We start from the raw sequence: 71755 nt of genomic DNA on the forward strand, positions 1-71755 counted from the left end.
AACAGCAAGGAGAGATAAGAAAGTCCCCCTCAGTGATCAATGCAAAGAAATAGAGGAAAACAATAGAATGGGAAAGACTAGAGATCTCTTCAGGAAAATTAGAGATACCAAGGGAACATTTCATGTAAAGATGGGCTCAATACAGGACAGAAATGGTATGGACCTAACAGAAACAGAGGATATTAAGAAGAGGTAGCAAGAATACACAGAAGAAATATACAAAAAAGATCTTCATGATTCAGATAATCATGATGGTATGATCACTCACCCAGAGACATCTTGGAATGTGAAGTCAAGTGGGCCTTAGGAAGCATCACTATGAACAAAGCTAGTGGAGGTGATGGCATTACAGTTGAGCTATTTCCAACCCTAAAAGATGATGCTGTGAAAGTGCTGCACTCAATATGCCAGCAAATTTGGAAAACTCAGCAGTGGCCACAGGACTGGAAAAGGTCAGTTTTCATTCCGATCCCAAAGAAAGGCAATGCCAAAGAATGCTCAGACTCTCACACAATTGCACTCATCTCACACACTAACAAAGTGATGATCAAAATTCTCCAAGCCAGGCTTCAGCAATATGTGAACCATGAACTTTCAGATGTTCAAGCTGGATTTAGAAAAGGCAGAGGAACCAGAGATCAAATTGCCAACATCTGTTGGACCATCGAAAAAGCAAGAGAGTTCCAGAAAAACATCTATTTTTACTTCATTGATTATGCCAAAGCCTTTGACTGTGGGATCACCACAAAATGTGGAAAATTCTGAAAGAGATGGGAATACCAGACCACCTGACCTGCCTCTCGAGAAACCTATATGCAGGTCAGGAAGCAATGGTTAGAAGTGGACATGGAACAACAGACTGGTTCCAAATAGGAAAAGGAGTACGTCAAGGCTGTATATTGTCACCCTGCTTGTTTAACTTCTATGCAGAGTACATCATGAGAAATGCTGGGCTGGAAGCAGCACAAGCTGGAATCAAGCTTGCTGGCAGAAATGTCAATAACCTCAGATATGCAGATGACACCACCCTTATGGCAGAAAGTGAAGAGGAACTAAAGAGCCTCTTGATGAAAGTGAAAGAGGAGAGTGAAACAGTTGGCTTAAAGCTCAACATTCTGAAAACTAACATCATGGCATCTGGTCCTATCACTTCATGGGAAATAGATGGGAAACAGTGGAAACAGTGTCAGACTTTATTTTTGGGGGCTCCAAAATCACTGCAGATGGTGATTGCAGCCATGAAATTAAAAGACACTTGCTACATGGAAGACAAATTATGACCAACCTAGACAGCATATTAAAAGGCAGAGACGTTACTTTGGCAAGAAAGAGTCATTTAGTCAAGGCTTTGGTTTTTCCAGTAGTCATGTATGAATGTGAGAGTTAGACTATAAAGAAAGCTGAGCACCAAAGAATTGATACTTTTGAACTGTGGTGTTGGAGAAGACTCTTGAGAGTCCGTTGGACTGCATGGAGATCCAACCAGTCAATCCTAAAGGAAATAAGCCCTGAATATTCATTGGAAGGACTGATGTTGAAGCTGAAGCTCCAACACTTTGGCCACCTGATGTGAAGAACTGACTCATTTGAAAAGACCCTGATGCTGGGAAAGATTGAGGGCAGGAGACGGGGACAAAAGAGGATGAGATGGTTGGATGGCATCACCAACCACCGACTCAATGGAAATGAGTTTGAGTAAACTCCAGGAGTTGGTGATGGACAGGGAGGACTGGTGTGCCACAGTCTATGGGGTTGCAAAGATTTGGACACAGCTGAGCGACTGAACTGAACTGAAGTAGACAGATTAAGATTTTTAGTTGGAGTTTCAATATCAAACTCTCAGAAATTTATTGCATGAATATACAGAGAAGTAGGAGAATATAGTAGACCTGAGAAACATCATGAACCAGTTTGACATAATTAAGATTTATACAATTTTCACAAAATGGTAAGACACAAATTCTATTCAAGTTCCCATAGAGTATTAACTAGCAGACACTGGAACATATCCAGAGACAATAGACCAGCTGCTCTAATTTAATGGTCTAAAGGTACCAAAAACATATAGTCTGTTCTCTTATTACTGTGGAATTATGTTAGAGATCAATATCAAAAAATATTTGAGAATAACCCACATATTCTCAAGTGCAGTGTGACATTTACCAAGAGAGATCTTTGACTTAGCCACTGAAAGCCTCAATAAAGTTAGAAGATTGAATAAACCCAGAGGGTGATTGCAGAGAAGAAAACATTTAAATGAGAAATTAATATCAAAAATCCTTTTAAAACCCCACATATTTGGAAATTAAACATCCACTTTTAAATCAGAGCCATAGCAAGGAAAATTAGAAAATATATGTAATAGAATAAAAATGAAAAGAGAATTTAGCAGAATTTGTTGCATGCACCTGAAGCTACTCAATGCAATTAAATATAATGTGGAATCTTGAATAAGAAATGGGAACAAATAATGGACACTAGCATAAAATTTGGAGAAGGTGATGGCACCCCACTCCAGTACTCTTGCCTGGAAAATCCCATGGACGGAGGAGCCTGGTAGGCTGCAGTCCATGGGGTCTCGAAGAGTCAGACACGACTGAGTGACTTTTCATGCATTAGAGAAGGAAATGGCAACCCACTCCAGTGTTCTTGCTTGGAGAATCCCAGGGAAGGGGGGTGCCTGGTGGGCTGCCATCTATGGGGTCACACAGAGTCGAACACGGCTGAAGTGACTTAGCAGCAGCAGCAGTAGCAGCATAAAATTTTGTGATTTGAACAAAATCCAAACTTCAGTTAATAATACTGCATCACAGTAACTTCCTGCCTTTTTTTTTAAACAACATAATATTTCTTTATATTCTCAGAATTGGATTAGAAGAAACTTCTTTTCTTTCCTTTTTCTTTTCTCGTTCACTCATTCTTTCCTTCCTTCCACTGCTTTGATGTCTTCTCTGATCTTTCACCCTCACAGAACTCTCAAACCCAGATGCCAAAACAGGCCAGGCAGACGTGTCAGAGACCCTGCCCCTTGAAAGCTCCATCCCAACTCGGGCACCTAGTACAGGTAGGAGGGCAGGCCCAGTGCGACCAGACCTGCCTGGTCTCCAAAGGAGGCTAGAAACCCACATTGCTGTGATATCTCCCCATTTTTAAATTTCAGTAACCAGTTCAAAGTTGTAGCAACCATGGGCTGAGCTGTGGTTTGTCACCTGACATCAACAACTGATGTCCCTCCATGAGAAACATTTGCGGGGAGGGCAGAGTCTACGGGAGGAAGGGAGGAGGGGTTGGGGAGATTGACATTTCTCAGGTGTCCTGGAGCCCACCTTTTGTCACAGAGCCCTGTAATGGGGCTGACAAACCTGGAGAAGTACCAGTTGGAAACAAGGAGGCAGTTTCCTGGTTTTGATCTTGGGCCTTGCTAAGGCCCACACCATGGGGTGGGGATGCAGAGTCTCTGGGCACTGGCCCCGGCTGCTTGCATTCTTACCCTCAACATCTTTCCACTTTTTTCTATCTAGATGAAATCCAGCTCACATAACTTGAACACAGGGAATTCCATCTGGTGGAAGATAGTGAGGCCCAGAGGCAATTAAATTACCTCCAGGGGATGGAGGTCAGAGTGGCACCCCTGGTCACCACTCCCCATGCAGGAGGTTGCAAAGTGTCCTGGTGGGAAGGGATACTGGTGGATGGCTCAGGACAGTCATTCAGATCTGAGGTCAGTGAGGGGCAGGGTTGGGGAAGAATGAAATCCTGCTCAATGAGGATCTACCCTGGGACTGTCAAACTCAACTACAAATAGAAAAAAGCAAGGGAATTCCTGAAAGACATCTGCTACATTGACTATGCTAAATTCTTTGACTGTGTGGATTACCACAAACTGTGGAAAATTCTTCAAGAGATGGGAATAGCAGACCACCTTATCTGACTTCTGAGAAACCTCTATGCAGGTCAGGAAGGAAAAACTTACATCAAACAACTGACTGGTTCAAAATTGGGAAAGGAGTACATCAAGGCTGTATGATGTCACCCTGCTTATTTAACTTATATGAGAGTACATCATGAAAAATGCCAGGTTTGATGAAGCACAAGCTGGAATCAAGATTGCCAGGAGAAATATCAATAACCTCAGATATGCAAATGACACCACCCTTATGGCAGAAAGTGAAGAGGAACTAAAGAGCCTCTTGATGAAAGTGAAAAAGCTGACTTAAAACTCAACATTCAAAAAACCAAGATCATGGCATCTGGTCCCATCACTTCACGGCAAATAGACAGGGAAGCAATGGAAACAGAGACAGATTTTAAATTTTTGGGCTCCAAAATCATTGCAGATGGTGACTTCAGCCATGAAATTAAAAGACGCTTGCTCCTTGGAAGAAAAGCTATGACAAACCTACACAGCATATTAAAAACCAAAGACATGACATTGCCAACAAAGGTCCATCTAGTCAAAGCTCTAGTTTTTCCAGTAGTCGTGTATGAATCTGAGAGTTGGACCATAAAGAAGCCTGAGCAACGAAGAATTGATGCTTTTGAACTGTGGTATTGGAGAAGATTCTTGAGAGTCCCTTGCACTGCAAGGAGATCCAACCAGTCAATCCTAAAGGAAATCAACCCTGAATATTCATTGGAGGGACTGATGCTGAGGCTAAAGCTTTAACAATTTGGCTACCTGATGCGAAGAGCCAATGCATTGGAAAAGACCCTGCAGCTGGGAAAGATTGAAGGCAGGAGGAGAAGGGGATGACACGATGAGGATGAGATGATTGGATGGCATCACCAACTCAATAGGCATGAGTTTGAGCAAGCTATGGGAGATGGCGAGAGGCCGGAAAGCCTGGCATGCTGCAGTCTATGGGGTTGAAAGAGTCAAACTTGACTGAACGACTGAACAACAACAAAGCAGTATCCAGAGCACTGGAAAATGTCACTTTTCATTCCCATCCCAAAGAAAGGCCAATGCCAAGAATGTTCAGACTACCTAACAATCGTGCTCATTTCGCATGCTAGTAAGGTTATGCTCAAGTCCTTCAAGGTAGGCTTCAGCAGTATGTGAACTGAGAATTTACATATATACAAGCCAGATTTAGAAAAGGCAGAGAAACCAGAGATCATAGAGAAAGGGAATTCCAGAAAAACATCTGCTTCATCGATTGTGTGAATGCCTTTAACTGTGTGGATTACAACAAACTTCAGAAAATTCTTAATGTGATGGGAATACCAGTTGACCTTCCCCATCTCCTGAGAAATCTGTATGCAGGTCAAGAAGCAACAGTTAGAAATTTACATTGAACAACTGACTGATTCAAAGTTGGGAAAAGAGTGCATAAAGGCTGTGTATTATCACCCTGCTTATTTAACTTATATGCAGAGTACGTCATGTTAAATTGCTGGGCTGGATGAATCACAAACTGGAATCAAGATTGCCAGGAGAAATATCAGTAACCTTAGATATGTAGATGATACTACTCTAATCGCAGAAAGTAAAGAGAAACTGAAGAGCCTCTTGATGAAGATGAAAGAAGAGAGTGAAAAAGCTGACTTAAATCTCAACATTCAAAAAATTGAGGATCATGGCATCTGGTCCCATCACTTCATGGCAAATGGAGAGAAGGATAAAAAGTGGAAGCACTGAGAGATTTTATTTTCTTGGGCTCCAAAATCACTGCAGATGTTGATTGAAGCCATGAAATTAAAAGACACTTGCTCTTTGGAAGGAAAGCTATGACAAACCTAGACAGAGTATTAAAAGGCAAAGACATCACTTTGCTGACAAAGATCCATATAGTTAAAGCTATGATTTTTTCCAGTAGTCATGTTCAGATGTGAGCGTTGGACCATAAAGAAGGCTGAGTGCCAGAGAATTAATGCTTTTTTTTTTTTTTAGAATTAATGCTTTTGAACTGTGGTGCTGGAGAAGACTCTAGAAAGTCCTTTGGACAGCAAGGAGATCAAACCAGTCAGTCCTAAAGGAAATCAAACCTGCATATTCATTGGAAGGACTGATGCTGACACTGAAGCTCCAAGACTTAGGCCACCGGATGTGAAGAGCTGACTCATTGGAAAAGACCCTGATGCTTGGAAAGATTGAAGGCTAAAGGAGAAGAGGGTGGCAGAGGATGAGAAGTTTAGATAGCATCACCATCTCAACAGGCAAGAATTTGAGCAAACTCAGGAGATAATGAAGGGCAAGTAACCCTGGCATGTTGCAGGTCATGGAAAGGCAAAGAATCGGACACAATTTAGTGACTGAACAGCGCCAGCATCATGGCGGTAGTCATGCTGACACCATGCATGTCTTCTGACCTGGATGCGGTTGTGTCATCTAGTGGAAGCATCTACTAACTCATTTATTTTTTAGTCAACATATATTTCTTGAGGGCCTACTAGATGTCTGACACCAGTGCTGGAGCCAGAAGATCCAAGGAGACTTCTTTCACTTGTGCAGTACAGGGGGTGGGAGTCACGCCTTGCAAGGGATCTTGGGGAGACAGTGAGATAGATAGCATATGTAATGAACTCAAGCTGTTATTCCTACTTTTATTGTTGATTTCTCATCTAGAGAATCATTCCTTATGGTTCTCTGAAGAACACTTGGACAATGAGTTTCGCAAACTGTTCACTTGCATCACCTTTAAGCCCAGTTACTGATATTTACTGTTAAAGCAAAATAACTGATTCTGTTCTCACATTTCTCCCCTTTATCAGCTCTGCTGTTGGTCCTCTTTCACTCCCCTCAAGGTGATCATAATCCAGTGCCATCCCAAAGGGACAAGGCACAGGTAACTCTAAACATGTGGCCGTTCTGCACACAGATGGAAACTGCAAGGTTTAGGGGTGTGATTCAGGGTGGGGTGACAAACTTGAAGTCAATGCCTTTCACTTCGCCCTATGCCAGCCTTTCCCTGCCTCCCTGAAGAGGAAGCCCCTCACTCCTCTTGGCCTCCCAGCCACGCCTCTGCTGTTTTCTCCATCTGGCCCTCCCCACTGCAGGTTGTCTCTTTATCTGTCTCCACGACTTTGTGGTGGGTTTGTCACCCATCCCTCTATCCCTGGGGTCAACTACAGCACCTGGTGCAAAATGCATGCCTGCGTGTTTATTTGTGTCTGACTTTCTGACCCTTGGACTATGGCCCACCAGGTTCCTCTGTCCGTGGGGTTTTCTAGGCAAGAATACTGGCACAGGTTGCCATTTCCTTCTCCAGGGGATCTTTCTGACCCAGGGATCTAACCTGCATCTCCTATGTCTCCTGCATTGCAGGCAGATTCTTTCCCGGCTGAGCCCTCAGGAAAGCCCATAGTCGCTCCTCTGTAATTATTTGTACTGAACAAAAAAATGAAGAAAGGCAGGGGGACAGTTCTTTCACTGATGTTTCTCTTGCTTGAGTAAAGACCCCTACTATGCATTGTCTTGGGGTATGTTTTCTACTTTATCTATTCTTTTCATTTTCTTCCATTACCTGAGTCTCCCCGCATCTCTCACCCCTACTGTCCTGAGCTTAGGTCTCTACCTAGGGTCTCCAGGTAGAAAGAAGTGATACTTCTATACCCAAGGTGCCAGTCCATGGCAGCTCACAACCAAATAGTTTGTAACTCTGGCCCTGGAGGAAGCTCAGAGAGGCTGAACACTCTGTGCACCCTGGTCCACTGTTCCATGAGTGACACCTTTTCCCTACAGCACTGGAGGCCAAGGAAGGGATGTGCTGGACCCTGGAGGAGGGGGATGGCTCAGGGATCCACAGGGGCTGTCACATGGGAAATGGGACTGGAAAGGTCACAGCAGGTATGGGTGGCAGAGAGCTGGTAACTGAGGTGGGGGGACAAAGGAGAGCCATCTCAGTGTGAGGGGCCTCACCCAGAACCCCCTGGAGCAGAACCCCACTGCCAATGTTCATCTAAGATGTGATGAATAGAATATTTTCATTACCCCTCATAATCCCTCTGAATGAGGAGGCAGTGGAGTTGGCATCATCATAAACTCTTCCCTGATCTAGACCATCCCCCAACCACTATCCTCAGGGCTGCCTCCTGCCAGCTCCAGTTATTAAGTTCTGGAGGAAACTGTCAATCATGTTTGCTGCTGGGTCAGGGCCAGATGACCATGTAAAGCCACTCATAGGACCCTATGACCCTGCCATGATGGTTGATCCAGGGTTGGACATGTGATCTTAGGTGGGCCATTCAGAGCACTCCCTTGGACCCTGATGTCTCTGAGCTTCTTTCCTTATGAGCTAAGATGCCTTGGGAATATAAAAACCCTGGGGCAGGTAGCTCTGGACTCCCTCACTAGGTGTAGAAGCCTTAAGGAAGAAGGTTATTAGGCTAAGACCATCAAAGAAGAGAGAGGGGAAAGAGCGAGGGTCAGAAAGAGAGAACTGATGACTTTTGATTTCTTGGGTCCAGTCACTGAGATCTCTCTATCTGCTCTGGTTCCTATGTACAGGACCTCCAGTGTTCTTCTGAAAAGTCTCCCCTGTCCTTGAAACCAGCTGGAGTTGAGTTCCTCTCACTTGTGGTTCAGACTTGGTTCTAGAGCCTCCCTGATTATGACGCACCTGCCAGACCCCAAAAGAGGCACCCATTTGTTTTAGCTCCATTAAGAGTGAAACATTTTATTCTTTACTTAGAATAGAGTTTGCAGAGCACCAAACACAGTTCACCAGCATCACTGGGCAGGAGTGCCCTAGAGTGAGTGAGTGTGTGTTAGGAGCAGCCTGATTGATTGCTGAACCAATCCAAGCATTTACACTGCCGGAGCCAGGCCAATTCTGTCATTTCTTCGATCAAAAACTGAGAAGTACTGTCTCAGGAAGACGTCACCCAGGATCCAGGTCTCTGGAGAGCTAGTTTCTGTGCCCCCATGAAAGATGCTAAGGCAGAAGTTTTGAGCCTTGGGGAGTTAGAGAGACACACCCGTCAGCCTGTGTACTTACCTGTGACTCCCTTCTCAATATCCAGAACTGGCATACTTCTTGGTTTTATTTCCCTCTTTTGGTAAGCATCAGGTGATTTTCTCAGCAGTTGGGGATATGAGGGTTCATCCAAAACGAAAAAGGGCCATGACATGTGGTTGCAATATGGCAGGAGTGTGGGGAGGGGAGGATAGGATTGGGAGTTTGGAATGATCAGAGGCAAAGTAATATACAGAGGAATGATAAGCAACAAAGTCCTACCTCTAGAGCAAGGAACTATATTCAATATTTATTGACTAATGAAAAAGAATATATATACTTGTATATGTACAGCTAAATCACTTAGCTGTGCAGCAGAACTTAAGGCAACGCTGAAGATCAGCTATACTGCAATACATTTTTTAAGAAAAGAACAAGAGTGCCTCCTAGTTCTCCTCACACTCTCTGTTTCTTTCCTTCTGACTCCTGCTCCTTGTTTTCTCTGCAGAGAATGCTTGTTCTTCTCCTGCGTCCCCCAAACTGGTTCTTTTTAACTTTTAATTTTGTTTTGGAGTATAGCTGATTAACAATATTCTGAGTTTCAGGTGGACAGTAAAGGGACTCAGTCATACATATACATGTCCTTGTCCCAGAGACACCCCTCCCATCCAGGCTGCCACCTTATATTGAGCAGTGTTCCCTGTGCTGTACAGTAGCTCACTGTTGGTTATGCATGTTAAACACATTCAAATCAGTGCTCACAACACGTTCTTTAAGCCTTCGCTCAGGCCCTCTGGGAAGCCTGTTTGGACCCACACTCAGCCTTTGGCCACTCCAGGCTTGGCTGGGTGACTTATTCTGGTCTCCATCCCCACCGGTCAGTCCATAGCCCTCAACTCCCCTAATAAGTCCCCAGGGTCCCTTTGCAGAGCACCTCGGGGTGCCATTTGCATGGAACCCAGGGTGGATTTGCCTAGACCCAAGCAGGCCTCCCTATGGCGCCATGAGTCAGGGGTTTTAGAATTACTGTAATTCCCTCTCTTTGTCAAAGCCTTCTTTGAGCCCAACAGCCTGCTCTGAACTCCCACAGGGAGCTGACGTGAAGCCTCCCCCCTGTGCCAGGGCTGAGCAGTGACTGTGCGCCCTTTAATCACCTTAGCATCCAACGTCCCCACAGAGGGGTCGGGCAGCCTGACTCACAGAGGGGGAATTGGGACTTAGCAAGGGGAAGTTGCAGTCAAGGCCCATGGTAGCCATGTAATTTATTGTAACCAGGACAGTTTCAAGAAGGAAAGGGAGACTGTTAATCATTATGGTGGGAGCACACACAGGGACTGCCACCAGCCAACTCCCCCTTGTCGCATGTCCTATTTTAGGGATCCCTAGAACTGACTTTCTGAGTTCCTGCATCTGAGGGCTCCAGTTGAACTGAAGACCTATGAGGGCAGAGGCCCTTAGTGTTTCCCCTCTCCTTGTGACTCCCACCATGCCCTCATGGAGTGGTGTCTCCACATTTATTTCAGGAGGATGGATGTCCCAGACTGTCCTCTGCTCTCAAGCGGTTGATTTTGTGGGAGGTGCTGGCCCAGCCATAGGGGTTCAGCACCATCTGCAAGTTGTGGCTTGGCCTGCAGAGGGTGCCCTCCTCCCAGCAGTAGCCCAAGGGTTCCTGCAAACCCCTATTTAGAGATGCAACCCTCAGGGATGGCCCCTCACCTTGATGATGTAGGCTTGAGGGGGCACTGGATAGTCGATGCCATTGATGTTGAAGATGATGGGAGGCAGGGTCTTGACAGCATCACATGAAACTGCATACTGTTAGAGAGAAGGAGAGTGGTTGGCCCAGAGAATCCTTATTATGTGGGGAGACTGGGAGTGACCCTGTGGCATGACCCTTCACCTCAGAATCCTCAAGCCTAGCGTTCAAGAGCTTGTTGATGTTGGTGACTAGGTCTGTTGAGCCGTAGATCAGTGTCCACAAAGGCCTGACATCCATGAGAACAAGCAACAATACTCCCGTTCATGCTGATGCTAAGAGACAGTAGGACAAAGTGGGCCTCAGGGTCATGTGGAAGGCTCCCTCCCTGAGGGAACTGGGAGCTCCCTCCCTCATAGCTGCCCCCTCCCTGACTGTCTCTAGAACAGTGAGTCATCTCTTGCCCTGACTTTCCTTTTGCCCTGATCACAGCACCTTCCTTGACATCCTTGAGCAGTACTTGAATACACTTTTTGTACCTTGGCTCTTTAATACCTTGCACCATGCTGGGCTTCCTTGCTAGAAGAGTCCCCTCCCCTCTGACTAGCTAATTTCTCCTCATCTTCCAGATTCCAGCTTAACTGTCACGGTTTCAGGGATATCTTTCCCCTGGTGTATATCAGTCTCCTGTCTTGGTCACTCTCTGTAGACCCTTCCTCAGGTCTAGCATGTACCAAAGTGACAGTTCACTCTGTGTGTGTGTCATTTCTTGTACATTTGCCTTCTTAGATGTGAGGGCGAGTTTTATTCTCATTGCCTCCCTAAATAGCTTGGCACACAGTGGATGCACAATGCTTGTCTGTTGAATGAGTGAATGAAGGCTGTGAAAATAATGAAGACCGTCCAGAGAGGTATATCTGATGTCTGACCAACAATGGGACAAACACACTGTGAAGGTGGAGGTTCCCGTGGCAGCAGATTCTCATAGGGGTGGGGGAGACCACCTGCCCTGGGAGAAGGTATCTCTGAGCAGCACCTACTCATTGGGCTCAGACACCGAGACCCTGACCAGGCAATACCTGACTAGACACAGAACCTCAACGGACAGGTAAGCTTTTATCTGAGGGTCAAACACAGAATCTCATCAATTATTGCCTCTTCTTCTCAAGCCACTCCTGGATCCCACCTTCCCGATTCTCTCAGTTATAGCCCCTGCCCCACTGTGAGCCCAGGGATGCGGGGTGTCTCTTTTTATGAGTTGCTTTCGGGTCCCAAGACTGTGCCCAACCTCTCTCCACTGCTGGCTAGCTTCTCCCTAAGGAGACCAGTTTTCCCCATTTCTTCAGGACTTTCCCTGTTTTTAAACTGACATTTATCTTGCTGAGAACTTCCTTGGTCCCTTGGTCCCTGGACAGTGGGTCATGTTATCACAGCTCTTTTCAGGCTGAGGAAATTCTCCCTGATCCTCTTTTCACCACACTGTAAAGTCCTATAACCGTGCTCCCCACCTCACACTCAGGGGTGCAGTCCTCCCGCAGCTGCACAGGCCTCTCTGGACCCTGTGATGGACCCTGTTCAGAGCCCTGGTCAGGAGGCCTGGGGTGATTGCGAACCGGTGGGTGGTTTGTGTATTTATGTGTTTCTGTGTTTCTGTGTGTATTCATATGTGGCTGTGTGTGTGTGCTTGTGTGTCTCTGGCTGGCTATGCATGTTTATATGTGCCTGCTTGTATGTTTACATGAGTGCTTTGTGTCTGTCTGTGTCATAGTGGTTGGCGTGTATGTCTGTTGACTGTGTCTGGGAGTGGAGTTGGGTGTCTGCCTGTGTCTGTGTCCAGCTGTGGGATCATCACTTGTGGTGACCCTTAGAGGCAGAGGCTTACTGGTTCATGCTTATCAGCCAGTGGCGAGGTTGGGACACTGGTACCCAGTTGAGCTCTCCCTTGTAGAAGCAGCGGTCCACCCCACCAAACATCACCACACTGCCCTCCGGCTTGGATCTGTAGAGAGAGGTGAGGGGGAGATCCTTGGAGGAGATGCTGTCAGAGCTGCGCTTGTCTACTCATCAAGGCCCTAATAAGGTCCCCATCCACAGATGCAGAAATCGAGGCTAGGAGCAGTTGAGAACCAGACTGAGGTCGGTTGCTGGCTAATGAGTGGCACAAAGGAGGTTAGAAGCCTGGCTACCTGGCAAGGCTCTATCCATTTAGTCTTCTGAAGAGGCCCTAGATTTCCTGTGACTTGAGTGCTCAGAGATACCCTCACAGGTCAGTGTGCTGAAGGGTTTTGGCTTCCACCTTGTCCAGCCTGTATTTTTTCAGAAAAGCCAAGGCCTGAAGCACTAGGGTGTGATTTCAAGTCACCCAAGGTTGGCTTCACTGGCCCATGACTTGTGCTGTCCATTGGGCCCCACACTCAGCAGGGCCCCCACCTCTGCTCTCCCTGTCTTGAAATTCCCAATACTTGTTGAAAAAGGAGTCCCACACTTTTGTTTTGGGTCCCACCTTTCTTTGTGTAGCTGGTCCTGGGTGCTCAGTGAAATGTTAGTGAGAAGGGAAAGATTTCCACCTTCCCTTTCTTCCCTTCCATGTCAAATTCATCAGCAAATCCTGTTGCCTTTTCTAACAACTCGTATCCTGACACCTTGCATTAGTCTTTGTTTTTGCTCACTCCCTACTCCAAGCCCCAGCTCTTGCTCCCAGGAGCATGGTTGTGTTCTAATAAAACTTTATTATAAAAGCCAGTGGTGAAGCCGGGGGGCGGGGGGCCTGGGGCCATAGTTATCTTGGGTTAGATTATCTCTCAGGATACTTCTGTATCAATTGTTGCATAATTTTCATGCAACTGAAAGCATCTTACAACTAATTTGGAGAAGGATTGTCCAGCTCAGACTTACTTGCTCAAGTAGAAGGCAAAGACAGTCTCAGAAAAGGCACCTTGAGACCACAAGTTGTCAAAGACGGGGATGGCACCTTTGCTGCTGATGGAGGGGAAGGCCAAGCCCAGGGCGCCATCAAAGGGTGCACCATCAAACCCGTATTCCGCCTCACTTAGGCCAAACGACTGTTTAAGGCTAACAAAGTTCTCGATCTGTGGGTGAGAAGAGTTCCCACATAAACGTTTGTTAGGTGGGTCTAGGCTTGGGCTGAGGAAGAGATGCCAGTAGCTCTGCAGAGAAGAACTGAGGTCTTTCTATGTCCTAGGTAGACCTCAGATGGTTAGACCGAGCCTGGATGGGAATTTGGGCTCCATTTAGGTGGGACTGTGCATTTTAAAACATCTGCCCCTCTGAAAAACACCTTCTGAATGAATCAAACTGGCCTCATGGCTTCCGACAGGGGGGAAACCAAGAGTCAGGCCAGGATCCAATGCTGTCCCCTTATGGACAAAATGAGTAAAGAGCAGGAGAGCCTTCTCTGGCATCTCTATGAACTGATGAGAGAAATGGGCTGAATTGACGGTAATGTATTTTGGGTTCTGTATCTGCCCAGAAAGACAGAAGTCCATTATACAATGTTGCTGGCAGGGTTCTTATGAAATTACTGTCTGGGAAATACCCTTTTGGGGGTATCTGTGTGTTTGTGTGAGTGTGTATGAGAGAGAGAGAGAGAGAGAGAGAGTAAGAGAGAGAGGTGAACTACTCAGGTACTTTGAGGGAGGGAGGCTATAGGTTTTATTAGACTCCCAAAGGCCCCATACACTGAGAACACACTTATCAGGCCCACTTACATCTCAGTCTTCCTTCTTATCCACTCTGAATATCTGAAGTGCTTGATTTCCCCCAGGCTCCCCCGATCCTTTCCCCAAACACCCAGCACCAGCTTCACCAATCCAGCCCAGTTCCACTGCTTACTACATGTGTGACCTCAGCAAGGCCTTTGCTGTCTGCACCTCAGTTTCCTCATCTGTATCATTCGCTAATTAATGCACCTGCTGTGTGGGGTTGCTGCAGGTTTAAGCAAGTTATTACCATGGAAGTGCCCGGCACAGTCTGAGAATATAAAAGTCGCTGCTTTTTTCCCCCCTCTTCTGGCTCCCAGCAAAATGAACCCTGAGCTGCTCATGGGCAGAGGAGCTGCAAGTCCACAGCCCAAGCCACTCTCTGGGTTAGCTAATCCATTTGTTTGTGTGTCACTACAGAGACTGTCTCCCTAGGGACAGGATCCTGTGGGTAAGATGGCCAGTATCTATGGGAGGTAGGGTAGGATGGTCCTGCCAGCTGCTCCTATATCTGTTTTGTAAGCAGTGGTCACTCCATAGTCAGTCCTGACTCAGCTTTTGTTTCCACATTACCTGAACGGTGTCAGAGCCAAGAAATCCCTGAATTATCCCAGATCCATAGTAGATGGTGATAGGCTGGCCTGGTTTCTCAAAGGTGGAAGAATTTTGATAATTGAAGGAGATGTGTGTTCCTGCAGACACAAGAGATGAGTGTCAGTCAGATGCCAAGGGTGGAGAACAGAGTGTCAGGGCAAGTAAAAGATGCATGGGATGAAGGGTGTTTGTACTCACTACAGGCTTCACTGACACAGCTGATGGAAGGCACCCACAAGTCAGCTGAGCCTGTGTCAAAGATGACCCGGAACTCCTGAGGGGGTGTTCCAATGGTGATGTTACCCATGTAGCAATTCTATGGGGACCAGGAGGGGTGGGTTAGTGCAGATCTGGCTCCCCTTGATTCCCACGCTGCTGCCTCCCTCTGGGTGTCACATGTCTCCTGAGATCACTTTCCAACCACCATGGAGCCCATAGCCTTTGTTCTCAGAGGTGCCTGATTCTGATAATTTTTTCCTGCATTATGCAGTATGTGGGATATTCACTCTATGACCAGGGATTGAAAAAGTACCTCCTGCATTTGAACCCAGTGAAAGTCATAAGCACTGGGCGTGCAGGGAAGTCCTGGTGCCTTCATCTGAGGCTCTCTCTAGTCTCCTCTTCAAACCCAGTCTGAGCACTTCCTTCTCCAGGTCCTCCTTGATCAATCCCACCCACTCCCTCTAAACTCAGACCACATCCAATCAACACCACACAAGTGATCCTTTCATTTGACATATATTTACTCTTTGCCTTTCTCTCAGGCGAACCTGCACAACCTTGAAGACAAAATGTGCCCTTTTTTCTAATCTGATAACAATAATCACAGTGTTAGATTCTTATGCCTTACATGGAAAAGGGATTCAGTAACTTTTTACTGCTGTGATTCTTGCATCTGTGGAAGCTGAATTCCTCTGCCTGGGGATTCACACTGGCTTTGCAGTTGGCTTTATCTTTTGACTGGAGATGGCTCACCCTTCATCTGTAACTGAGTGGCTCACTTAGTTCAGAAGGAACAATCTCCCTCAACCTAATGACACATCTTTGACACAGAAATGGACGTTTACCTTTCTCCTGGTCATTGCTGGGCCCAATCACCACAGACCAGGAGTTGAGGATGAGCATGCCTTCTCCTGTGGAACGGGGTCCCTGTGCCCCAGTGTTTCTGTCTCCTGCAGGAGCCTCAGCCCCAGCATCCCACCTGCTACCTTCAGAAGAACCACAGTGTTAGGCCAGAGCACCAGGGGGCGCTGTGAAGAGCCACCCTCCCAACAAACTCACATCCAGATAGTTCCTCAGCGGGTGGGTAGCTGTTTTGGAGTCACTATTGGACAGTCTGTAAGCGTGTTCCTCCAGGAAATTGTTCAGCAAGTTTTTTTCCCTCAGGGTTTCTCTCAAGGTCTTCATTTTCCTTAGAGGCAAACTTTCACAGAGGATTACGACAAGAAACAAAGGAGAAGATACAGTTAGCTGTCCGTGTTAAGGTATAACTGTCATTATAATACACTGTGTATTTCCCAAGCATTTTTATGAGTGTCACCTTGTAGGAATGCCATGCAAATACCATGGCAAGGACGTAGGTGTGAATACAGGTTCTGTTGTGTAACATTGGGTAAGACTATTTGGATTTTCATCTTACCCCTGGGTAAAAAGGTGGAATGTAATGATTCCCACCCTCCATATAGAAAATTTGGGAGATAAGTGAAGTGATGATATAATGTATCTGATATATAGTAAATCTCAACAATGACAGCCATTAGTATTGCTATTACCATCCTGTATTGTTCTCAAGGAAGCTCAGGGAGGAAGTTTGCAGAAGGGGATCATTATCCTAATTTTATGGGGAAGGAACCTGAAATTCAAGGAGTTTGTCACTTGGCTGTGGTCACACTGCTTGTCAGATGTAAAACAATGTAGAAGCAGCTCTCCCAATCTTTCTCAAAGTAGAAATGGAACAGAAGGTTAAGAGAATAATCCAGGAGATAGGAAACAAATTAGGGAAATTAAGAGGCTAAAGAAGCAAGGATGAGTCAAAATTGAAAAATTAAAAGAAGAGAAAACAACACAGAGAGATCTGAACTCACAGAGACTTCCAAAGAGATGGAGAGATAAGTGAGAGAGATTCAGAGATGCAGACCTAGACATATACACACTGAAGTAGAGAGAGAACAGAGAGGGCACCTAGAATAAAAGGTAGAAAACTGCTATCCCACAGGGCCACACATACATTTGTACAGGTTGTGCACTAAACAATTGCAAGGTCTTCCATTTTCAGAAGGTCACCACATGATGGGGTCCCAAGAGTTATGAACCATGCAAACCTACATCTCACCCCAGGGACCCACAGTTTCTATAGCAACGCGCATGCATGCATGCTAAGCCACTTCAGTCGTGTCCAACTCTATATGACCCTATGGACCACAGCCTGCCAGGCTCCTCGGCCCATGGGATTCTCCAGGCAAAAATAATGGAGTGGGTTGCCATGTCCTTCTCCAGGGGATCTTCCCAGCCCAGGGATCAAACCCGCATCTCTTACATCTCCTATATTTGCATGTGGGTCCTTTACCACTAGCACCACCTGGGAAGCCCAAGGCTAAAGAAGCAAGGATAAGTACCTATAGCAAGGTACTTATCAATAAGTAAGAGTTGAACTTTAAGACTATCAGGAAAATATTCCATTTCTTTCTAACCCAGAAAGGAAGATGATGCTACTTACAGTCCCCATACTTACATGACTATGCACTCTGAGAGGGCCACCAGCCCGAGGAGCACAAGCCACCTCATGCTTCTTTCCTGGCTCCAAGTACTCAGGGAAGTTTTAGTCCTTTAGCATGCAGTGGTGACCAGGAGCTTCTGGTTGTATGTGCTCTAACTTGCCCTAATTGTCCGCTTTAGGGCACTAATTGATCTGATAAAAATACAAAGCTCTTGATAAAATTTTTATCTCCATCCCTGAGCTTGGGGAAGGGTCTTAGAAAATTCTCTGAATTCAGAGAATTCTACTGTAATCTCTTTCTTGAGGCTTGGCTGGAAAACCAAAGTGAAGCGCATGGACATCTAAGGCATGGAGAAACTTGCCAACTTGGAGAAGTAAGTGCTAAAAACACCATAAAAGTGAATACGAGGGGCCATGCTAGACATTCATGATCTCATGTGGTCTGCCTAGCTACTTCATGAGGTATGGTTTGCTGTCTTTGTTTGAGAGCTGATTGCTAGGAGGCAAAGAGGTCAAAAGGAAAAGTGTAGACTTCAGAGGCAGCCCAGGGACATATGAGTGGTTTTAGATAGTGGGTCTAAGAAAAGCTTAGGAATCCATATGGAGAAGCCAAAACTGGGATAATTTTAGCATTACATCCATTAATCAGAACAAATTAAATATATAAAAAGTCAGAAATTCAAAATACTAATAGACAACATCTCATTTGTCATTGTGACAGATTGCTAGGGCACTAACACCATTCTGAGTGCTGAGAAAGGAGAATAATCATCAATATTTATGCCATTTTTTCTTTTTGTGTGTGTGTAGCAGATTCCATGTAACCACAAACAGTTTAAGAAATCTTATTTTTATTGAAGAATTCCAGAAATTAAAACAGAAGGAGTAGTAGAAACAGGAAAGCACTATTTTGCAGTATCCTCATGAAACAATGAATCTGGGCAAAGGTCATCAATGGATGCTGAAACCATAAGTGAAAGTAAAAAGGGGAGTATACAACGGATGCATGAAGCTGGCAACATCAGGATCCTCTGCATTTCAGCATCTCTCAAAGTGAGGCAACTAGAAATAGTGAGACTCTAAGTAGCACCATAAGAAATATATATCTGCATATGAAATATTCCAATAAAAAGTTTTGAACTCAAGTCTAGATCTACCTGCCAGTCTCCAGGGAAAAACACAGATAAAGCTACAGAGAAGCAATCCTCTAAACCTACACTCCCCCAACTTTTGTCATAAGGGGCTGGTTTCCTAGAAGGCAATTTTTTCGTAGGAAGACGATTTTGGGATGATTGAAGGATATTTCACTTATTGTGCACTTTATTTCTTTTATTATTACATTGGGACATGTAATGAAATAATTATACAGATCATCATAATGCAGAATTGGTGGGAGCCCAGATCTTGTTTTCCTAAAATGAGACTGTCCCATCTCTGGGTGATGGGAGAGCGATGAGGAGCAGCTGTAAATACCGATGAAGCCTCACTCACTGGCCTGCTGCTCACCTCCTGCTCTGCAACCCGGTTCTCAATAGACCAAGGAATGGTATTGGTCCTGGTGCCAGTGTTGTGGATCCCTGCTCTAACCCAATACTTGGGACATTCTATAAGACAAATCATGCCACTTCCTCCCAGGTTTTGAACAAATAAATGGCTTTAAAATCGGGAGAGAGACAGTTATTTAGTCTTAAGAGAGAACAACTTAAAAGTGAAACATATGAGTACATTCTTTCAATAAACTGTGAAAAGACATCTGTTTTTAGAGAATCAGGGAAATTTGAACATGCACTGGATATTAGATGTTAATTTTATTTGGAACAAAATACATTGTGGTTACTATATTTTGTGAGATGGTAACTTTTCCTTAAAATACTTCAGCAGAGATGAATAAATAGTAAAAGAAAATAGAAATTAAATGAGGCTCTGTCTTGATTTGAAAATAGATCTGCATAGCTGCTATAGATTGAATTTTGTTCCCTGCAATTCAGACGTTGAATCCTTAACTCCCGATGTGATGGTATTCGGAGGTAGGGTCTTTGGAAGGAAATTAAGTTGATATGGGTTTTTGATGGTGGGGCCCTCATGATGAGATTAAACTCTTTCCCTCTGTTTCTCTCTTATTTTGCCTCTTCCTCCATCTCCTCCCTGACCACACATGAGAACATAGAAAGAGAGCTGAGGCAAGTCAAGAAGATTGTCTTCACCAGGAACCCGATTGTCCACTACCTTGACTTGCACTTCTAGTCTCTGCTTTATGAAAACCTATGGGACTCAGAGGGTAGTTTTGTAGTTATTGATGCCGAATGTTGAAATACAGGGTTCATGATACTATTCCTTCTTATTTGTGTTATGTTTGACATCATTTTGTAATAAGTTTCCAAAAGGTGCATTTTGAAGGCTCTGTCTTAGTGGTACCCTGTGAGGCCCAAGAAAAGCAGATTCAGGCAGGCACCCCAAAGACTGAGTGGTTGGAGACCCTTTTGCTCTCTGTCCAGCTCTTCTGTCCTCTGATCACCATCCCCCACACCCAAGGACCCCACCCTCACCCCCATCTGCACTCCCCCCTGCTAACTTGCTTGTTCATCCTACTGGAGACTCTAATGAGCCAGGTCAGAGCCTGGAGGTAGAAGGAATGGGGACATTTTTAGAAAGAATGAACTGGGCAGCCCCATCCCTGGTTTTCTCTTCTATGGTGTCATCTGCAGGTAAGGGAGAGGGCCTGTGTATGGAAGGAGCCACTAGTGGGGCTCTGGGGACATTTGGAAGGAAAGGGAGGAGGACTTCATGACTCAGGAACCAAGACATGGGCAGATTGCTCAGGATCCAAGAAAGAAGCAAGAAGCACTGGGAAAAGAATGGTGCCAACCAGAGGGCCAAATCCACCCAAGTTTTCTAGTTAACTTTGCTGGAGGTCATGTTCTTCTTGCTGCAATTCCTGGTCTGGACATAAAGGGGATAGAGCCATACTCACTATTAATGAGTCACGGCGAGAGGGACAGCTTCTCCCAGGGGCTCTTTGATTCCACTATAACTATGGGCATCATCCCAAGCTGGGCAGCAAAACGGCAGGTCATCCAAGCATTTAAAATACTTCCTAATTTTCTAACCATCCTGGCGGGTCTTGTGTCCAGAGTTCCTTTTAGAGAGTTAATTCATCATCCCAAATCGAGTTCCTGCAGAGGAAACTACAACCTTCCCAGTTGGTAACTTCTGACTTATAGCTACCTGATCCTATCCCGCAGAACCCAAATGGTGGTAAGTTCCAGTGGGCAAGACCTCTAACGTCCTCCATCTCACAGCAGCTGTATGCTAAATGGTCTTCCACTCCCAGTCCTGAGCCCAGGATCCATGGATATCACCAGGCATGGTCCCCTGCCCAATAGAGGCAGCCTCAGCATCCTTGGCAACACGTACCTCTGAGCCACTTGTCCACTGATTGATGCTGAGCTTCAGTCTGGAACATGTGTTCTGGAGCAAGTCCAGTCTCCCTCATCCAAGACATGGGAAACTGAACCCTGGGGTGTATGACTCACTCTAAGGCTGCAGGTAAGTTAATGAAGACCTGGGGACCAGAAACTCTTGTTCCCAGGCTAGGAGACCTTCAGGAAGGGAAAGATGAGAGAAAAAGAAAGATGAGAGAAAGCTCAATTGCATCCACTGCTAGGCAGCTCTCAGAGGTCTGCAGGCACCAGAGTGGAAGTTCCTTCCCCATTGTCCCTCAAGTCTGGTTGTGATTCCATCAGAAGACTTGCTTTCTGGTAGCAGCAGGTTCTTCGAGGTTCCAGGCACAGTGGGGGAGCCCCAGCTGGAGTGTCCCCAGGAAGCAGTCATGCAGATGGTGCCTGATTCACTCCCAGCTCAGCAGGCCCAGAGTTTCTGCTCCTTATTTACACAACACAGACCCTTGAGACACTGGGTCACATGGACCTGCATTCACAGTGAGGAGCATTCCATGTTCAGCTCTCTGAGAATTTAGATGCAGTGTCTTACCCTTTCCTCAGGGAACCCCTGCCTGAGCGAGGTTTGGATTGAGACAAGCTTATAATCAAGGTACTTGTTCCCTCTTTGATGCTCAAAAAAGATCTTGAAGCTTTGAATGCTTTGAGAGGGGGTGAACCAGTCATGTTCTTTGGGGACTTTGCTTTATGGATCTGGTTGGAGAAAAAGGACAGACACTCAGGACAAGGGTGGACATCTCTGGGTATCAGCTGATTGTGAGTTAAATTCAAGCCACCAGACTTCAGGATCTGGTGCTGATGTTATTCACAAGTCAAATTCAGAGAAGGAATAGGAAGGAGATTTTGTCCAGAGTGCAGTGTAGTCAGCTGGCCATGGGATCACACAGGGCAAGATGGGACAAGAGCTAAGGTTTGTCTCTTGGCTCTATCAGTTCCCTGGAGTTTCCACCCATGAGAACAGGCACACAGAGATAGCCAGAGTCACTGGTGATGCCCCTGGCAACCTGATGCCGCTGGTGATAACCAGCTTGTGTACACAGCCCTGGGCCCAGGGCTGACTCAGCCCTGTGGCAGCACCAGGGTCTCCCTTCTGGGGAGCATGAGATGGTTCACTGCTGGTAATTCACAAGTGAAGTATGTAATGAGGTCCTGGTTAGTGACCTGCGGCCAAATTCCAAGCATGAAAGCAATATTGGAACTGGAAAAGTAGCTATTCATTAAGCTTTGTTACCTTGGGCCTTTACAGTGACTATTTCTCACATCTAGAATGTTCTTCTCCCAGCTTTTTGCTTTACTGGCTTCTTCTCAATGTTTAGCATCATCTCAAATGTGTCTCCCTTAGGCAGGCCTTCCCTGGCCACTCCAATCTCACAAGCACAGAGCGTGATCCATTCAAAAAGCCCACAGACACTGACTGTATTTCCCTCTGTGCTTTTCATGGGCACCTTTAGAGCTTGCAGTTATTGAAATCAGTTGGAGTTGGGCTCCTCTCCTTAGTGGTTCAGACTTGGTTCTAAATCCTCACCGATTATTATGCACCTCCCAGACCCAAACAGAGGCACCCATTTGTTTTAGCACCATTAAGAGTGAAACTTTTTATTCTTTACTGAGAATAGGGTTTGCAGAGCACCAAACACAGTTCACCAGCATTGCTGGGCAGGAGTGCCCTAGTGTGAGCTAGTGTGTGTTAGGAGCGGCCTGATTGATTCCTGAACCAGTCCAAGCAGTCACACTGCTGGAGCCAGGCCAATCCTGTCATTTCCTCGATCATAAACAGAGAAATACAGCCTTAGGAAGATGTCACCCAGGATCCAGGTCTCTGTAGATGTACTCACTCTGTTCTCTTTAAAGGTGCCAAAGCAGTGGCCTCGAGAATCCTGGGGGAGTCAGAGACACACACCAGTAAGCCTGAGTCCTTACCTGCTGCTGCTGCTGCTAAGTCACTTCAGTCATGTCTGACTCTGTGCGACCCCATAGACGGCAGCCCACCAGGCTCCCCCATCCCTGGGATTCTCCAGGCAAGAACACTGGAGTGGGTTGCCATTTCCTTCTCCAATGCATGAAAGTGAAAAGTGAAAGTGAAGTCGTTCAGTTGTGTCCAACTCTTAGAGACCCCATGGACTGCAGCCTAACAGGCTCCTCCATCCATGGGATTTTCCAGGCAAGAGGACTGGAGTGGGGTGCCATTGCCTTCTCTGAAGCCCTTACCTGCAGCTGCCCTCAATATCCAGACTCAGCATACTTTTGGGTTTTATTTCCCTCTTTTGGTAAGTATCAAGTAGTTTTCTCAGCAGCTGCGGATGTGAGGGTTCATCCAAAAATGAAAAAGGCAAAGATATGTGGTTGCCATATGGCAGGAGAGTTGGGGAGGGGAGGATAGGGAATTTGGGATTATCAGAAGCAAAGAAATATACTGAGGACTGATAAAAAACAAAGTCCTAATGTATAGCACAAGGAACTGTATTCAATATTCATTGATGAATTGTAACGAAAAGAATAAGAAAAAGAATATATATTTTTGTATGTGCGTAACTGAGTCATTTTGCTGTGCAACAGAACTTAATGCAACACTGAAGATCAGCCTTACTTCAATACATTTTTTTAGAAAAGAAGAGTGTCCCATAGTCCTCCTCACACTTTGTTTCTTTCCTCTGACTCCTGCTCCTTGCTTCGCTGCAGAGAATACCTGTTTTTCTCCTGCATCTGCACAACCTTTTTTTTTTTTTTAAGCTTCTAATTTTGTTTTGGAGTATAGCCAATTAACAATATTTTGAATTTCAGGTGGACAGTAAAGGGACTCGGTCATATGTATCCATGTATCCTTGTCTCAAAGAAACCCCCCGCCCCCATCCAGCCTGCCACATAACTTTAGCAGAGTTCCCTGTACTCCTCAGGAGCTGGTTGTTGGTTAGCCATCTTAAATACATTAATAGTAGTGCACACAACAGATTCTTTAAGACTTTGCTCAGGCCCTCTGGGGAGACTCCTTGGACCCATACTCACTCTCTTTGGCCACTCCAGGCTAGGTTGGGTGACTTACTCTGGTGCTCCACTCCCACCGGTTGGTCCATAGCCCTCATCACCACTAATCTGTCCCCTTTAAGAGCACCTTGGGATGCCCTTTTCATGGAATTTAGTGTAAATTAGCCTAGACGCAAACAGGTCTCCTTATAGCTCCATGAACTGTGGGGTTAGAATTACTGAAATTCCCTCTCTTCCTCAAAGCCTTCTTTGAGCCCATCAGCCTGCTCTGAACTCCCACTGGGAGCTGACATGAAGCCTCCACCCTGTGCCGGGGCTGAGCAGTCACTGTGTACCCTTTATTCACCTTAGCATCCAACCTCCCCACAGAGGGGACTGATACCCCAACTCCCAGAGGGGGAACTGGGCTTAGCAAGGGGCAGTTGCAGCCAAGAACTATGGTAACCAAGAACTTATCATTCAAACCAGGAAAACTTTGAGAAGTGAAGGGAGACAGTTACTTTATGGTGGGACAGCACACTGGGACTGTCCCTAGCCATTCTCCTTGTCACATGGCATATTTCATGGAATGCTAGAGCTGACTTTTCATGTTCATGTATCTGAGGGCTCTGATTGATTGACGCTCTCTGAGGACTGAGGACCTGAGTGTTCCCTTCTCCTTGTGACTCCCACCATGCCAGCAACAGGTGGTGTCTCCACATTTATTTCAGAATGATCAGTGTCCCAGACTACCCTTTACTCTCAAGTGGTTGGTCTTGTGGGAGGCTCTGGCCCAGTCACAGGGGCTCAGCAGCATCTGCAATGGTGTGACATGGTCTGCAGAGGGCAGCCTCCTCCCAGCAGCAGCGAAAGGGTTCCTGCAAGTTCCTATTTGAGAACCAACCCTCAGGGTGAGGTCCCCTCACCTTGTGGATGTAGGCTCGAGCTGGCATTGGGTAGTTGATGCCATTGATGGTGAAGAGAATTGAGGGCACGGTATTGATGGCAAAACATGAAACATAGTGCTGTTAGAGAGAGAAGGAGAGTGGTTGGCCCTGGAGATCCTTGTTGTGTGGGGAGACTGGGAGTGACCCTGTGGTATGACCCCTCACTTTGGAACCCTGTGCTGGTGTGATTAGCTTCTGGATGTTGTTTACCGGTCTTGTTGGGCCAAGGATCACTGATGTCCCAGTGTCCACGATGACATGACATCCTCCAGAACAAGCAATAACCTTTCTTTTCATGGAGATGCTGAGACATCAGGACAAAGCAGGTGTCAAGGTTTCTCTGAATCTCCCCAGAGCTGCCCTCTCCCCGACTGTTTCCTGAACAGCCCTTCATCTCTTGCCCTCTTTTCGTTTGCTCTGGACATGACACCTTCCTTGACAGCCTTGAATGCAATACTTGACTACATCAGGCTCTTTTGCACCTTGACACAAGTTGGTCTTCCTTTATAAAAGACCCTCCTCCTCTTTGACTAGCTAACTTCTTCTCATCTTCCAGATTCCAGCTGAACTGTCATGGTTTCAAGAAAGTCTTTCCAATGGTATATATCAGTCTCTTGTCTTGGTCACTTTCTGTAGACCCTTCCTCATGTCTAGCATGTACCAAAGTGACAGTTCACTATGTGTGTGTGAGTCATTTCTTGTACATCTGCCTTCTTAGATGTGAGGGAAAGTTTTATTCTCATCACGTCCCTAAAATGCCTGGCACACAGTGGATACACAATGTTAGTGTGATGAATGAGTGAATGAAGACTGTGAAAATAATGAATGAGGGCCATCAAGAGAACTGTATCCAGTGTAGAACAAAAACAGGTCAAACGCACAGTGAACATGGAGGTTCCCAGGGGTAGCAGATTCTCATAGGGGTGGGGGAGACTGGCTGCCCTGGGAGAGGGTGTCTCCCTGCACTGCTCACTCACCCAGCTCAGATACTGAGGCCCTGGCCAGGTGATAACTGACTAGCCCAGGGGACCTCCAAAGGACAGGTCAGCATTGTCTGAGGATACTACTCAGAATCCCATCAATTATTTCCCCTTGTTTTCAAGTCATTTATGGATCCCACCTTCCTGATTCTCTCAGTTATAACACCTGCTGCACTGTGTGCCCAGGGTAGATAGCTATAGTTATGTGGGGTGTCTTTTATTATGAATTGCTTTCAGATCTCAATACTGTGGCCAACCTCTCTCCACTGCTGGCTAGCTTCTCCCTAAGGAGACCAGTTTTCCCCATTTGTTCAGCACTTTCCCTGTTTTTAAACTGACATTGATCTGTAATGAGAACTTACTCTGTCCTGGGTAAACCTGGACAGTTGGTCATCTTATCATAACTCTGTCTGGGCTGAGGAAATTCTCCCTAATCCTTTTTTCACCAGACTGTAGGGTCTTCTAACCGTGCTCCCCACATCACACTCAGGGGTGCAGTGCTCCCCCCGCTGCACAGGCCTCTCTGGACCCTGTGAAGGACCCTGGTCAGGAGGCTTGGGGTGATTATGAATCCACGGATGGTTTGTATATCTTTGTGTTTGTGTGTTTATTTGTGTGTGTACTCCTATGTGGCTCTGTGTGTGTGCTTGTGTGTCTCTGCCTGGCTGTGCATGTTTATCTGTGCCTGCATGTGTTTCTATGAGCCTGCTGATGTGTTGACATGTGCCTGCTTGTGTGTTTGTGTGTGCCTTGTGTCTGTATGTGTCATTGTGGGTGGTGTATATGTCTGTTGACTGTGTGTCTGTGAGTCTGCCTGTGTCGATGTACACATGTGGGAGCATCACTTGAGGTAGCCCTCAGAGGGAGAGGCTTGCTGGTCCATGTTTATATGCTGGTCAGCAATTTTGTCCAATGGTACCCAGTTGAGTCCTTCCTGGTAGTAGTCTTTGTCCACACCACCAGACATCACCACACAGCCACTTACCCTGCATCTGTAGAGAGAATGAAGACAGGGATCCTTGGAGGACAGTAAATAGTACTATTAGGGCTCTGCTTGTCCATGCATCAAGGCCCTAATAAACTCCCTATTTACAGAAGCAGAGATCAAGCCCAAGAGGGCTTGAGAACCTGGTTGAGGCTGGTAACTGGCTAATGAGTGGACAGAGGTTAGAAGCTGAGTCTCCACCTACCCAGGCTTCTGAAGAGACCCTGGACCTCCTGAGACCTAAGTGCTCAGATATACCCTCAGAGAACAGTATGCTGAAGGGTTTTGGTCTTCTGCTTGTCCAATTTGTCATTTTTCAGAAAAATCAAGGACTGAAAGCACTAAGAGTGTGGCTTCTGGTCACCCATATTGGCTTCATTGGCCATGACCTGTGCTATCTATAGGGCCCCACATCAGCTGGGCCGGCCGCCTCTGTTATCCCTGTCTTGAAATTTCCAATACTTGATGAACAATGGCTCCCACACTTTCACTTTTTACTGGCTCCCGAAAATTGGGTAGCTGGTGTTTGGTTCCCAGTGAACTGATAGTGAGGAAGGAAAGATTTCTGCCATCCCTCTCCTTCCTTCCATATCAAATCCATCAGCAAATCCTGTTGTCTTTTCATCCAACTTGTATCCTGACACCTTCCATTGGTCTTTCCCTTTCCTCACCCCTAGACAAAGCCGCTTCTTTTGATCCCAGGAGCACAGTTGTGTTCCAATAAAACTTTATTTATAAAAGCCAGTGGTGAAGCCAGGTGAGGGCTGGGGCCATAGTTATCCTGGGTTAGATTATCTCTCAGGATACTTCTGTATCAAGTGTTCAATAATTTTTGTGCAATGGAAAGCATCTTACAGCTAATTTGGAGAGAGGACTTGTCCAGCTCAGACTTACTTGCTCAAGTAGAAGGCAAAGACAGGCTCAGAAATGGCACCTTGTTTCTTCAGGTTGTCAAAGATGGGGATGGCTCCTATGGCGGACATGCGGGGGTAGTTCCAGCCCAGGAAGCCATCAAAAGGTGTATTATCAAACTTGTTTAACTCCAAGCTTAGGCCAAATGGCTGGTCAGTGCTAACAAGGTCCCCAGTCTGTGGAGAAGAGAGTATTCCCACACAAAGATTTAGGAAGTGGGGCTGGGACTAGGCTGAGGTGTATTGCCATTAGATCCTCAGAGAAGAGCTGAGGCTAAGCTATGTCTTTGATGGACCTCAGATGGTTAGACCAAAGTGGGAGGGAAATTAGGGTTTCATTTGTGTGGGGCTGTGGATTTTAAAACATCTGCTCCTCTGTCAAATTGGCCTCAAGCCTTCAGTCCAGGTGGGGCAACCAAGAGACTCAGGTCAGGACCCAATGGTGCCCCCTTCAGGACAAAAAGAGGAGAGAGCAGGAGAGCCTTCTATTGGCGTCACTATGACTGATGACAGAAACGGGCTGAATTGATTGCAATGTATTTTGGATTCTGCATCTGCACAGGATGGCAAAAGCCAATTACGCAATGTTGCTGGCAGGGTTCTTATGAAATTACCTCGTGGGAAATACACCTTGGGGGATATGTGTGTCTTTGTGTGAGTGTGTATGAGAGAGAGAGAGTAAAAGAGGGAGGGGAACTCCTGAGGTAATTTGGGGGAGGCAGGCCGAAGATTTTATTAGACTCTCAAAGGCCCCTGAAGTGAGAAACCATTTATTAGGCCCCACAACATCTCTGGCTTCCTTCTTTCCCAGCCTGGATATCTGAAGTGCTTGACTGCCCCCAGGGTCCCCAGATTAGTTTTATCCTGTCCCCAAACATCTTACAGCAGCTTCAGTCCTGACAAGCCAGTCCAGCTCCACCGCATACCACATATGTGACCTCAGCAAGCCCTTGCTGTCTGCAACTCGGTTTCCTCATCTGTATCATGAGCTTATCAAAGTACCTGCTGCGTGGGGTTGTTGCAGGATTAAACAAGTTATTACCACCAAAGTGCCTGGAACAGTCAGAGAATATAAAAGTGCATGCTATTTCCCCCCTTCTTGTTCCCATCAAAATGAACCTTGAGCTGCTCATGGGCAGTGGAGCTATAAGTCCACACCTCAAGGCACTCTCTGGGTTAGCTAATCTGGAAGTTTGTGTGTCACCATTGGTGCTGTCTCCCCAGGGATAGGATCCTGTGAGTAAGATGGCCAATATCTATGGGAGTTAGGAAAGGATGGGTTCTGCCAGCTTGTCCTGCAACTGTTTTGTAAGCAGCAGTCACTCCATAGTCAGTCCTGACTCAGCTTCTCTTTCCACATTACCTGAATAGTGTCATAAGCGAGAAATCCCTTCATTATCCCAGTTCCATAGATGATGCTGAGGGGCGTGTTCATATCCCGAGAGGTGGAAGACTCATAATATTTGAAGGCAATATGTGTATCTGCAGACACAAGATGAGGGTCACACAGGTGCCAAAGGCGGAGAAAGGGGTGTCAGGGCAGTAATAGATGAATGGATTGGGAGATACTTGTACTCATAACGGGATGGACTGCTGCAAGAGATAGAGGGCACACACAAGTCCGATAAGCCTGTATCAAAGATGACCCAAAACTCCTGAGGGGGTATTCCAATGATGATGTTACCCACATAGGACAACTGTGGGGACCAAAAGGGGGTTGGTTAGTGCAGACTTGGCTCCCTTCGATTCCCACACTGCTGCCTCCCTCTGGGTGCCACATGTCTCCTGAGATCACTTTCCAACCAGTGTACAGCTCACAGCCTTTATCTCAGAGGTGCCTGCATTTGTTTTTCTTCCTATGCTATGCAGCATATGGGATATTAGCCCTATGACCAGGCTTTGAAGCAGTACCCCCTGCATTGCAAGCCCAGAGCTTCAAACACTCAACCCAAGGGAAGTCCTAGTACCTTCAGTTGAGGAGCTCTCTAGCCTCCTCTTCAAATCCAGCCTCAGCACCTCCTTCCCCAGGAGGTCCACCTTGATCAATCCCAGCCACTCCCTCTAAACTCAGACCACTCCAATCAACACCACACAGGTAACCCTTTCATTTGACATGTATTTACTCTTTGCCTGTTTCTCACGCTGGCCTGGGCATTCTTGAAGTCAAAATGAGTCCTTAAAAAAATCTAATAAAAATAACCAAAGTGTTAAATTCTTATGGCCTACACAGATTAGGGGTTTAGTAACACTACTATAAGGCTATGGTTTTTCCAGTGGTCATGTATGGATGTGAGAGTTGGACTATAAAGAAAGCTGAGTGCCGAAGAATTGATGCTTTTGAACTGTGGTGTTGGAGAAGACTCTTGAGAGTCCCTTGGACTGCAAGGAGATCCAACCAGTCCATTCTGAAGGAGATCAGCCCTGGGATTTCTTTGGAAGGAATGATGCTAAAGCTGAAACTCCAGTACTTTGGCCACCTCATGAGAAGGGTTGACTCATTGGAAAAGACTCTGATGCTGGGAGGGATTGGGGGCAGGAGGAGAAGGGGATGATAGAGGATGAGATGGCTGGATGGCATCACTGACTCGATGGATGTGAGTCTGAGTGAAATCCGGTAGTTAGTGATGGACAGGGAGGCTTGGTGTGCTGCGATTCATGGGGTCACAAAGAGTCGGACACGACTGAGTGGCTGAACTGGACTGAACTCTACTGAATAATTTTACTACACGCATACTGCTATTATTGCATCTGTTGAAGCTGAGTTCCTCTGCCTGGGGATTCACAATTGCTTTGCAGTTTGCTTTACCTTTTGATCAGAGATGACTCACCCTTCATCAGTGACTGAGTGGCTCACTTAGTTCAGAAGGGACAATCTCCCTCAAACTAATGACACATCTTTGACACAGAAATGGATGTTTACCTACCACCTGGTAATGCTGGGCTCAGTCACCACAGATTGAGAGTTGAGGAGAAGAGTGTCTTCTCCTCTAGGAATAGGGTCCTTGTTCCCCAGTGTCCCTGCCTTCTGCAGGAGCCCCAGCCCCAACATCTGACCTGTCACCTCCAGATGAGACCCAGTACTAGGCCCTAGACCACCAGGGAATGCTGTGGACCGCCATCCTCCCAACACACTCACATCAAGGTAGTTCCTCATGGGTACAGGTGTTATATTTGAATTACGAGTAGAAATCTGAGACAGCCTGTAAGCATGTTCCTCCAGAAAATTGTTCAGCAAGTTTTTTTTTCACTGAGTATTTCTTGCATTGTCTTCACTTTCCTTAGAGGTATACTTTCAGTGAGCTTTGGGGAAAGAAAACAAAGGAGAATCAACAATTAGCTGTCAGTGTTAAGGTATAATTGTCATTGTAATGACACTGTGTATTTTCCAGTCACTTTTATGAGTCACCTTATTTTCAGAATTTTATGCATGTACCAAGGCAAAGACACACATTTGAATACAGGTTCTGTTCTGTGACCCTGTGTAAGCCATATGACCATATGTGGGTCTTAGTTTCCTTCTTGTTAAAAAGGTGGAATGTAATAATTCCTACCCTCCAAATAGAATATTTTGGGGATAGGTGAACTGATGGATATAATGTACCTGATAAATAGGAAGTCTCAACAATGACAGCCATTAGCATTGCTGTTGCTGTTCAGGGAAAGCAATGGCACCCCACTCCAGTCCTCTTGCCTGGAAAATCCCATGGATGGAGGAGCCTGGAGGGCTGCGGTCCATGGGGTCACTAAGAGTCGGACACGACTGAGCGACTTCATTTCACTTTTCACTTTCATGCATTGGAGAAGGAAATGGCAACCCACTCCAGTGTTCTTGCCTCGAGAATCCCAGGGATGGGGGAGCCTGGTGGGCTGCTGTCTATGGGGTTGCACAGAGTCAGACACGACTGAAGTGACTTAGCAGCAGCAGCAGCAGCAGCAGCAGCAGCAGCAATGCTGTTGACATCCCACTGTATCCTTCTCACAGAAGCTCAGGTAGGGAGGTAGAAGGGGGATTCTTATTCTCTTTTTACAGGGGAGGAATTTGAAATGCAGGAAGTTTGTAAGTTGGCTGTGGTCACACTGCTTGTCAGATATAAACCATATATAAATAACTCTCCCAATTTTTCTCCAAGTTAAAAGTGAGGAGGTGGTTGAGAGAAGAATCCAGGAGATAAGGAACAATTTAGGGAGATTAAGAGGCTTGAGAAGCAAGGAAGAGTCAAAAATGAAAAATTAAAAGAAAAGAAAAACAATACACAGAGATCTGCACTCACAGAGATGTCCAAAGAGATGGAAACATAAGCGAGGGAGATACAGAGATGCAGACATAGACATATACACACTGAAGTAGAGATAAAACAGAAGAGATCTAGAAAAAACTGTGGAAAACTGCTGTTCCTAGGACCACACCTACCTCTTCAGTTCTGAACTGAACAATTGCAAGGAATTCCATTTTCAATATGTCATGACATGATGAGGCCCAAAGAGTTCTGCAACCATGCAAACCTACACAAGACCCTTGAGACCCACAGTTCCTCTAGCAAGGTACTTATCAATAAATAGGAGTTGAATTTTAAGACCCTCATGATGATTGCATTCCCTTCTAACTCTGATGGGTGAAAGAATAATCAGATGAAAAGAAGCAGCTCAGAAAGGAATATAATGCCACTTACAGTCCCCATACTTACATGACTATGCACTCTGAGAGGGACACCAGCCCAAGGAGTCCAAGCCACTTCATGCTTCTTTCCTGGCTTCAATTACTCAGGGAAGCTTCAGTTGCTGGCATACAGTGGTGACCAGGAGCTTCTAGTGATATATGCTCTGACGTGCCCTAATTGTTCCCTTTAAGCACTAATGGATCTGATAACAATACAAACCTTTCAAAAATCTTTACCTCCATCAGTGTCCTTGGAAATGGACTATGAAAATCCTCAAAATATAGAGAATTCTACTGTAATCTCTTCCATAGGGCTTGGCTTGGAAAACAAACTGAAGTGCATGGACATCTAAGAGCATGGAGAATCTTGCCAAACTGCTAAGAATATCATAAAAATGGATACTAGGGGCCATGCTAGACACACTCATGATCTCATGTGGTCTCCCTATCCACTTCATGAGATATGCATTGCTGTCCTCTTTGGAGAGAAGATTACTAGGAGGAAAAGAGGTCAAATGACAGTGTGACGACTTCAGGGGCAGACAAGGGACATACAAGTGGCTTTAGGTAGTGGGTCTAATGGCAGAGATCAGGGGCACCTAAGATGTCAGTCTGATTCAAAGATTTAGGTCAGAGCAGTATTTCAATTGCATGGTTTCAGTATTGGCTGAAATGTCATATGTATTCACAAGATACTTAATATCCAACAAACCTACAGGAAGACCTGTGTGCTGGGGTCTGGGTTAGATGCTGCAAAGTCAAAGTTATCAAGACACAGTTCAGTTTAGTTCAGTTGCTCAGCCATGGCCAACTCTTTGCGACCCCATGAATCACAGCACTCCAGGCCTCCCTGTCCATCACCAACTCCCGGAGTTCACGCAAACTCATGTCCATCAAGTCGGTGAGGCCACCCAGCTATCTCGTCCTCTATCATCCCCTTCTCCTTCTCCTCCTGCCCCCAATCCCTCCCAGCATCAGAGTCTTTTCCAATGAGTCAACCCTTCTCATGAGATGGCCAAAGTACTGGAGTTTCAGCGTTAGCATCATTCCTTCCAAAGAAATCCCAGGGCTGATCTCCTTCAGAATGGACTGGTTGGATCTCCTTGCAGTCCAAGAGACTCTCAAGAGTCTTCTCCAACACCACAGTTCAAAAGCATCAATTTTTCGGCACTCAGCTTTCTTCACAGTCCAACTCTCACATCCATACATGACCACTGGAAAAACCATAGCCTTGACTAGACGGATATTTGTTGGCAAAGTAATGTCTCTGTTTTCCAATATGCTATCTAGGTTGGTCATAACTTTTCTTCCAAGGAGTAAGCGTCTTTTAATTTCATGGCTGCAATCACCATCTGCGGTGATTTTGGAGCCCCCCAAAATAAAGTCTGACACTGTCTCCACTGTTTCCCCATCTATTTCCCTTGAAGTGATGGGACCAGATGCCATGATCTTTGTTTTCTGAATGTTGAGCTTTAAGCCAACTTTTTCACTCTCCACTTTCACTTTCATCAAGAGGCTTTTTAGTTCCTTTTCACTTTCTGCCATAAGGGTGGTGTCATCTGCATACCTGAGGTTATTGATATTTCTCCCGGCAGTCTTGATTCCAGCTTGTGCTTCTTCCAGTCCAGCATTTCTCATGAGGTACTCTGCATATAAGTTAAATAAGCAGGGTAACAACATACAGCCTTGATATACTCCGTTTCCTATTTGGAACCAGTCTGTTGTTCCATGTCCAGTTCTAACTGTTGCTTCCTGACCTACATATAGGTTTCTCAAGGGGCAGGTCAGGTGGTCTGGTATTCCCATTTCTTTCAGAATTTTCCACAGTTGATTGTGATCCACACAGTCAAAGGCTTTGGCATAGTCAATAAGGCAGAAATAGATGTTTTTCTGGAACTCTCTTGCTTTTTCCATGATTTAGCAGATGCTGGCAATTTGATCTCTGGTTCCTCTGCCTTTTTGAAAACCAGCTTGAACATCAGGAAGTTCATGGTTCACATATTGCTGAAGCCTGGCTTGGAGGATTCTGAGCATTACTGTCCTAGTATGTGAGATGAGTGCAATTATGCAGTAGTTTGAGCATTCTTTGGCATTGCCTTTCTTTGGGATTGGAATGAAAACTGACCTTTTCCAGTCCTGTGGCCACTGCTGAGTTTTCCAAATTTGCTGGCATATTGAGTGCAGCACTTTCACAGCATCATCTTTCAGGATTTGAAATAGCTCAACTGGAATTCCTTCACCTCCACTAGCTTTGTTTGTAGTGATGTTTTCTAAGGCCCACATGACTTCACATTCCAGGATGTCCGAAATGGACTGGAATGGGTGAACTTAATTCAGATGACCATTATATCTACTACTGTGGGCAGGAATCCCTTAGAAGAAATGGAGTAGCCATCATGGTCAACAAAAGAGTCCAAAATGCAGTACTTGGATGAAATCTCAAAAACGACAGAATGATCTCTGTTCGCTTCCAAGGCAAACCATTCAATATCACAGTAATCCAAGTCTGTGCCCCAACCAATAATGCTGAAGAAGCTGAAGTTGAACGGTTCTATGAAGACCTACAAGACCTTTTAGAACTAACACCCAAAAAAGATGTCCTTTTCATTATAGGGGACTGGAATGCAAAAGTAGGAAGTCAAGAAACACCTGGAGTAATAGGCAAATTTGCCCTTGGAATACGGAATGAAGCAGGGCAAAGACTAATAAAGTTTTGCCAGTAAAATGTACTGGTCATAACAAACACCCTCTTCCAATAACACAAGAGAAGACTCTACACATGGACGTCACCAGATGGTCAACACCGAAATCAGATTGATTATATTCTTTGCAGCCAAAGATGGAGAAGCTCTATACAGTCAACAAAAACAAGACCAGGAGCTAACTGTGGCTCAGATCATGAGCTCCTTATTGCCAAATTCAGACTTAAATTGAAGAAAGTGGGGAAAACTACTAGATCATTCAGGTATGACCTAAATCAAATCCCTTATCATTATACAGTGGAAGTGAGAAATAGATTTAAGGGACTAGATTTGATAGATAGATGGCCTGATGAACTATGAACAGATGTTCGTGACATTGTACAGGAGACAGGGTTCAAGACCATCCCCATGGAAAAGAAATGCAAAAAAGCAAAATGGCTGTCTGGGGAGGCCTTACAAATAGCTGTGAAAAGAAGAGAAGCGAAAAGCAAAGGAGAAAAGGAAAGATACAAGCATCTGAATGCAGAGTTCCAAAGAATAGCAAGAAGCAATAAGAACGCCTTCCTCAGCGATCAATGCAAAGAAATAGATGAAAACAACAGAATGGGAAAGACTAGAGATCTCTTCAAGAAAATTAGAGATACCAAGAGAAGATTTCATGCAAAGATGGGCTCGATAAAGGAGAGAAATGGTCTGGACCTAACAGAAGCAGAAGATATTAAGAAGAGGTGGCAAGAATACACAGAAGATCTGTACAAAAAAGATCTTCACGACCAAGATAATAAAGAAGATGTGATCATTCACCTGGAGCCAGACATCCTGGAATGTGAAATCAAGACACAAGTGGTCCTTACGTTCCTTGAACTAGCAATCAAGGGCAGTTCATTGTCCAGGAGGCAAGAGAAATGATACAAGGACTAGGCGGCCATGCTGGACAATGACCTGCACAGGCCTTATTGCTGGAATCAGTGTCTCTTCTGCTCCAAGCATGTTGGAAAGTGGGCCAGTTGGCTATGTTTTCAAGAGACGTCAGAATTCTGGATATTTATGTAAAATCTCCTGATTTTAACATTAGCAGCTAACTAATTTTTTTCCCAAAGACTGTAGTGGGAGCCAAATCTCCAGCACAGTGCACTGGATTCAGCCTTCAGTCTGTGCAGGTTTTATTTCTGGCCTAGAGGTGAGAATGCAGTGGCAACAAAGAGGGATTTAATTGAAGCTGGTTGATATAAAGAGAGACTGAATCCATACTAAACATGTTTGTTTCCTTTCTATTTATAAAGAAAGCTCACTAGGGACATATAAACCAACTAATTTAATAGTGTCCAATTTGCTGAAGATAAATGGATATATTTCTCTTAAAATTTCACAGTAGGGTCCATGCCTTGAAACATTTATCTGCCAAACAAACATACCAAGAAATAATTTTGAAATGTCTTATCAATACATGAAAACAAAACAACTCAAAGCTCCCACTCAGCCTCAGTTGAATAAGGCTACTTATTAAACTGTTGCTGCAGACAAAGTAAAGATGATAGTGTGTTATGGCTCCTTCCTGGACTCCTGGGGCCTTTTCCTGCATGAGATCTATCCAGGCCTGTCTCTTGGGTACAACAGGAGCTTATCGTGGTCACCAGGTATGTATAGATGGGGCATTGTGTCTTTTTTTTTAATGCTCATTTTTGCACATTGTTTAAATTCAGTTTTGGTGGCTAAATCCCAACAGGGGGAATATGACATCATCTGACAAGTGACACACACATATGCCCTTTAACTCACCAATTCTACATCTAGCGGTCTATCCAAGTGACACACTGGTGAAAATATGAAAAGTCATCTGCACAAGCCATCTAGCACACATTGTTTTTAAAGGAAAATATCAGCAAGATTCCAGAAGTTACAAGCCACAGGAGCATGTGCAATAAGGCATGGGACGTCCCAACAACAATATAATGTGGATGGAGGGAGGAGTGGAGTGGGTGACATCTTCAGGGTGCACTGTGTATTTATTTTTAATTTTTTTCATTTAAATATAAATGTATTTATTTTAATTGTAGGCTAATTACTTTACAATATTGTATTGGTTTTGCTAACCACCTCAAAACAGGGGACACATACAGACTGAAAGTGAAGGGCTGGAAAAAGATATTCCATGCAAATAGAGACCAAAAGAAAGCAGGAGTAGTAATACTCATATCAGATAAAATAGACTTTAAAACAAAGATGGTGTATTTAGTTTTTTAAAGAAGCAGTTTCAAAAAAGTTCTTCTAGTTTGCTGCTTCTACATACACATATATGTATATTTATTTTCATTTAGAAGGAGTAGAAGAACTAGCCCCAAACTACTAAAATGTAACTTATGGGTGAGGGAAAAGGAAGTGAGATATACATTGTTTTATACCAAAAGAAAAAAAGGAAAGGAATCTGAAACCATATTCAACAACTTATTGTTGCTGATATCGCTTCTGTTCTTGTGAAAGTATTGTATGTATGTTACAGGTTAAAGCAAGTCAGTAATTAAAGTTAACATTGTTCTGAAGTAAGATTTTCAGTGAGAAAAGAGAAAAGAGCTCACACATACCATAAAGAAGCTTAATTAAAACCCCACTGTCTTAAATCTTCAACTGAGAGCATAAGTTGGTACCAACCAGTTATATTCCTCTTTAATTTTTTTAAAGGAAAATCTGTACTTCTTGCTCTGAACACTGTAAAGCCTAGAAGCAATGACAGCTTGGTAACAGTGATTATCCTGAGGTCTAACATGTAGCCTCTAAATGCATTTCCCGCCAGACAACCCATGTATTCTTAAAGAGATGCCTTGATTTCAGGACTGGATAAAGAAATGCACCAAATAATCTTGGGAATCTTGAAGGACCAGAAAGTTGAGGGACTTCAAAGACTGGTGGGGACTGGAGAGAAAGCTTAGGAATTCATATGAAGAGGCCAGAAGTGGGACAATTTTAGCATAAATTCCAATTGATTGAAATAAATTAAATGTATAAATGTCAGAAATTCCACAAGGTAATGACTTTGTTTTTTGCCCAGTTATGTCCAGTTGTCTGCTACCCCATGAACTGCAGCATGCCAAGCTTCCCTGTCCCTCATAGTCTCCTGGAGTTTGTCCAAGTTCATGTCCATTGCATTGGTGATGTTGTCTAGCCCTCTCAGCCTCTGACCCTTCTTCTCCTTCTTCCCTCAACCTTTCCCAGAATCAAGGACTTTTCTAATGAGTTAGCTGTTTGCCACAGATGACCATACTATTGGAGATTCAACTTCAGCATCATTTCTTCCAATGAATATTCAGGGTTGGTTTCCCTTAAGATTGACTGATTTGACCTCCTTGCTGTCCAAGGGACTCTCAGGAGCCTTTTCAAGCATCACAGTACAAAGGCACCAATTCTGTGGCCCTCTGCCTTCTTCATGGTCCTGCTCTCACAAACATATGTAACCAATGGGAAAACCATAGGCTTGACTATATGGGCCTTTGTCAGCAGAGTGATGTCTCTGCTTTTCAACACACTGTTTATGTTTTTCAAAGCTTTCCTGGCAAGAACCAATCGTCTTTTGATGTCATGGCTGCAGGCACCATCCACAGTGCTTTTAGAGGCTAAGATGAAGAATCTGTCACTGCTTCCACCTTTTCCCCTTCCATTTGCCATGAAGCAATGGGGGTGGATCCCATGACATTAGTTTTTTAATATTACATTTTAAGCTGGCCGAATGTGTTCAAATGTTAATAGACAACATCTAATTTGTCACTGCGACAGATTGTAGGGCACCAACTCAGCATTCTGAGCACTGAGAAAGGAAAATAATCATCATATTGATGCTGTTTTTGTGTCTATGAAGCATAGTTCATGTAACTACAAACAGTGAAAGGAACCTTATTTTTATTGAAGAATTTCAGAAATTAAAGTTGAAGGAGCAGTAGTAACAGAAAACCACTATTTCAAAACATACTCATGAAGTGGTTCTAGGCAAAGATCTACAATGCCTGCTGAAACCATAAGTGAAATGTAGAAGGGCATGTTCATAATGGACGCATGAGATGGGCAACATCATAACCCACTGCATTCCAGCATCTTTCAAAGTGAAGCAACAGGAATATGACCTTCTTGAAGTGATACCATAAGATATATATATCTGCATGTGAAATATACCAAAAAATTTTTTTTTGAACTCAATTATCCACCATAGAGATGCCAGAACTTACACAGGACTGGGGAAACAGACTCTTGGAGGGTACAAACAAAACCTTGTATGCACCAGGACCAAGGATAAAGGAGCAGTGACCCCACAGAGACTACCCAGACTTATCTATGAATGTCCAGGAGGCTCCTGTGAAGACGTGGATTGGCAGTGGCCTGCAGCAGGGTTGGGGGCACTGAGTGCAGCAATGCCTGCATGGGGACTTTTGAAGGATGTGCCATTATTTTCATTACGTCAACTATAGTTTGGCCTCAGATCAAACAACAGGGAGGGAACACAGTCCCACCCATCAACAGAAAATTGGGTTAAAGATTTACTTGGCATGGCCCAGTTTTCTTGTCAGTCAGTCTCTCTCATCAGGAAGCTTCCATAAGCCTCTTATCATTATCCATCAGAGGGCAGACAGACTGCAAACCACAATCACAGAAAACTAACCAGTCTGACCAATGGACCACAGCTCTAACTCAATGAAACTATGAGCCATGCCATGTAGGGCCACCCAAGACAGATGGTACATGGTGGACAATTCTGGCAAAACGTGGTCCACTGGAGAAGGGAATGGCAAACCACTTCAGTATTCTTTCCTTGAGAACCTCATGAACAATATGAAAAGGCAAAGAGATAAGAAACTGAAAGATGGACTCCCCAGGTTGGCAGGTGCCCAATATGATACTGGAAATCAGTGGAGAAATAACTCCAGACAGAATAAAGAGATGGAACCAAAGACAAACAACACCCAGTTGTGGATGTGACTGATGATAGAAGCAAACTCCAATGCTGTAAACAGCAATATTGCATAGGAATCTGGAATGTTAGGTCCATGAATCAAGGCAAATTGGAAGTGGTCAAACATGAGATGGCAAGAGTGAACATTGACATTTTAGGAATCAGCAAACTAAAATGGACTGGAATGGGGAATATTAACTCAGATGACCATTATATCTACTACTGTGGGCAAGATCCCTTAAAAAATTTGGAGTAGTCATCATAGTCAACAAAAGAGTCTGAAATTAAGTACGTGGATGCAATCTCAAAAACAACAGAATGATCTCTGTTCATTTCCTAGGCAAACCATTCAATATCAGAGTAATCCAAGTATATGTCCCAACCAGTAATGCTAAAGAAGCTGAAGTTGAACAGTTCTATGAAGACCTACAATTCCGTTTAGACTAACACACCAAAAAGATTTCCATTTCATCATAGGGGACTGGAATGCAAAAGTAGGAACTCAAGAGATACCTAGAGTAACAGGCAAATTTGGCCTTGGAGTACAAAACGAAGCAGGACAAAGGCTAATAGAGTTTTGCCAAGAGAGTGTACTGGTCATAGCAAACACACCCTTCCAACAACACAAGGGAAGACTCTACACATGGACATCACCAGAAGGTCAACACTGAAAGCAGATTGGTTATATTCAGTTCAGTTCAGTTCAGTCGCTCAGTTGTGTCCGACTCTTTGCTACCCCATGAATCGCAGCACGCCAGGCCTCCCTGTTCATCACCAACTCTGGGAGTTCACACAGACTCAGGTCCATCGAGTCAGTGATGCCATCCAGCCATCTCATCCTCTGTTGTCCCCTTCTCCTCCTGCCCCCAATCCCTCCCAGCATCAGAGTCTTTTCCAATGAGTCAACTCTTTGCATCAGGTGGCCAAAGTACTGGAGTTTCAGTGTCAGCATCATTCCTTCCAAAGAAATCCCAGGGCTGATCTCCTTCAGAATGGACAGGTTGGATCTCCTTGCAGTCCAAGGGACTCTCAAGAGTCTTCTCCAACACCACAGTTCAAAAGCATTAATTCTTCGGCGCTCAGCCTTCTTCACAGTCCAACTCTCACATCCATACATGACCACAGGAAAACCCATAGCCTTGGCTAAACAGACCTCAGTTGGCAAAGTAATGTCTCTGCTTTTCTTTGCAGCCAAAGATGGAGAAGCTCTATACAGTCAGCAAAAATAAGACCAGGATCTGACTGTGGCTCAGATCATGAACTCTCTATTTCCAAATTCAGACTTAAGTTGAAGAAAGTAGGGAAAGCCATTAGACCATTCAGGTATGACCTAAATCAAATCCCTAATGATTATACACTGGAAGTGACAAATAGATACAAGGGATTAGATCTGATAAACAGAGTGCCTGATGAACTATGGATGAAGGTTCATGACATTGTACAGGAGACAGGAATCAAGACCATCCCCAAGAAAAAGAAATGCAAAAAAGGAAAATGGCTGTCTGAGGAGGCCTTACAAATAGCTGTGAAAAGAAGAGAAGTGAAAAGCAAAGGAGAAAAGGAAAGATATACCCATTTGAATACAGAGTTCCAAAAAATAGCAAGGAGAGATAAGAAAGCCTTCCTCAGCGATCAAAGCAAAGAAATAGAGGAAAACAATAGAATGGGAAAGACTAGAGATCTCTTCAAGAAAACTGGAGATACCAAGGAACATTTCATACAGAGATGAGCTCAATAAAGGACAGAAATAGTATGGACCTAAGAGAAGCAGAAGATATTCAGAAGAGGTGGCAAGAATACACAGATTTGTACAAAAACGATCTTCAAGACCCAGATAATGATAGTATGATTACTTCCCTAGGGCCAGACATTCTGGAGCAAAGTCAAGTGGGCCTTAAGAAGCATCACTATGAAGAAAACTAGTGGATGTGATGGACATTCACTTGAGCTAATTCAAAACCTAAAAGATGATACTGTGAAAGTGCTGCACTCAATATGTCAGCAAATTTGGAAAACTCAGCTGTGGCCACAGGACTGGAAAAGGTCAGTTTTCATTTTGATTCCAAAGAAAGGCAGTGCCAAATAATGCACAATCTACCACACAATTGCACTCATCACATGGGATAGTATAGTAATGCTCAAAATTCTCCAAGTCAGGCTTCAGCAATACGAGAACCATGAACTTCCAGATGCTCAGGCTGGTTTTAGAAGAGGCAGAGAAACCAGAGATCAAATTGCCAACATCCATTGGAATATTGAAAAACCAAGAGCATTCCAGAAAAACATCTATTTCTGCTTTATTGACTATGCCAAAGCCTTTGACTGTATGGATCACCACAGTGTGTTGAAAATTCTGAAAGAGATGAGAACACCAGATCACCTTATCTGCCTCTTGAAATCTGTATGCTGATCAGGAACCAGCAGTTATAATTAGATATGGAACAACAGACTGGTTCTCAATCAGGAAAGGAGTACGTCAAGGCTGTGTATTTTCATGCTGCTTATTTAACTCATAATTAGAGTACATCATGAGAAACCCAGGCTGGATGAAGCACAAGCTGGAAGCAAGATTGCCAGGAGAAGTATCAATCAGCTCAGTTCAGTTCAGTTCAGTCACTCAGTCGTGTCCGACTCTTTGCAACCCCATGATTTACAGCATGCCAGGCCTCCCCGTCCATCACCAACTCCTGGAGTTCACTCAAACCCGTGTCCATAGAGTCGGTGGTGCCATCCAGACATCTCATCCTCTGTCGTCCCTTCTCCTCCTGCCCCCAATCCCTCTGAGCATCAGAATCTTTTCCAATGAGTCAACTCTTCGCATCAGGTGGCCAAAGTACTGGAGTTTCAGTGTTAGCATCATTCCTTCCAAAGAACACCCAGAACTGATATCCTTTACAATGGACTGGTTGGATCTCTTTGCAGTCAAAGGGACTCTCAAGAGTCTTCTCCAACACCACAGTTCAAAAGCATCAATTCTTCAGCGCTCAGCTTTCTTCACAGTCCAACTCTCACATCCATACATGACTACTGGAAAAACCATAGCCTTAACTAGATGGACCTTTGTTGGCAAAGTAATGTCTCTGCTTTTTAATATGCTACCTAGGTTGGTCATAACTTTTCTTCCAAGGAGTAAACGTCTTTTAATTTCATGGCTGCATTCACCATCTGCAGTGATTTTGGAGCCCCCAAAGTAAAGTCTGACACTGTTTCCACTGTTTCCCCATCTATTTGCCATGAAGTGATGGGATCAGATGCCTTGATCTTCGTTTTCTGAATGTTGAGCTTTAAGCCAACTTTTTCACTCTCCTCTTTCACTTTCATCAAGAGGCTTTTTAGTTCCTTTTCACTTTCTACCATAAGGGTCATTCATCTACATATCTGAGGTTATTGATATTTCTCCTGGCAATCTTGATTCCAGCTTGTGTTTCTTCGAGTCCAGCATTTCTCATGATGTACTCTGTATATAAGTTAAATAAGCAGGGTGACAATATACAGCCTTGGTGTACTCCTTTTCCTGTTTGGAGCCAGTCTGTTGTTCCATGTCCAGTTCTAACTGTTGCTTCCTGACCTGCATATAGGTTTTTCTAGAGGCATGTCAGGTGGTTTGATATTCCCATCTCTTTCAAAAATTTCCACAGTTTATTGTGATCCACACAGTCAAAGGCTTTGGCATAGTCAATAAAGCAGAATTCCGTTCTGGAATTCTCTTGCTTTTTCCATGATCCAGTGGATGTTGGCAATTTGATCTCTGCTTCCTCTGCCTTTTCTAAAACCAGCTTGAACATCAGGGAGTTCATGGTTCATGTATTGCTGAAGCCTGGCTTGGAGAATTTTGAGCATTATTTACTAGCATGTGAGATGAATGCAATTGTGTGGTAGTTTGAGCAATGAAAACTGAGTTTTACCAGTCCTGTGGCCACTGCTGAGTTTTCCAAATTTGCTGGCATATTGAGTGCAGCACTTTCACAGTATCATCTTTCAGGATTTGAAATAGCTCAACTGGAATTCCATCACCTCCACTAACTTTGTTCGTAGTGATGCTTTCTAAGGCCCACTTGACTTCACATTCCAGAATGTCTGGCTCAGGTTAGTGATCACACCATCATGATTATCTGGGTCGTGAAGATCTTTTTTGTACACTTCTTCTGTGTATTCTTGCCACCTCTTCTTAATATCTTCTGCTTCTGTTAGGTCCAGACCATTTCTGTCCTTTATAGAGCCTACCTTTGCATGAAATTTTGCCTTGATATCTCTAATTTTCTTGAAGAGATCTCTAGTCTTTCTTATTCTGTTGTTTTCATCTATTTCTTTTCATTGATCGCTGAGGAAGGCTTTCTTATCTCTTCTTGCTATTCTTTGGAACTCTGAATTCAGATGCTTATATCTTTCCTTTTCTCCTTTGCTTTTTGCTTCCCTTTTCACAACTATTTGTAAGCCCTCACCAGACAGTCATTTTGCTTTTTTACATTTCTTTTCCATGGGGATGGTCTTGATCCCTGTCTCCTGTACAATGCCATGAATCTCCGTCCATAGTTCACCAGGCACTCTATCTAGATCAGATCTAGTCCCTTAAATCTATTTCTCACTTCCACTGTATAATGATAAGGGATTTGATTTAGGTCGTACATGAATGGTGTAGTGGTTTTCCCTACTTTCTTCAATTTAAGTCTGAATTTGGCAATAAGGAGTTCATGATCTGGTTTTAGAAAAGGCAGAGGAACCAGAGATCAAATTGCCAACATCTGCTGGATCATGGAAAAAGCAAGAGAGTTCCAGAAAAATATCTATTTCTGCTTTATTGACTATGCCAAAGCCTTTGACTGTGTGGGTCACAAGAAACTGTGGAAAATTCTGAAAGAGATGGGAATACCAGACCACCTGACCTGCCTCTTGAGAAATCTGTATGCAGGTCAGGAAGCAACAGTTAGAACTGGACATGGAACAACAGACTGGTTCCAAATAGGAAAAGGAGTACGTCAAGACTGTATATTGTCACCCTGCTTATTTAACTTATATGCAGAGTACATAATGAGAAACGCTGGACTGGAAGAAACACAAGCTGGAATCCAGATTGCCGGGAGAAATATCAATAACCTCAGATATGCAGATAACACCACCCTTATGGCAGAAAGTGAAGAGGAACTAAAAAGCCTCTTGATGAAAGTGAAAGAGGAGAGTGAAAAAGTTGGCTTAAAGCTCAACATTCAGAAAACGAAGATCATGGCATCTGATCCCATCACTTCATGGGAAATAGAGGGGGAAACAGTAGAAACAGTGTCAGACTTTATTTTTTTGGGCTCCAAAATCACTGCTGGAGAAGGAAATGGCAATTCACTCCAGTACTGTTGCCGGGAAAATCCCATGGACAGAGGAGCCTGGTACGCTACAGTCTATGGCATCGCAAAGCGTTGGACATGACGAGCGACTCACTTCTCACTTCTTCTCCAAAATCACTGCAGATGGTGACTGCAGCCATGAAATTAAAAGACGCTTACTCCTTGGAAGAAAAGCTATGACCTATTTAGATAGTATATTCAAAAGCGGAGACATTACTTTGCCGACTAAGGTCTGCCTAGTCAAGGCTATGGTTTTTCCTGTGGTCATGTATGGATGTGAGAGTTGGACTGTGAAGAAGGCTGAGCGCTGAAGAATTGATGTTTTTGAACTGTGGTGTTGCAGAACACTCTTGAGTGTCCCTTGGACTGCAGGGAGCTCCAACCAGTCCATTCTGAAGGAGATCAGCCCTGGGATTACTTTGGATAGAATGATGCTAACACTGAAACTCCAGTACTTTGGCCACCTGATGCGAAGAGTTGACTCATTGGAAAAGACTCTGATGCTGGGAGAGATTGAGGGCAGGAGGAGAAGGGGACGACCCAGGATGAGATGGCTGGATTGCATCATGGACTCAATGGATGTGAGTCTGAGTGAACTCTGGGAGATGGTGATGGACAGGGAGGCCCGGCGCCCTGCGATTCATGGGGTCGCAAAGAGTTGGACACGACTGAGCGACTGAACTGAACTGAACTGATCTGAGCCACAGTCAGCTCCTGGTCTTATTTTTTCACTTGTATAGAGCTTCTCCATCTTTGGGTGCAAAAAATATAATCAATCTGATTTCGGTGTTGAACATCTGGTGATGTCCATGTGTAAAGTCTCCTCTTCTGTTGTTGGAAGAGGATGTTTGCTATGACCAGTGCGTTCTCTTGGCAAAACCTCAGATAATCAGATGATCCAACCTTATGGCCGAAAATGAAGAACTACAGAGCTTGTTGATGAAAATGAAAGAGGAGAGTGAAAAAGTTGGCTTAAAGCTCAACATTCAGAAAACTAAGATCATGGCATCTGGTCCCGTCATTTCATGGCAAATACATGTGGAAACAATGGAAACAGTGAGTGACTTTATCTTGTTGTTGTTCAGTCACTCAGTCATGTCCAACTCTTTGTGACCCCATGGACTGCTTCTCGCCAGGCTTCCCTGTCCTTCACCAACTCCCAGAGCTTGCTCAAACTCAGGTCCATTGAGTCAGTGATGCCATCCAACCATCTCATCCTCTGCCGTCCCCTTCTCCTCCCACCTTCAATCTTTCCCAGCATCAGGGTCTTTTCCAATGAATTGGCTTTTCACATCAGGTGGCCAAAGTACTGGAGCTTCAACTTCAGCATTAGTCCTTCCAATGAATATTCAGGGCTGATTTCCTTTAGGATGGACTGGTTTGACCTTCTTGCTGTCCAAGGGACTCTCTAGAGTCTTCTCCAACATCACATTTTGAAAGCATCAATTCTTCAGTGCTCAGCCTTCTTTATGGTCCAACTCTCACGTCCACACATGACCACTGGAAAAACCGTAGCCTGGACTAGATGGACCTTTGTTGGCAAAGTAATGTCTCTGCTTTTTAATATGCTGTCTAGTTTGTTCATAACTTTTCTTCTGAGGAGTAAGCATCTTTTTATATCATGGCTGCAGTGACCATCTGCAGTGATTTTGGAGCCCCCAATATAGTCTGCCTCTGTTTCCACTGTTTCCCCATCTATTTGCCATGAAGTGATAGGACTGGATGCCATTATCTTTTTTTTTTCTTCTGAATGTTGAACTTTAAGCCAACTGTTATACTATCCTGTTTCACTTTCATCAAGAGGCTCTTTAGTTCTTCTTCACTTTCTGCCATAAGGGTGGTATTATTTGAGATTATTGATATTTCTCCTGGCAATCTTGATTCCAGCTTGTGTTTCTTCCAGTCCAGCATTTCTCATGGTGTACTCTGCATATAAGTTAAATAAGCAGGGTGACAATATACAGCCTTGATGTACTCCTTTTCCTGTTTGGAATCAGTCTGTTGTTCCATGTCCAGTTCTAACTGTTGCTTCCTGACCTGCATATAGGTTTCTCAAGAGGCATGTCAGGTGGTCTGGTATTCCCATCTCTTTCAGAATTTTCCACATTTATTGTGATCTACAGTCAAAGGCTTGGGCATAGTCAATAAAGCAGAAATAAATGTTTTTCTGGAACTCTCTTGCTTTTTCCATAATCCAGCAGATGTTGGCAATTTGATCTCTGGTTCCTCTGCCTTTTCTAAAACCAGCTTGAACATCTGGAAGTTCATGGTTCATGTATTGTTGAAGCCTGTCTTGGAGAATTTTGAGCATTACTGTCCTAGCGTGTGAGATGGCTGCAATTGTGTGGTAGTTTGAGCATTCTTTGGCATTGTCTTTCTTAGGGATTGGAATGAAAACTATATCTTGGGGAGCTCCAAAATCAGTGCAGATGATGTCTGTAGCCATGAAATTAAAAGAGCTTACTCTTTGGAAAAAACGTTATGATCAACCTAGACTGCATATTAAAAAGCAGAGACATTGCTTTACCAACAAAGATCTGTCTAGTCAAAGCTATGGTTTTTACAGTAATCATGTATAGGTGTTAGATTTCGACTATAAAGTATGCTGAGCACAAAGGAATTGATGCTTTTGAACTGTGGTATTGGAGAAGATTCTTGAGAGTCCCTTGGACTACATGGAGATCCAAGCAGTCAATCCTGAAGGAAATCAGTCATGAATATTCATTGGAAGGACTGATGTTGAAGCTGAAACTCCAATACTTTGGCTGCCTGATTCGAAGAACTGATTCATTTGAAAAGACCCTGATGCTGGGAAAGATTGAAGCTGAAAGGAGAAGGGGGAAACAGAAGATGAGATGGTTCGATAGCATCAGCAGCTCAATGGACTTGAGTCTGAGTAAACTTCGGGAGTTGGTGACGGACAGGGAGGCCTGGTGTGCTGCTCTCCATGGTGTGGCAAAGTGTCAGACAAGACTGAGAGACTGAACTTAACTGAACTGGACATGGCCCTACCCATTCGAGCAAGACCCAGTATCCCCCTCAGTTAGTCTCTCCCTTCAGGACATTTCCATAAGCCTCTTATTCTCCATCAGAGGAAAGAGAGAATGAAAACCACAGTCACAGAAAACTAACCAATCTGATCACATGGATCACAGCCTTGTCAAACTCAATGAAACTATGAGCCATGCCATGTAGGGCCACTCAAGGCAGATATATCATGGTGGAGAGTTCTAAAAAACATGGTCCACTGGAGAAGGGAATGGCAAACCACTTCAATATTCTTGCCTTGAGAACCCATGAACAGTATGACAAGGCAAAAAGATAGGACACTGAAAGATGAACTTCCCAGGTTGGTAGGTGCCCAATATGATACTGGAAGTCAGTTGAGAAATAACTCCAGAAAGAATGAAGAGACAGAGCCAAAGCAAAAACAGCACCCAGTTGTGGATGTGACTGGTGATAGAAGCAATGTCCAATTCTGTAAATAGCAGTATTGCATAGGAATCTGGAATGTTAGGTCCATGAATCAAGGCAAATTGGAAGTGGTCAAACAGGAGATGGCAAGAGTGAACGTGGACATTTTAGGAATCAGCAAACTAAAATGGACTGGAATGGGGGATATTGACTCAGATGACCATTATATTGTGGGTAAGAATCCCTTAGAAGAATTGGAGTAGCCATCATAATCAACAAATTGGCCTTGGAGTACAAAATGAAGCAGGTCAAAGGGTAATCAGAGTTTTGCCAAGAGAATGCACTGGTCATAGCAAACACCGTCTTCCAACAACAAAAGAGAAGACTCTACACATGGACACCACCAGATGGTCAATACTGAAATCAGACTGATTATATTCTTTGCAGTCAAGGGGAAAGAGTGAGGATGAGAAAGAGAACTGATGACTTCTGATTTCTTGGGTCCAGGCACTGAGATCTTTGGATCTGCTCTGGTTCCTATGTCCCAGATCCCTAGAATCCTTCCAAATAGTCCCCCCTTTCCTTGAAGCCAGTTGGAGTTGGGCTCCTCTCACTTGTGTTTCAGAATTGGTTCCAGATCCTTCCCAAACATTATGCACCTCCCAGACCCAAACAGAGGCACCCATTTGTTTCAGGACCATTAAGAGTGAAACATTTTATTCTTTACTGAGAATAGGGTTTGCAGAGCACCAAATGCAGTTCACCAGCATCCTGGGCAGGAGTGTCCTAAGTGTGAGCCAGTGTGTGTTAGGAGCAGCCTGATTGATTCCTGAACCAGTCCAAGATTTACACTGCCTGTGCCAGGCAAATCCTGTCATTTCCTCGATCAAATACTGAGAAATACAGCCTCAAGAAGACTTCACCAAGGACCCAGGTCTCTGAGATGTTATCTTGCTCTGTGCCTCCTCTAAAGGTGGTAAAGCAATGGCCTTGAGAATCCTGGGGGAGTCAGAGACACACACCAGTCAGCCTGAGCCCTTTCCTGCAAATGCCTTCAATATCCAGACTTAGCACAGTTCTTGGTTTTATTTCACTCTTTTGCTTACTATCAGGTGATTTTCTTGGCATCTGGGGATGTGAGGGTTCATCCCACATGAGAAAGGGCCAAGGTATGTGGCTGCCATATGGCAGGGTGTAGAGGATGAGACGATAGAAAATTTGGGATTATCAGAAACAAAGCAATATACAACGAAATGATAAACAACAAAATCCTACTGTAGAGTGTAAGAAACTATATTCAATAAACAGCAGTGAAAAAGAATAAAAAAGAATATGTATTTCTGTATGTGTACAACTGAGTCAGTTTGCTGTGCAGCAGAACTTAAGGCAACACTGACGATCAGCCACCAGTCCAGTTCAGTTCAGTCACTCAGTCGTGTCCCACTGTTTGTGACCCCATGAACCGCCATACTTCAATACAATTTTTTCGAAAACAAGAGTGTCCCATAGTTCTCCTTACACTCCCTGTTCCTTTCCTTCTGACTCCTGCTCTTTGTTTTCTCTGCAGAGAATGCTGGTTCTTCTCCTGCATCCCCAGAACCTGTTCTTTATTAAAAAATAACTTTTACTTTCATATTCAAGTATAGGTAATTAACAATATTCTGAGTTTCAGGTGGACAGTAAAGTGACTCAGTCATACATATACATGTATCCTTGTCCCAAAGATTCCCCTTCCATCCAGGCTGCCACATAACATTGAGCAGAATTCCCTGTGCTGTATTCAGTAGCTCGCTGTTTGTTAGCCATTTAAAATACATTCATAGAGGTGCTTACAATTCATTCTTTAAGACTTAGCTCAGACCCTCTGGGAAGCTTGCTTGGATCCACACTCACCCTCTTTGGCCACTCCAGGAATGGTTGGGTGACTTACTCTGGTGCTCCACCCCCACCTATCAGTCTGAAGCCCTCATCACTCTAATAAGTGCCCAGTGCCCCTTAGCAAAGCACCTTGGGGTGCCATTTGCATGAAATCCAGTGTAGATTTGCCCAGAACCAAGTGGGCTTCCTTGTAGCTAGCTCCATGAGGTGGGGGGTTAGAATTACTGAAATTCCGGATCTGCCTCAAAGCCTTCTGTGAGCCCTTCAGAGCTTGCTCTGAACTCCCTTGGGAGCTGTCATGAAGCCTGTCACAGGGTCCCCTTATGTGCTCTAGCATTCAAACTCTCCACCAAGGGGTCGGGTACCCACGTCATTTATCATTCAAACAAGGAGAACACGGAGAGGGAAGGGAGACTGTTAATCCCTAGGGTGGAATGGCACACTGGGACTGTCCCCAGCCATCCCCATGCCACATGGCCTATTTTCAGGGACTGCTAGAGCTGACTTTTCATGTTCATGCATCTGAGAGCTCTGAATTGAAGCTCTTTGAGGACTGAGGACCTTAGTGTTCCCATCTCCTTGTGACTCCTACCATGCTAGCATCGGGTGGTGTCTCCACATTTATTTCAGGAAGATCGATGTCCCAGACGGCCCTTCACTCTCAAGTGGTTTATTTAGTGGGAGGCTCTGGCCCAGCCACAGGGCTCAGCAGCACCTGCAATGGTGAGACTAGACCTGCAGATGGCATCCTCCTCCCAGCAGCAGCCCCCAAAAAGGTTCCTGCAAGTTTCAGTTTGAGAATCAACCCTCAGGACTGTCCCCTCACCTTGAAGATGTAGGCTCGAGCTGGTACTGGGTAGTTGATGCCATTGATGGTGAAGACAAGAGAGGGCAGGATATTGATGGCAAAACATGAGATATAGTGCTGTTAGAGAGAGAGGGAAAGAGGTTGGCCCTGGAGATCCTTGTTGTGCATGGAGACTGGGAGTGACCCTTCGGCATGACCCTTCACCTTGAAACCATGGGGGTGTGGCACGGATGAGCCTCTGGATGTTATTAACCAGACTTGTTGGACCTTGTATCAGTGATGTCCCGGTGTCCAAAACAGCATGGCATCCTCCAGAACAAGCAATAACCTTTCGTTTCATGGAGATGCTGCCAGACAGTGGGACAAAGTGGACATGAAGGTTACTCTGAGTCTCCCCAGAGCTGCCCCCTGCCCGACTGTCTCCTGAATATCCCTTCATCTCTTTCCCTGACTCTTCCTTTGCTCTGGACATGGCAACTTGACACCCTTAAATGCAGCACTTGAATACACCAGGCTCGTTTGTACCTTGACACAAGGTGGTCTTCCTTCTTAGAAGACCTCCCTTTCCCTTTCTAGATAACTTCTCATCCTTTAGATTTCTGCTTAATTGTCATAATTTTGGGGAAGTCGTTCCCGTGGTGTATATCAGTCTCTTATCTTGGTCCCTCTCTGTAGACCCTTCCTCATGTCTAGCATGTACCAAAGTGATAATTCACTGTGTGTGGGAGTCGCTTCATGTACATTTGCCTTTTTAGATGTGAGGGCAAGTTTATTCTCATCAGATCCCTAAAGTGCCTGGCACACAGTGGATGCACAATGCTTGTCTGTTGAATGAGTAATGAACACTGTGAAAATAATGAATGAAGAACAATCAGAGAGCTATATCTGAAGTCAAACAAAAATGGGTCAAACACACAGTGAAGACGGAAGTTCCCAGGGGCAGCAGATTCTCATAGGGATGGTGAAAACTGGCTGCCCTGGGAGAGGGTGTCTCCCAGCACTGCTCACTCACCCAGCTCAGACACTGAGACCTTGGCCAGGCGATACCTGAGTAGCCCATGGAACCTCCAAAGGACAGAGCCACTTTTTTTCTGAGGGTATTACACAGAATCCCATCAATTATTGCCCCTTGTTCTCAAGACATTTCTGGATCCCTCCTTCCTGATTCCCTCAGCTACAGCATCTGCTGCACTGTGTGTCCAGGGTAGGCAATAGGTAGCTATGATCATGTAGGGTGTCTTTTATTATGAGTTGCTTTCAGGTGTCAAGACCGTGGCCAACCTCTCTCCACTGCTGGCTAGCTCCTCCTTAAGGAGATCAGTTTTCCCCATTTATTCAGGACTTTCCCTGTTTTTAAACCAACATTTATACCTACTGAGAGCTTCCTCAGTCCTGTGTAAACATGAATAGTTGGTCATCTTATCACAGGTCTGTTCAGGCTGAGAAAACTCTCCCTGTTCCTCTTTTCACCACACTGTAGGGTCCTCTAACAGTGATCCCTACCTCACACTCAGCAGTGCAGTCCTCCCCTAGCTGCACAGGCCTCTCTGGAGCCTGTTAAGGACTCTGGTCAGAGCCCTGGTCAGGAGGCGTGGGGCGATTGTGAACCTATGGGTGGTTTGTGTATCTGTGTGTTTGTATGTGTCACTGTGTGTTTGCTTGTGAGTCTCTGTGTGCCTATGCCTGTTTAAGTGTGTCTGTGTATTTAATTGGTCTGCTTGTGTTTTTATGTGCCTGCTTGTGTTTGTATGTGCCTGCTTGTGTGTTTGCATGTGTCTGTGTGTCTGTCTGTGTCTTTGTGGGTGGTGTATATGTCTGTTGACTATGTGTCTGTGAGTGCATTTGTGTGTATCTGCTTGTGTCCATGTACATATGTGGGAGCATTACTTGGGGTGACCCTCAGAAGGAAAGGCTTACTGGTCCATGTTTACACGCCAGTCACCTGCTTGGGTCAGCCACTTGAGCTCTCCCATGTAGTAGGCTTTGTCCACACCACCAAACATCACCACATTGTCCTTCCCCCTGCATCTGTAGAGAGAAGAGAGAAGGGGATCCTTGGAGGACAGTGACAACAGCACTGTCAGGGCTGTGCTTATCCACCCATCAAGGCCCTAATAATGTCCCCATTTACAGATACAGAAATCAAGACGAGAAGCGATTGAGAACTGGACCGAGGTCAGTCATGGGCTAATGAATGGCACAGAGGAGGTTAGAAACTGGGCCACCTGGCCACTCTCCACCCATTCAGTCTTCTGAAGAGGCCCGGGAACTCTGCGACATGAGTGGTCAAAGATATCCTCGGAGGACAGTGTGCCGAAGGGTTTTGGCTTCCCTCTTGTCTCAGGCCAGAAAAATCAAGGCCTGAGAGTGCGAAAGGTGTGGGTTCAGGCTCACCCAAGGTTGGCTTCCCTGGCCTGTGACCTGTGCTATCCATGAGACCCCACATCAACAGGACCCACACCTCTGCTATCGCTGTCTTGAAATTCCCAATTCTTGTTGAAAAGGGAACCCACACTTCTGTTTGGGTTCCACAATTTGGTTTTACACTGGCTTCTGCAAATTGTGTAGTGGTCCTGGGCACTAAGTGAAATGTTAGAGAGGAAGGAAAGATTTCCACCGTCCCTCTCTTTCCTTCCATTTCAAATTCATCTGGAAATCTTGTTGCATTTTCTTCCAACTCATATCCTGACACCTTGCATTAGTCTTCCTCTCCCTTCACCACCTACACCAACCTGCCGCTCTTGAGCCCAGGAGCAGGGTTGTGTTCCAATAAAATGTTATTTATAAAAGCCTGGGTGAAGCCAGGCGGGGCCCTGGGGCCATAGTTTTCCAGATTTTCTCTCAGGATACTTCTGTATCAAGTATTCGATAATTTTCTTGCCATTGAAGCATCTCAAGCTAATTTGGAGAGAGGGCTTGTCCAGCTCAGACTTACTTGCTCAAGTAGAAGGCAAAGACAGGCTCAGAAATGACACCTTGTTTCTTCAGGTTGTCAAAGATGGGGATGGCTCCTATGGCGGACATGCGGGGGTAGTTCAAGCCCAAGATGCCATCAAAGGGTGCACTTTCAAACCCATATTCCTCCAGGCTTAAGCCAAATGGCTGGTCAGTGATAGCAAGGTCCCCAATCTGTGGGAGAGAAGAGTATTCCCACTTAGAGATTTGTGAAGTGGGGCTGGGACTGGGCTGGGTGCACTGCCATTAGATCCTCAGGGAAGAACTGAGGCCCGGCTTTCTCTTCGGTGAACATCAGATAGTTAGACTTAGCTGGGAGGGGAATTTGGGTTTCATTTGTGTGGGTAATAGATGTTAAAACATCTACTCTGTGTGAGTCAAATTGGCCTCAAGCCTTCTACACAGGCGGGGCAACAGAGTCAGGTCAGGACCCAGTGGTTCCCCCTTGAGGACAAAATGAGTAGCGGGCAGATAGCTTTCTCTTAGGCATCACTGTGATCTGATGACAGAAGAAGACTGAATTAATTGTTATGTGTTATGGATTCCGCATCTGCCCAGGAAGACAGAAGTCCATTTTACAATGTTTCTGGCAGGGTTCTTATGAAACTACTACCTGGGAAATACACTTTTGGGGATATGCGTGTGTTTGTGCTACTGTGTATGAGAGAGAGACAGTAAGAGATAGAGGGGAACTACCCAGGTACTTTGGGGGGAGGCAGGCTATAGGTTTTATTAGACTCTCAAAGGCCCCATACGTTGAGAACACACTTATCAGGCCCCCCTACATCTCTGGCCTCTTGCTTATCCACCCTGGATACTGAAGTGCTTGTCTGCACCCAGGGTCCCCAGATTGGTTTTATCCTTTCCCCAAACAACCACCACCAGCTTTGGTTCTGACAAGCCAGCCCAGCTCCACCACGTATCACATGTGTGACCTCAGCAAGCCCTTGCTGTCTTCACCTCAGCTTCCTCATCTGTATCGTTAGCTAATCAACACATCTGCTGTGTGGGGTTGTTGTAGGATTAAACCAGTTATTACCTGAAAGTGCCCAGGACAGTCTGAGAATATAAACATCAGTGCTTTTCCCCCCTCTACTTGCGCCCAGCAAAATGAAACTTGTGCTGCTCATGGGCAGAGGAGCTGCAAGTCCACAGCCCAAGGCACTCTCTGAGTTAACTAATCTGGGAGTTTGTATGTCACCAAGGGTGCTGTCTCCCCAGGGAAAGGACACTGTGGGTAGGATGATCAATCCCTAGGGCAGTTAAGGGAGGTCAGGTTCTTCCAGCTGGTCCTGTATCTGTTTTGTAAGCAGTAGTCACTCCATAGTCAGTCCTGACTCAACTTCTGTTTATACATTACCCGAATGGTGTCATAAGCAAGTAATCCCTTGATTATCCCAGATCCATAGATTATGTTGAAGGTCTCTTGGGTAGGCCGATAGGTGGAAGACTCGTTATACTTGAAGGTATTGTGTTTATCTGCACACATAAGAGATGATTGTCAGGCAGGTGTCAAGGGTGTAGAACAGGGTGGCAGGGCAAGTGAAAGAAGGTAGGTTGGGGTGTGTCTGTACTCACAACAGGCTGGACTGGTGCAAAAGATGGAAGACACCCATAAGTCAGATGAGCCTGTGTCAATGACAACCTGGAATTCCTGAGGGGGTGTTCCAATGGTGATATTACCAACATAGATGAGCTATAGGGTCCAGGAGGAGTGTGTTAGTGTATATTTGGTTCTCCTTGCCTCCCTCTGGGTGTCACATGTCTCCTGAGATCACTTTCTAACCACTGTGGAGCTCACAGCCTTTGCTCACAGAGGTGCCTGCATTTGATATTTTTTCCTGTGCTATGCTATATGCAGGTTATTGATTCTACAACCAGGCATTGAAGCAGTACCTCCTGCATTGGAAGCCCAGAGTCATAAGCACTGGGCCTCCAGGGATGTCCTGGTGCCTTCATTTGAGACGATCTCTTGTCTCCTCTTTGAACTTAACCTGAGCACCTCCTTCTCCAGGATGTCCCCTGTGATCAACCCCAGCCATTCCCTCTAAACTCAGACGATGTCCAATCAATACCACACAGGTAACCCTGTCATTTGATGTGTATTTACTCTTTGCCTATCTCTCCGGCTGGCATGAGCATTCTTGAAGACAAAATGTGCCCTTTTTTCTAATATAATAACAATAACCATAGTCTTAGATTCTTATTGCCTTACACAGATTAGGGGTTCAGTAACATTTACTGCTGTGGTTCTTGCATCTGTGGGAGTTGAACTCCTCTGCCTGAGGATTCACACTTGCTCTGCAGTTGGCTTTATCTTTTGACCAGAGATGGCTCACTCTTCATCTGTAACTGAGTGGCTCACTTAGTTTAGAAGGAGCAATCTCCCTCAAACTAAAGACCCATCTTTGACACAGAAATGGATTTTTACCTGCCACATGGTCATTGCTGGTCCCAGTCACCACATACGAAGAGTTGAGGATGAGAATGCCTTCTCTTGTGGGTGGGGTCCCTGTTTCTCAGTGTTTCTGCCTCCTGCAGGAGCCCCAGCCCCAATATCCCACCTGCCACCTCCAGAAGAACCCCAATGCTAGGCCACACCCCAGGGCGCATGTGGAGCACCATCCCCCCAACACACTCACATCAAGGAAGTTCCTCATGGGTAGAGAAGTTATATTTGAGTTACCAGTAGAAGTCTGGGACAGTCTATAAGTGTGTTCCTTCATGAAAATGTTCAGCAAGTTGTTTTCACTGAGAATTTCTCCCATGGTCTTCATTTTTGTTAGAGGTATTCTTTCACCAAAATTGGGGGGAAAAACAAAGAAGCAACAATTAGCTGTCTCTGTTAAGGTATAAATGTCATTGCAATAGCACTGTGTATCTTCCAATCATTTTTATGAGTGTCACCTTATTGTCAGAATTTTATGCATGTACCATGACAAAGACACGCGGTTGAATACAGGTTCTGTTCCATAATCTTGGGTAAGCCATTTAACCATGTGGTGTCTCAGTCTCTCCCTCAGTAAACAGGTAGAAAGTAATAATTCCCACCCTCCAAATATAATATTTGGGGGATAACTGAAGTGATGGATATAAAGTACCTGATAAATAGGAAGTCTCAACAATGACAGCCATTAGCATTGCTGTTGCCATCCCACTCTATCCTTCTCAAGATGCTCAGGGAGGGAGGTAGAAGGGAAATTCTTATCCTCTTTTTACAGGGGAGGAATTTGAAATGCAGGAAGATTGTGAGTTGGCTGTGGTTACACTGCTTGTCAGATGTAAAACACTGTTTAAGCAGCTCTATCCTTCTCTATGTTGAATAGAAGAGAGGGTTGAGAAAAAGAATCCAGGAGATAGGGAACAAAATAAGGAAATTAAGAGGCTCAAGAAGGAAGGACAATGCAAAAGAAAAATTAAAAGGAAAGAAAACAACACAGAGAGATTTGCACTCACAGAGGCTTCCAAAGAAATGGAGACATAATGAGAGAGATACAGAGATGCAGTCATAGACATATACACTGAAGCAGAGAGAGAACAGAGAGGACATGTTGAATAAAATGTAGAAAAATGTTATTCCACAGGACCATGTCTATATCTGCACTGGCTGTGCACTGAACAATTCCAAGGAGTTACATTTTCAACAGGTCACAACATAACTGGACCCCAAGAGTTGTGCAACCATGCGAATCTATGCCAAGATCCTGGGACCCACAGTTCCTATAGCAAGGTACTTATCAACAAGTAAGAATTGAACTTTAAGACTGTTAGGGAAATATTCTTTTCCTTTCTAATCCCGATGGGTGGAAGAATAATTAGAAAAAAGAAAAATCCCAGAAAGGAAGATGATGCCACTTGCAGTCCCTGTACTTACATGACTATGCACTCTGAGAGGGCCACCAGCCCGAGGAGCACAAGCCACTTCATGCTTCTTTCCTGGATCCAAGCACTCAGGGAAGCTTTAGTCCTTTAGCATGCAGTGGTGACCAGGAGCTTCTAGTTATATGTGCTCTAACCTGCCCTAATTGTCCCCTTTAGGGCACTAATGGATCTGATAAAAATACAAGTCTCTCGATAAAATTTTTATTTCCATCATTGTCCTTAGGGAATGGTCTTAGAAAATTCTCAGAATACGAGAATTCTACTTTGATCTCTTCTTTGTCACTTGCCTGGAAAACCAAACTGATCTGCATGGACATCTAAGAGTATGGGAAACCTGCCAACATGAAGAAAAAACTGCTAAGAACATCATAAAAATGAATACTAGGGGCCATGCTACCATTTATAATCTCATGTGGTCTTTCTAGCCACTTTATGAGGTGTGGTTTGTGGTCCTCAGTTGCAGAGGAGATTGCTAGGAGGATAAGTTGTCAAATGGCAAAGCAAAGACTTCAGGGACAGCCCAGGGACATACAGCTGGCTTTAGGTAGTGGATCTAATGGCCGAGATCAGGGTCACCTATGGCGCCAGTCTGCATCAAAGATTTAGGGCAGAAGAGTCGGACACGACTGAGTGACTTTACTTTCACTTTTCATTTTCATGCATTGGAGAAGGAAATGGCAACCCACTCCAGCATTCTTGCCTGGAGAATCCCAGGGACGGGGGAGCCTGACAGGCTGCTGTCTATGGGGTCGCACAGAATCGGACACGACTGAAGCGACTTAGCAGCAGTACTTCAATTGCATGGTTTCAGTATTGGAAGAAATGTCATATGCATCCACAAGATATTTTATATCATCCAACAAATGTACAAGGAAGAACTGTGTGCTGGGTTCTGAGTTAGAGGCTTCAAAGTCAAAGATGATCAAGACAAAAGTAGTGTTTATCTTATGCAAACTAGCACTCTGGTTCTCACAAACTCATGGCCCCAGGAGGCAAGAGAAATGATACTAGGATTAGGTGGCCATGTTGGACCCTGGGCAGCACAGGCCTTACCACTAGAGCAGCCTTTCCTCCACTTCAATCATGCTGGAAAGCAGGCCAGTTGGCCATGTTTGCAAACGATGCTAGAAGAGTGGATCTTTATGTATAATCTACTGATTTTAATGTTAGCAACTAATTCCCACCCTCCCCCCCGCCCCAGAAGAATACAGTGGGACTGTAATCCCCACAATGGTGCGCTGAGTTCAGCCTTCATTCTATGCAGGTTTTATTATTGGCCTAGAGGTGGGAGTGCAGTTGGGATGGAGAGGGATTTAATTCAAGTTAAGTGATTTAAAAAGAGACTGAATGCATACTAAACATGTTAGTTTTCTTTCTATTTATAAAGAAAGGTCATCGGGGACATATAAACTGACGAATGTAACTGCTGAAGATAAATAGATATATTTCTGATAAAATTTCCCAGTAGGGTCTATACAGTGAAAAACTTGGTCTGCCAAAACAAACATACAAAAAAAATTTTTGAAATGTCTTACCAACCAAAGAAGACAAAACTGTTGCAGCCCAAGTAAAGATGATCATGTTTTATGACTCCTTCCAGGACTTCCAGGGCCTATTCTTGCATGATACCTATCCAGGACTGTCCCATGGGTAAAAAAGGAACCTCTCCTGGTCACCAGGTGTGTATAGATGGGACAGTGTGTCTCAACCCTCATTTTTGCACATTGTTTAAATTCAGTTTTGGTGGTTAAATCCCAACAGGGGGAGTATGACGTCATCTGACAAATGACACACATATATGCCCTTTGAACTTTGGTGTTGGAAAAGACTCTTGAGAGTCCCTTGGGCTGCATGGAGATCAAGCCAGTCAACCCTAAAGGAAACCAGTCCTGAATATACATTGGAAGGACTGATGCTGAAGCTGAAGCTTCAATACTTTGGCCACCTGTTGGGAAGAACTGACTCATTGGAAAAGACCTTGATGCTGGAAAAGATCAAAGGCAGGAGGAGAAGGGGATGACAGAGGATGAGATGGTTGGATGGCATCACCGACCACTGATCAGTGGACATGAGTTTGAGTGAGCTCTGTGAGTTGATGATGGACAGGGAAGCCTGGCATGCTGCAGTCCATGGGGTTGCAAAAGTCAGACACAGCTGAGCAACTGAACTGAACTGAACTTGCCCTTTAACTCAGCAATTCTACATCTAGGGATGTATTCAAATAATACACTGGTGAAAATAGAAAAAGCTGTTTGAACAAACCATCTACTGCATATTGTTCTTAAAAGTAAAATATCAGCAAGGTACCAGAAGTGACCATCCACAGGGACATGTGGAATAAGGAACAGGGCATCCCAACAACTGGGTATAATGTGGATGGAGGGAGGAGTGGGTTGGGTGACTTCTTCGGAGTGCACTGTTTATTTAGTTTTTAAAAGAAGAAAGTTCAAAAAGTTGTTATAGTTTGTTTCTTCCATATACACATATATGTCTATTGTCATTTAGAATGAGTAGGAAAATTAGCAAAAAACTACTAAAATGTAATTTATGGGTGAAGGACAGGGAAGTGAGTTTTCTTTTTGTTGTTGTTTTATACTTTGATATTCAATGATGCAAATGTGTTACCAAATCAAGAAATAGATAATCACATCCATCAAATTGAGGACAAAGCCTAATAAGTATAATGGTATCAGGTTGGTAACTAGCTGCATATAACAAAACATTACTTAAATGGCTTTAAAACTCAGAATTATGACTCTATATTCAGAGGAATATCTTCTAAGGACAAACAAAAATACTGCCCATTCAAAACAAAACCAAAGAAAACCAAAAGAAAAAAAGGGAAAGGAATCTGAAACTATATTCGACAACTTATTGTTGCTGATATTGCTTCTATTATTATGACAGTATCATATGTATGTTACAAGTTAAAGCAAGTCAGTAATTAAAGCTAATGTTCTGAAGTAAGACTTCCAGTAGTTAGAGAAAAGAGGTTCACACATAACATAAAGAAGCTTATGTAAAACCCTGCTGTCTGAAATCTTGAATTGAAATCATAAGTTTGTACCGACTGATTATATTCCTTTTTTTTTTTTTTTTTTAAGGAATATCTCTACTTCTTGCTCTGACCACTGTAAACCCTAGAAACAACAACAGCTTGATAACAGTGACTATCCGGAGGTCTAACATGTAGCCTCTAAATGCATTCCCACCAGACAATCCATAGATTCTTAATGAGATGTGTGATTCAGGACTGGGTAAAGAAATGCACCAAATTATTTTGGGAATCTTGAAGGACCAGAAAGTTGAGGGACTTCAAAGACCAGTGGGGCCTCGACAGAAAGCTTAGGAATTCATTTAGCATAAATTCCAATCGATTGAAATAAATTATATGTATATATGTCAGAAAATTCAAATGGTAATGTTGTTGTTCAGTTGCCCAGTCATGTCGAGATCTCTCTGACCCCATGAACTGCAGCACGCCAGACTTCCCTGTCCCTCGCCATCTCCTAGAGTATGCCCAAGTTCATGCCCATTGCATTGGTGATGCCATCCAGCCCTCTCATCCCCTGACCCCTTCTTCTCCTTCTGCCCTCAATATTTCCTAGCATCAGGGACTATTCCAATGAATCAGTCTCCAACACAGGTGACCAAAATATTGGAGATTCAACTTCAGCATCATTCCTTCCAATGAATATTCAGGGTTGATTTCCCTGAAGATTGACTAGTTTGATCCCCTTGCTGTCCAAGGGACTCTCAGGATTCTTTATCAGCATCACAGTAAAAAGTCATCAGTTCTTCGACACTCTGCTTTCTTTATGGTCCTGCTCTCACAACTGTATGTAGCCAGTGGGAAAACCATAACCTTGACTATATGGACCTTTGTCAGCAGAATGATGTCTCTGCTTTTCAACACACTGGTTATGTTCGTCATAGCTTTCCTGGCAAGAAGCAACCATGTTCTGATTTCATGGTTTAAGTTACTATCCACAGTGCTTTTAGAGGCTAAGATGAAGAAATCTGTCACTGCTTCCACATTTTCCCTTCTATTTGCCATGAAGTAATCGGGGTAGAGCCCATGACCTTAGTTTTTTAATATTTAGTTTTAAGCTGGCCAAAGGTGTCTAGATGTTAATAGACAACATCTAATTTGTCACTGTGACAGATTGCTAGGGCACCAACTCACCATTCTGAGCACTAAGAAAGGAAAATAATCAATATTGAAGCTGTTTTTGTATCTATGAAACATATTTCATGTAATTACAAACAGTAAAAGGAATATTATTTAGATTAAAGAATTTCAGGAATTAAATTCAAAGGAGTAATAGAAATAGGAAAGCACTATTTTGAAATGTTCTCATGAAATAATTCTAGGCAAAGGTCTACAATGGATGCTGAAACCATAAGTGAACTATAGACGGGGATGTTCATAATGGATTCATGAGGTTGGCAACATCTTAACCCACTGCATTCCAACATCTACCAAAGTGAGGCAGCAGAAAAATATGAGCCTCATGAAGTAGTATCATAAGAGATATATATCTGCATATGAAATATTCCAATAACAATTTTTAGCTCAAGTATAGATTAGGCTGTGAAAGTGCTGCACTCAATATGCCAGCAAATTTGGAAAACTCATTAGTGGCCACAGGATTGGAAAAGGTCAGTTTTCATCCAATGCCAAAGAAAGCCAATGCCAAAGAATGGTCAAACTACTGCACAATTGCACTCATCTCACACGCTAGTAAAGTACTGCTGAAAATTCTCTGAGCCAGGCTTCAGCAATACATGAACTGTAAACTTCCACATGTTCAAGCTGGTTTTAGAAAAGGCTGAGGAACCAGAGATCAAATTGCCAACATCTGCTGGATCATGGAAAAAGCAAGAGAGTTCCAGAAAAATATCTATTTTTGCTTTATTGACTATGCCAAAGCCTTTGACTGTGGATCACAATAAATGTGGAAAATTCTTAAAGAAATGGGAATACCAGACCACCTGACCTGCCTCTTGAGAAACCTATATGCAGGTCATGAAGTAACAGTTAGAACTGGACATGAAACAACAGACTGGTTTCAATTAAGAAAAGGAGTACATCAAGGCTGCATATTGTCACTCTGCTTATGTAACTTATATGCAGAGTACATCATGAGAAACGCTGGGCTGGAAGAAGCACAAGCTGGAATCAAGATTGCTGGGAGAAATCTCAATAACATCAGATATGCAGATGACAGCACCCATATGGCAGAAAGTGAAGAAGAACTAAAGAGCCTCTTGATGAAAGTGAAAGAGGAGAGTGAAAAAGTAGGCTTCAGCCTCAACATTCAGAAAACTAAGATCATGGCATCTGGCCCCACTTCATGGGAAATGGATGGGGAAACAGTGGAAACAGTGTCAGACTTTATTTTGGGGCTCCAAAATCACTGCAGATGGTGACTGCAGCCATGAAATTAAAAGACGCTTACTCCTTGGAAGCAAAGTCATGACCAGCCTAGATAGCATATTGAAAAGCAGAGACATTACTTTGCCAACAAAGGTCCATCTAGTCAAGGCTACGGTTCTTCCAGTGGTCATGTATGAATGTAAGAGTTGGACTACAAAGAAAGCTGAGTGCCAAAGAATTGATGCTTTTGAACTGTGGTGTTGGAGAAGACTCTTGAGAGTCCCTTGGACTGCAAGGAGATCCAACCAGTCCATCCTGAAGGAAATCAGGGCTGAATACTCACTGGGAGGTCTGATGCTGAAACTGAAATTCCAATGCAATTGGCCACCTAATGCAAAAAACCAGCTCATTGGAAATGACCCTGATGCTGGGAAGGATTGAAGGCAGGAGGAAAAGGGGAAGACAGAGGATGAGATGGTTGGATGGCATCACCGATGCGATGGATAGGAGTTTGAGTGAAGGAGATCAGTCCTGGGTATTCACTGGAAGGACTGATGCTGAAGCTGAAACTCCAATACTTTGGCTACCTGATGTGAACAGCTGACTCATTAGAAAAGACCCTGATGCTGGGAGGGATTGGGGGTGGGAGAAGGGGATGACAGAGGATGAGATGGCTGGATGGCACCACTGACTCGATGGACAGGAGTTTGAGTGAACTCCGGGAGTTGGTGATCGACAGGGAGGCCTAGCGTGCTGCGATTCATAGGGTTGCAAAGAATTGGACACAACTGAGTGACTGAACTGAATTGAACTGACTAATAGATCAGACATCCTTGAGTGTGAAGTCAAGTGGGCCTTAGGAAATATCACTATGAACAAAGGTAATGGAGGTAACGGAATCCCAGTTGAGCTATTTCAAATCCTAAAAGATGATGCTGTAAAAGTGCTTCACTTAATATGCCAGCAAATTTGGAAAACTCAGCAGTGGCTACAGGACTAGAAAGGTCAGTTTTCATTCCAGTTCCAAAGAAAGGCACTGCAAAGAATCTTCAAACTATTGCACAATTGCTCATTTCACACATTAGCAAAGTAATGCTCAAATTCTCCAAGCTAGGCTTCAACAGCACATGAACTGAGAAATTCCAGATGTTCAAGCTGGATCTAGAAAAGGCAGAGGAACCAGATATCCAATTGCCAACATTTATTGGATCATAAAAAAAGCAAGAAAATTCTGGAAAAATACCCACTTCTTTACTGACTACACTAAACTTTTGAACATGTGTATCACAACAAACAGGAAAATTCTTAAAGAGAATGGAATAACAGACCTACTTTTCTGCCCCTGAAAAACCTGTAGACAGGTCAAGCAACAGTTACAGTTGGATGTGGAACAATGCATTGATTCCAAATAGGAAAGGAGTACATCAAAGCAGTATATTGTCACCCTGCTTATTTAACTTATATGCAGAATAAAACAGAATATGCTGGGCTGGATGAAGAAAAAGGTGGCATCAAGACTTTAGGGAATAATATCAATAAGCTCAGATATGCAGATGACATCACTTGAAGAGGAACTGAAGAGCCATTTGATGAAGGTGAAAGCAGAGAGTGAAAACGATGGCTTGAAACTCAGCATTCAAAAAGCTAAGATCATGGCATCTGGTCCCATCAGTTCATGGTTAATAGATGGGGAAAAGATGGAAACAGTGACAGACTTTCTTTTCTTGGGCTCCAAAATCACTGCAGATGGTTACTGCATCCATGCAATTAAAAGACACTTGCTCCTTGGAAAAAAAGTTATGACAAACCTCCTGTGGTCATGTATGGATGTGAGAGTTGGACTGTGAAGAAGGCTGAGCCCCGAAGAATTGATGCTTTTGAACTGTGGTGTTGGAGAAGACTCTTGAGAGTCCCTTTGACTGCAAGGAGATCCAACCAGTCCACTCTGAAGATCAACTCTGGGATTTCTTTGGAAGGAATGATGCTGAAGCTGAAGCTCCAGTACTTTGGCCACCTCATGTGAAGAGTTGACTCATTGGAAAAGACTCTGATGCTCAGAGGGATTGGGGGCAGGAGGAGAAGGGGATGACTGAGGATGAGATGGCTGGATGGCATCACTGACTTGATGGACGTGAGCCTGAGTGAACTCTGGGAGATGGAGATGAACAGGGAGGCCTGGCGTGCTGCGATTCATGGGGTTGCAAAGAGTCGGACATGACTGAGTGACTGAAATGAACTGAACTGAGATAGCATATTAAAAGGCAGAGACATTAGTTTGCCACAAAGTTCTGCATAGTTAAAGCTATGGTTTTTCCAGTAGTCATGTATGCATGTGAGAGTTGTACCATAAAGAAGGCTGAGCACCAATGAATTGGTGCTTTTGAGCTGTGGTGTTGGAGAAGATTCTTGAGAGTCCCTTGAACTACAAGGGGATCAAACCAGTCAGTCCTAAAGGAAATCAGTCCTGAATATTCATTCATCAGTCCTGAAGGACTGATGCTGAAGCTGAAGCTTTAATACTTTGGCCACCTGATGTGAAGAAATGACTCATCTGAAAAGATTCTGATGCCAGTAAAGATTGAATTTGGGAGGAGAAGGGGACAGCCGAGGATAAGATGGTTGGGTGGCATCACCAACTCAACGGGCATGAGTTTGAGTAAACTCCAGGAGTTGGTGATGGACAGGGAGGCCTGGTGTGCTGCAGTCCATGGGGTCACAAAGAGTTACAAATGACTGAGTGACTGAACTCAACTGAAATGAACTGAATGTGTCCTGCTTGAGGACAGTTTCTCCTTCCTGATTCTGACTAATCTTGCTATCTTGCTGCTGCTGCTGCTGCTAAGTCGCTTCAGTCGTGTCTGACTCTGTGCGACCCCATAGATGGCAGCCCACCAGGCTCCCCCATCCCTGGGATTCTCTAGGCAAGAACACTGGAGTGGGTTGCCATTTCCTTCTCCAATGCATGAAAGTGAAAAGTGAAAGTGAAGTTGCTCAGTCGTGTCTGACTCTTAGCGACCCCAAGGACTGCAGCCTAGCAGGCTCCTCCGTCCATGGGACTTTCCAGGCAAGAGGACTGGAGTGGGGTGCCATTGCCTTCTCCGCTTGCTATCTTAGAATGTATATTATGGGAGTGGGTCTGGTAGGATCTTTCTATTGTTAAGTTCTAGTCCTATTATCCTAAAATGTAAATTGTGGGAGTGGGTCTGGTAAAATTTTTACAACCTTGAGACATTCTTTTGATTTATTGTAATCACTAAATTAAAAAAGTATATAATTCCCTTGCTGAAGACTAGTGAGTGGGGCACTCTCTGTCCCCCTTTTGATGTCTGTGTCAGAAACTTTCCCTGTCTCTCACTTATTTTAAAAAACTCTTACACAAAAGCTCTTGAATGATCAAGCCCGATTCCTGGTCCTAAAGCTAAATCTTCTTCAGAGATCATGAATCTGACATCGTTCACCATAAGCTATCAGTATGAGATGTTTATTTTCTTTGGAACAAAATACCGTATTTTGTACATAATAGCATTTTCCCACAAATACTCATTATGTATAGTTTGTGAAATGGTCATCTCTTCCTTAAAATACTTCAGGAAAAATGAATAAAATGTAAAAACAGGAAATTAAATGAGGGTTTGTCTTGATTTAAAAGCAGATCTGCATAGCTGCAATGGATTGAATTGTGTCCATCCCCAAATTCTGATCCTTAAATCTTGATGTGATGGTATTAGGAGGTATTGCCTTTAGGAGGTACTAAGTTGACATGGGATTTAAATGGTGGGGCCCCCATGATGGGATTAGCCTCTACCTCTTTTTCTCTCTTCTCCCTCTTCCTCCTCCCGCTCCCACATCACATATGAGAACATAGTAAGAAGAGAACTGATGCAAATCAAGAGTATCTTCACCAGGAACCCAACTGCCCACCACTTTGATCTTGCATAGTCTCCAGGCTATGACAATATGTGGGACTAAGAGTAGCTTTGTAGTTATTGATGCCAAATGATGAAATACAGGGTTCATGACACTATTCTTTCTTGTATTTGTTATCTTTGAAACCATTTTGTAATAAGAAATTTACACAATGTCCATTTTGAAGTTTCTGTCTTTAGTGATACACTGTGGGGCTCAAGGTAGCAGATTCAGGCAGGCTCCCAGTGAGACAGTGGTTGGAGACACACATGCTCATTATTCCAGGTCTTCTCCTGTCATCTGAAAATTGCCAACTGCACCTAACAACTCTACCCCCACCACTATCTGCATCTCTACTCCTGTGCTAAGCTGCTTAGTTATCCAGCTGGAAATCTTAATGATTCAGGACAGGGTCTGGAGAAAGAAGGAATGTGGTTATTATTAGAAAGAATTAACTGGACCACCCCTCCCTGGTTTTCTCTTCTTTAGTGCTATCTGCAGGTGATAGGCATGGAGAAAGCAATGGCAACCCACTCCAGTATTCTTTCCTGGAGAATCCCATGGACGGAGAAGCCTGGTAGGCTATAATTCATGGGGCTGCTAAGAGTTGGACATGACTGAGAGACTTCACTTTCACATTTCACGTTCATGCATTGAAGAAGGAAATGGCAACCCACTCCAGTATTCTTGCCTGGAGAATCCAAGGGAGAGAGGAGCCTGTTGGGCTGCCGTCTATGGGGTCGCACAGAGTCAGACATGACTGACGCGACTTAGCAGCAGCAGCAGCAGGTGATGGGCAGGGCCTGGGTAGGGAGGAAGCCAAAGTGGGCCTGTGGGGATAGATTGAAGAGGAGGGTGGAGGAGTTCACAACCTAGTCACCAAGAGGTGGGCAGGTTGCTCAGGACATATGAAGGAAGAAGCATTGGGAAAAGAATGGTTCCTATCAAAGGGCAAGAATTACCTGGGTCTTCTGGTTAAACTTGCTGGAGGACACTTCCTTCCTGCTTGAATTCCTGCTCTAGACATGGAGGGGATAGAGCTGTACTCACTGCTAGTGAGTCACAGGGAGAGGGACAGCCTCCCCCAGGGGCCCTTTGATTCCACTCTAACTGTGGGCATCATCCCCAGCCAGTCAGCAACATGGCAGGTCATCCAAAAGATGACCTATTCAAAAAATATTTAAAATATTATGAAATTTATCCAAGAATCTTCTTGCATCTTGTTTCCATAATTCTTTTAGGGGAGCTGATTCAACAGCCCAATGTGAGTATCTGCTGAAATCTACAGCCTTCCCACTTGATAACTTCTGACTTATAACTACTTGATCTCATCCCACAGAACCCAAGTGGCAGAAAATTTCCGGGGGGCAAGGCCTCTAAGGTTTTCCGTGTCACAGCAGCTGTGTCCAAGTGGTCTACCACTTCCTGTTCTGAGCTCAGGATCCATGGACATCACCAAGCAGTCACAGCCCCTTGCATACCAGATGCAGCCTCAGCACCCTCAGCGACATGCACCTCTGAGCCACTTGCTCACTGATTGACATTGAACTTCAGTCTGGAGCAAGTGTTCTGAAACAAGTCCAGTATCCCTCATTCAAGAGCTGGGAAACCAAACCCTGGGGTGTATGGCTCACCCTAATGCTCTAGGTGGGATGGGGAAGTGCTGGGACCCAGGTCCTCTGGTTCTCAGGGTGGAGGAGAGAGCTCCAGGAAGGGAAATATCATCAATTGTATCCACTGCTAGGCCATTCTTAGAGGTCTGCCGACACCAGAGTGAAAGTTCCTTTTCCCTTGACCCACAAATCTGGCTCTGATTCTATCAGCAGACATGCCTCCATGTAGAAGCAGGAAAGCAATACTTGGAGCTGGTTCTGCTGGGTTCCAGGCACAGTGGGGGCAGCCCCAGCTGGAGCGGCCCTTGGAGGCTGTCACGCAGGTGGTGCCTGACTCACTCACAGCTCAGCAGCCCCAGAGCTCTGGCTCCTCATTCACACAACACAGACCCTTGGGAAACTGGGTCAAAACGACCTGGGTTCACACCAAGTAACATTTTCTTCCAGACTTCTGGCAGCTTAGATGCAGTGTCTTCCTCCTTCCTCAGGGAACCTTTGGCTGAGTGAGATTCAGCGGGCTGCAACTAACCTGGATTTAAGGGATGCATTCCCTCTTTGATGCTGAAAAAAGACCTTCCTTGGCAGTTTGAAGGCTTTGAGAAGGGGTGAACCAGTCATGTTCTTTGGGGACTTTGATTTATGGATCTGATTGGGTAAAAAGAGACAAAACGCAAGGCTGGGCTTTTCTGGGTCTGCTGATTGTGAGTTATATACCAGCCACCAGGCTTCAGGGTCAGTTGCTAATGTGAGTCACCTTTGGAGAAGGAGTAGAGGAAAGAGATTTTGGGCAGAGAGCAGTGTGGTCAGGGGGGGCCACAGGATCACACAGGGCAAGATGAGACAAGAGCGATTCCCTGTTTCTTGGCTCTATCAGTTCCCTGGAATTTCCACCCCTGAGGACAAGCACACATAGATAGAGTCACTGGTGGTGACCCTTGCACCTGATTCCCCTGGTGATAACCAGTTTGTGTACACAATCCTGAGTACAGCAGCCCTGTGACAACCTCAGTCTCCCTTCTGGGGAGGATGAGATGGTGCATTGCTGGTAACTCACAAGTGAAGTATGTAATGAGGTGCTGGTGGGTGAGCTGTGACCATCTTCCAAGTGTGGAAGGAAGATTGTAGGTGGAAGAGTAGTCATTTATTAAGCTTGGTTACCTTAGGCTTTTGTAGTGGCTGTTTCCTGCATCTAGAATATTCTTCTCCTGGCTTTCTGCATGGCTGGCTCCTTCTCAACATTTAGCATCATCTCAAATGAGTCTCTCTCACGCTTACCTTCCCTGGCCACTCCACTCTCACAAGCACAGAGCCTGATCCATTAAAGAGCCCATAGACACTGCCTGCACTTCCCTCCTTCAAGAACAGAATTATAATTAGCAAAGTGTAAGGTGGGAGAGGGATAAATTGAGAGTTTGAGATTAATATAATCACATCACTACATATAAAATAGATAATGAACAAGGACCTACTATATGGCACAGAAATTCTACTCAATATTCTATAACAGGTATGGGAAAAGAATCTAAAAAAGAATGGATGCATGTGTATGTAGAATGGAATTAATTCCCCATACAATTAATACTAACACAATATGGTAAATCAATTATAGTCCTATATAAATTAAAGCCACTTTGAAAAAAAAAAAAGATTACATCTAGAGACCCGTGGGGCTCTTTACACTCACAGGTTTCCAGATATGATGCTGCAGAGGGCAGAGTAGTGTAGAAATCTTGACATTATCTGAGATGGCATTTTCCTGAGCTTTGGTATCCTTTTGCTTATAGTGTCATCTTTGATTTGTCTTTAGAGGATCTAATACAATGGCCTGTAGACATAAGCTAGGTGTTAGTTGAAGAATGAGAGGTAGGTGTTGGAGGGAGTATGAAATATCAGCTCCCTAGCCTTAGCTTGGGGCACAACTTATGTTTCAGAGTTCCTTGTGGGAACAGGCTGCAGCTTCCCTCTCCAAGACTTGCAAGGAATCAGACCAGGGGTGGTTTCATCCTTTCTCCTGTCCTCCTTCCCCTGTGACCTCACTGGTTTCTTTTGCAGAAATTAAAAAAAAAGTTTTGGCTGCACTCGGTCTTCACTGCTCAAGTCTTCTCTATCAGCAGTGAGCAGGAGCTACCCTGTAGTTGCTGTGCTTGGGTGTTTCATTCCAGTGTTTTCTCATGTTGCACATCACAGATACTAGGGCACACAGGCTCTGTAATTGTGGCCCACTGGCTTAATTTGCCTGTGGCATCTGGAATCTTCCCCAACCAGATCTCCAATGCATATTCCAAGCACCCAGCAGATAGACTCCTAACCACTGGATTAAAAGGGAAATCCTTCTGGGAGGGACTTGGAAATCAATCACTTTTACATGAAACTTGGCACTATGGCCTATTTTTGAGGAGACTGATAGAGTGTTGTCCCCTACTG

The 71755-nt window shown here is 44.5% G+C and overlaps 3 protein-coding genes across 3 annotated transcripts; all 3 read right to left on the bottom strand.

Annotated features, from left to right (window-relative positions):
• Positions 1-8749: 8749 nt before the first annotated feature.
• Positions 8750-17690, bottom strand: LOC138426630 (pregnancy-associated glycoprotein 2-like). The gene is given in 10 exon segments (XM_069565356.1): positions 8750-8896; positions 10614-10712; positions 10798-10867; positions 10869-10928; positions 12476-12592; positions 13489-13682; positions 14886-15004; positions 15105-15222; positions 16188-16329; positions 17638-17690. Coding segments are annotated over 10 exon segments (1119 nt in total).
• A 5117-nt stretch (positions 17691-22807) lies between these two features.
• On the bottom strand, positions 22808-31018 carry LOC138426634 (pregnancy-associated glycoprotein 1-like). Its single transcript, XM_069565357.1, has 7 exons — positions 31001-31018; positions 29495-29561; positions 29228-29346; positions 27848-28041; positions 26888-26960; positions 24968-25066; positions 22808-22957 (listed from the first exon to the last, which is right to left on the bottom strand). Exons 1-7 carry the CDS (start codon positions 31016-31018, stop codon positions 22808-22810), a joined length of 720 nt encoding a protein of 239 aa, XP_069421458.1.
• Positions 31019-49755: 18737 nt separating this feature from the next.
• On the bottom strand, positions 49756-58477 carry LOC138426763 (pregnancy-associated glycoprotein 1-like). The gene is made up of 9 exons (XM_069565563.1): positions 58425-58477; positions 57193-57343; positions 56129-56246; positions 55911-56029; positions 54531-54724; positions 53513-53623; positions 51780-51942; positions 51614-51712; positions 49756-49908 (listed from the first exon to the last, which is right to left on the bottom strand). The coding sequence occupies exons 1-9, from the start codon at positions 58475-58477 to the stop codon at positions 49756-49758; spliced, it is 1161 nt and encodes a 386-aa protein (XP_069421664.1).
• Between the last annotated feature and the right edge of the window lie 13278 nt (positions 58478-71755).

The sequence above is a fragment of the Ovis canadensis genome, chromosome 21 (assembly GCF_042477335.2).
Source record: "Ovis canadensis isolate MfBH-ARS-UI-01 breed Bighorn chromosome 21, ARS-UI_OviCan_v2, whole genome shotgun sequence".
In the NCBI taxonomy this organism is placed as follows: Eukaryota; Metazoa; Chordata; class Mammalia; order Artiodactyla; family Bovidae; genus Ovis; species Ovis canadensis.

Bases quoted from the DNA above. Each gene is read 5' to 3' on its own strand.
- LOC138426763 (XM_069565563.1), bottom strand. From the start codon at position 58,477: ATGAAGTGGCTTGTGCTCCTCGGGCTGGTGGCCCTCTCAGAGTGCATA. The intron at 51,943-53,512 runs GTAAGCCTTTCC...ACTGTCTGGCAG, and splicing joins TGGCGTGTAAACATGGACCA to CATCTCCATGAAACGAAAGG. The intron at 49,909-51,613 runs GTGAGGGGACAG...TGACTCCCCCAG, and splicing joins CTCGAGCCTACATCTTCAAG to GATTCTCAAGGCCATTGCTT.
- LOC138426634 (XM_069565357.1), bottom strand. The intron at 26,961-27,847 runs GTAAGTCTGAGC...TTCTCTCTACAG, and splicing joins TTTGCCTTCTACTTGAGCAA to ATGCAGGGTAAGTGGCTGTG. The intron at 25,067-26,887 runs GTACCATTGGAC...TCTCTCTAACAG, and splicing joins ACCAGGAAGGACTCAACTGG to CACTATGTTTCATGTTTTGC.